The sequence below is a fragment of the Vigna unguiculata genome, chromosome 10, assembly GCF_037176805.1.
Source record: "Vigna unguiculata cultivar grain cowpea cultivar isolate G323 ecotype 2 chromosome 10, ASM3717680v1, whole genome shotgun sequence".
Classification (NCBI taxonomy): domain Eukaryota; kingdom Viridiplantae; phylum Streptophyta; class Magnoliopsida; order Fabales; family Fabaceae; genus Vigna; species Vigna unguiculata.
In genome coordinates this window covers 46,341,900-46,413,988 of record NC_140801.1, presented here as the reverse complement: position 1 = coordinate 46,413,988, position 72,089 = coordinate 46,341,900, and the positions used below count along the sequence as shown (strand labels likewise).

The following is a 72,089-nucleotide window of genomic DNA, read 5'->3' as shown; positions in this document are numbered from 1 at the left end:
AAATAGAGAAACCAAATCAATAAACAGAAAAAGAAAAATATAAAATTTATGGATCTACAAACATTTGAAACTACTATTGTGGATTTGCAATTTCAAATCTTAACACCGAATCTAATCAGACAAAGCTTCTTACCGTATTATCCTTCTCTCTATCTTGTTCAGGGAGGAAGATACTTCCCATCTTCTCACAGTCACTTACATAAAGGCTTTGAAGATTCACCAGACTCTTGGCCATTGTAATTGACATCAAATATTTTAATTTCCAGCAACCATTGACATCCAAATGTGTCAAATTTTCAAAAGATGGTTTTTTTGAAGATTGTTTGACACTCCATATTACGTCAATCTGGATTGAGGACAACTCCAGTCTCTCTAATTTTGAAACTCCAACCTGCAAACAGCCACACGTGATTAGACTCTCCAAAAACTAAGGAATTTATTTTGACTTTCTCGACTTAATTTTCATAATAGATAAATAACCTTCTTCTCTTTTTAACGTTGGGATCCTAAGAAACTCTTTCCTTTTAGTTTAACAGAATAAAATGGGAAAAAAGTTTTAGTTGTAAAGGATGAATAAATTTAGAGGATAATTTTAACGCACCTTTTCGTGGAAGAGTTTTCTTTCCTCTCTTTCTATCTGAGGAATGACATCAAATCCAACAAACTCAGACAAAGATTGTAGCTTCAAATTACGTAATTCAGGAAGCGTAAGAAGCTCAGTTTTGTTTTGTGGTCCCACATCAATAACTTCCTTCAAAGAGTTACATTCAGAAACCTCAATTGTTTCAAGAAATTTTAAAAGTCTAGCCACAGAAATTGAGAAGACATTCTTCAATTCACCACAGAGATTGATCTTAATGACTTTCAGTTTACCAAAGGAGGGTTCTGATAGTTTGCATGAGCATATTTCATATATCTTGAGATTATGGAGACTTAATGACTCCAATTTTGGAAAAACTTTCTCAGGTTGCTGCCTGTCCTTTGGATTGATGAGAGATTGAATGGTAGAATTATTTACAATCCATAAATGTTTTAGATATGAAAATCCTTTTAAATTCAATCTATAAAAAAGATCGTGGACAATATTATGGGCTTCACGGACACTATTGTGCTTTTCATGGACAGTATTAAGTTCTAGAAACAAATTTTCAACTCCTTCAAACAACATTTTGATCCCCTTTAGAGAATGAATGTCAGATCCATTTTTCAATTGTACCGCCAAAAGTTTCAATGTTTCATATTTCTCTGCCATCTTGAAATCAGTCTCTAAAAATGAACTCAAATCTCCAATAACAATCTTGTAACTATCTAACTTGTCAAAAAACAAGTTCTTTGGCAAATAGGAAACATTTGGGATTTGTATGTCTAGAGTTGTCAATTGATTTAAATGTTTCAAATCAGAAAGAATAGCTATTTTACTTTGTCGTGTTTGTTCTTCATCCTCCCATTGAATCAAGGTATTTCTCATATACAACTCCTCCAGACTTACCAAGCTTGATATGACACCATATGGAATTTTTTTAAGTTTAGAACAATTACTTATGTCAAAAATTTGTAGCATTTTTAACTCATTCAACTCATCTGGCAAATTTTTAATATCAGATCCTGAAAAACTTAGAATTCTTAACTTTTCCAACTCTCCTATGATGGATAATTCCTCATCTAGCATGCAACATTGCTCCAAACAAAGCATTCTAAGTTTATGCAAGGATGAAATTGAAGAATCAATAAGGGGGAGATGAATGCCAATCAATATCAACACTCTAAGTTCTTTCACTCCTTTGAAAAACTTTTTGGGTATTCTCGGACGTGGAATACTATTGACAATTTCAAGGACTCTAAGTCTTGGGTAATTTATTGTCCCAGGAAACTCTTTAGTGAAGTTACAATGATGTAACGAAATGGCAGCGTACCGTTCAAGTTCATCAGGCCACTCATCTACCTTTTCTTTTGTCATTGTAAATAAATGGTTTTCCTTGTATGCTATGGACAAAGCTGCTCTACGAACAGTATCTGGCATGGTAAAATGGTCACTTGAATAACTGTCAGACAACAAACCTGATTCTTTTAACTTTGCAACCAACGTATATACTTTGTCTCTAGTTTCCCTTGCTGTGTTGATTCCTCGAAGAAAATCCAAACCAATACAATATTTCACCAAGTCCATAATCAATGCATCATGACCCATGCGAGCACAAAGCAAGAAAGTGTACCTGAGTTCCTCATCTTCTAAAAGATCATAACTTAACTTGGTAGAAAATTCAGGTACCCCAGCTAAGTTTTGAGATTCAAGTTTTCGATTAGTTTCCTCCCACACAGAAAGGCTCTTATTTTTCAATGCCCTTGCAGTGGTAACTATTGTCATTGGCAACCCTTTACACTTGCTGGCAATTTGAGCCGCTAACTTTTCATATTCATAATTATTGCCTACTATTCCAGCCTTTTTATTGAACAACATCTCTGCTTCCTTCTCCTTTAAGACTTCCACAGGGAAAATACTATCTTCTTTCCTTTCCATTTGACTTAACAACACTTGTTTGATTTCAGAAATCATCAAAATCTTACACCCTTTATACTGAGGAACAATCTTTCCAATTTTCAACCGACCAAAAGCATCAAGGGGGGATTTTCCTTCATTGACATTATTCAAATCACCACCAAGGAATTCTCCTTTCTTGACATTCACCGAGTCAGCAGCACCAGAGGATTTTCCTTTATTTATAACGTTCCTTTTCTAAAACTTGTCGAACCATTAAGGATGGGGGATTTTCCATCATTGACATTCTTCAAGATATCAACATCTAGTGATTTTCCTTTGACATTGTTTACGCCATCATCTTTCTCTAATTCATGTGGAATCCCCAACAGGTTAAAGTTCACTTTTTCCCAAAGATCGTCGAGAATTATAAGCGTGCTCTTATTCTCATCATTCAATATCTGGTGTATCCTCGCAGCTCTTGAAATGTCACTTTCCTCCTCCAATACAGCCCCCAACATATCAGCAATTTGTCCTTGGATTTTTCTTATGTCAGGGTTTTTGGTCACACTTGCCATGGTCACTACTTCAAACATCTTATCTTTTAAGGCTTTCTTCACAACTTCTTTGACTAAAGAGGTTTTGCCAACGCCACTCAACCCATGAAGACCGATCATTCTAACACCTGGCTTTTGGAATTCATCAGTAATCTTTTTCACAGTGTCATTTCTTGATGGATAGCTTTCGTAACCAAGGTTGGAAAAAAAAGCAGCCATAGAGGGTGGGCCAGACCAATAAGACAAGATGTCAAACTTTGCATTTTGCAGTAACCCATTTGCCTGCTTTGTGATATCATCTGCTTTTCTACTTCGATGATACCTTATCCCAGGCTTTGGAAGGTAACCACTATCTAAAAAGTCAAACACTGCATATTTATGGCATATTTCATCCTCGTGGAAATCCTTATACGCGAGAATGAGTTTATCCACATTCTCTATCCATTCTTTAACTTCAACGTGAATTCTTCTTCCATATCTACGTTCTTCCTCTTCAACTATATGTTGAATAGTATCTCTCTTCTTCTTGAGCTTCTCCACAACATCTTCTACTTCACTAACTTTTGCCTCGTACAAGTTCAGTTGAATCAATTGCTTCTTTAGCCACTCCTTTGCACGAGGTGACGATGTCAGGAATTGGTAACACCCTATTATAGCAGCCATTCTACATCTCAATTACATCTTTTCTGCATGCACACATGTAAATAACAAAGTAATATTAATTAATAGAGAGTTATAGTTGAAGTCCCCAATTGATAATATTTGATGAGAGACTACTTTTTGCAAACTGTTTATGTTCATATTCTTTTACCCTTTTCATCTTTTTAAACCTAATTAATTTTATAAATTTAGTAATCTATACATATTACGCACACTATGAATATTAGAAAAAATCTAAAAATCAATAAAAATTACTAAAATATAATTCTTTTATGTATATAGCTTTTATTAAATAAATAATATTTTTTATTTTAATAATTACGATAATAATAATAATTAATTTTTTAATGATAGTAAAAAAGATTTACGCATCAAGCATTTTTAACAACATGACATGGTAGGTGTGAGTTTGATTATCTAATCTCGATCTTATATGTAAAAATTCATTTTCATCCAATTTTTTATCTCATCCCCACTTGAGATTGAGTGTACTCGTACTTACTTACTTTTATACTGTTTTAATTAGTAATTGAATTTTTGTTATAAAAAATAAAAATCAAAGAAAAAGAAACTTGACATTTTCAAGTTTCAATATCATAAGGATACATATATTTTTTTTCAATGTCAAATACAAAATAAATTATAATGTATCAAATAAAAATAATTGAATATAGGTCAATAATTATAAAAAAAAGAACAAATATGTGACCTAAAAATAAATTATGCAAAAATAAAGACTAAATAAAAGTTAATACAATTTTTTCAAGTTATCCGATAAATAAAAGGTGTTTTGGTAATTTAAAATGAGGATTTGTATTTACTATTTGCTAGTTATACAAATTTTCTTTTTAGATCGAGGAGTACAATCTTTTATTTAGGTTTTCAATCTAGAAAATAATATTCAATATCCGTTATTAGTTATTTTGGCATGGGTCTTAAGAGAAAAGTTGAATCATGGCCTATCTATGTTACTAATAGATACAAATTCCACACTATTCTTTAATGAAAGCTTGATTTCCTCTAACTATGGTGTTTATGTATGAGGAAGCAATGGTTAGAGTCATATTTCTATGAAATATTGTCTAATATTATTCAACTAGAGTATACTAGCTGGCCAATCATGAATTTAGTTCTCTTTCAGTGTGAATGGTTTGATAATACTTCTACAATAGGAACCAAAGTAGATAATAAGTATGGAATCGTTCAAGTAAAGCCTTCACAGAGATATAAAAAAGCATACAATCCATTCATATTTGCACAACAAGTAAAGCAATTTTATTTCACCAAATATCTAGAGTGACACCAAAGTTGGTTTGGAGTAATTAAGATTAAAGTTCGTAGTAGAGTTATGGACAATAAGTCAAGTTGAGCATGACACTTCATACCAAGATGGTGAGCTTATGCAACTTCAAGTAGCGCTACATGTTAATTCAGACTTCATTCATGATTCTCTTCCTGATTTGATGATGAGGGACAAGAAATAAATATCCACTTATTAAATCAGACAAAGATAGAAGAAGAATGTAAGGAGGGATACATTTCAAGTGAGGGAAACATTAATAGTGATGACATAACTCTTTGTAATTCATGCATTAAAAAGGGTCATGTGTATGGACTTGGTGCATTGATTAAAATGTTTACTACTTCTATAAGTGCTTACTCTATATCAGTCAATCTCTAGTGGTTCATCAAATAGAAGAAATGTGTGAAACTATTCAGAAATTAAATCTTGGATTATGGCAAAAGGATGCTAATGAGAGAACACTTGAAGAAAAGATGGAGTAGATGATGATAAATCATGAGCAATAGAGTGAATGCATGCACCAACAAGATGAGCAAATGCAACACCAAAATTAGTAGATGCACCATGAAACTTATTTTTCAACACATCCAATTGGAAAATCTTATGCCAACTCCTTCTGATCCTCGTGGTAGTGGAGATGATATAGTAGACCAGGGGACCATTAGTTGTAATTTTAATTGTATGATGACTTCAAAACTTGTGTATTTATTTAGAACTGTTTCCATTTTGCTTTTATGTTGGATCATGTAGTATGTACACTTTTATTTCTTTTATAATACTCTTTACTACATTATATATTTGAGTTTACTATTATTTAGCATAATTAAATTTATAGTATTTATAAGTAGGTTAAAAAATTGTTACAAACATGTCAAAATATATAAGCAGGTAAAATTATGTACTTAAAAGTAGTCTTAGAAATATATTGGTTGCTAAATCTACTTCTTATTCTTTTTGCAACTGATTTAGTTACTGAAATATATTGGTTGCTAAATGTTTTAACTTTTTGTCATCAATTTAGTAATTGAAATATATTTTAATTTAAATAAAAATGTTACCTATCAAAAAATAAGTGTCATTATATTATCACATTAGTAACCAAATTGGTGCCGATTTTTTTTAATTTAATATCTTTTTTCATGTTTACAACCAAAAAAATAGTCACTAATTTTGGTTTTATTTTTGCAACTAAAACTTTAATGACTAAATTGATCTCTATAGTAGAAGGTATTGAAACTTCGATAACTATTTAGAGACCAATTTTCAATTTGGTCGCTAATTGGATTGTGACTAGACTTTTTGTCACCACATATTTTTTTATCTCTAGTTTGGTTGTTAAAATATTTACAACCGATTTTATCTCTTTTAGCGATTAGAAAAGGTGGTCCCTAAAATGTTTTCTTTTTTTTAGTTTGTTAGGTGTATATTTTTGTTTAAGTAATACTAGTAGAAGGAATGGACATATAAATTCTAAATATTATATATATATATATATATATATATATATATATTTATCTTCAAAATCCAATCTAGAAAGATCTCTAATATATAATTTTTTATAATTTCATTTTTAGTTGCTGCTATAAAAATGTTTAGAAACAAATTTTTAAATTATCTATTAATATTAATTATCCCTTAAATATTTTATTATAAAATTTAATTAGTGATTTAGTCTTTGTTAGTTTGGTTGATTTTGGTCCTTTTATTATTATTTTTGTTCAATTTGGTTATCTAATTCTTTTAAAAGGTTCAATTTGGTCATTTTTATTAAATTGACGTTAATACCGTGTTCATACATGTCACATGTCATTTTGTGAATTTAATTTTTAATTTTTTTAATTTAAAAAAAATAAGCTGCTACGTCTTGCGTCATGGTCGTGTCATATGTCAATTCTTTAAATTTTTTCAATCATTTTTAATTTTTAATTTTTTTTATTTTTTAAATTACCACGTGACAGGTCATAATTGTACCACGTGTCAGATTAATGGTGGTTGTTTCTAATTTAATCCATTTATTTACAATTTTAATTCAATTTGAGAACAACTTAGTAAATAAACTTAATGACAACTTATATATTCATGTTAAAATAATTTTTTATCATTTATAATCAAATCACTCTTTAAATACTCATGTTACTTTATTTCTTACATTTTTTTACTTGAAATTTTTTTCAAGTGTAAAAGGCAAAATAATTTGAATAGTTAGGTGAAATAATTTGATGTATAAATCCTATAAAGTTATTTAACGTGTATATATAAGTTGTAATTAAGCTTAATTACTAATTTGGTCTCAAATTGGAGAAGACAAAATTAGATCATCTTAAAAAATAGAGGACTAAATTGAATCAAAATTTTAAATAGAGTGACTAAATTAAAAATAAGCATAGTCTGACATGGCATGTCATGTGACAATTTTTTTTTCAAATTAAAGAATATATATATATATATATATATATATATATATATATATATATATATATATATATATATATATATATATATAAATATATATATATATATTAAAAAATCGTTGAAAATTTCACGAATTAACACGTGTCACGACCATAACGTGACACATGACAATTTAATTTTTTTAAAATTAAAATTAAAATTTCACAAAATAACATGATATTTACAAAGACGGAGTCAACTTAGGAGAAAAAACCAAATTAAACATTTTGAAATAATTAAAAGACCAAATTGAACCAAAAATAATAAAAAGATCAAAATAAATTATACCAACATATTAGATGATTAAATCATTAATTAAGTCTTATTATAAAAAGAATATAGTTATTTTATTGAAATAAGTTTTCTTAGCCAAGTAGATGAGGTTATTCAAATTCTAAAATAATCAACGTACTTTAAAACAAAACTAAAAACTAAAATTCCCAAAGTTTTGAACAGGTGGGAGTACGTTATTATATATACACAAATTTTCACTGAATCTGTGACAAAATTTTATAAATACTGGCTTATTCTTCTTCAGAAACTCAATCACACGTTTTATCATCATAAAAATAAAAGTGATCAATTGAAAAAATATATATCGTCCAGCATATATATACACTACGTTTCATTCATATAATATGAAGACCCTTTCCTAATAGCTAGCAGCAGTAATGAAATTAGAACAACTGTGTTTTTTTTCCCGTGAACTTTCAAGATTGATGAATTGAACTGTGAAAATTTTGGTAGCAGCAAAGTAAGAGGAACGGAGTTTAAGAGACTAAGAGGATTTAGATTATAGATAAACTAAAAATGCATTATTCGATGGATGGAACAAACCTAAACTTGAAATAAAAAGGAGAAATATAGTGTGTACCTGACAACAACAATACGATGAAGACAACAAAAGCAACCACAAACTGTGATGAAGAACACAGTCAAAGAATCGTAGCTTGCCCCGATCCCTTCAAAACATTGAGATGACCAGGGACGGATCTTCGTATACTTATAGGGCCATGGCCCCTCAAAATTTTTAAAATATATGTATAATATATTATATATTAAATTAGATAGACTTTTATTTTTTTATAAAATATAATATTTAATGTTAATAAATAATAAAATATAATAAAAAAAATACTTTTTGAGATATATTTTTTGTTTTTATTTATTATTTTTTAAGTTTCTCTTGTATTTATCTTTCACTTTTATATTTTTTTTTGTTTTTGAAAAAGAAATAGAAAATAGATACAAATTTATTCTTTCTATTCTCATTTTTCATTAAGTCTCTTTTATTTCTTAAAGATAAAAAAGTAACTCCCATGTCTACTAATAATGAAACATTTGTAGTTTAATATTTAATATTTTTTTCATCAAGAGTATTTTGTATATTTATTTTTTTATGAATATAAAACAAAAAATTACATACTATTGTTTCTTCCTAATCTTTTTTTAATTGTGATTGGGTTATCATAGATTTTTCTTTTAGTAATAACTCTCTCAATTTTTGATTTGATTTTGATAAATTACTTTTTAGTCTTAAATATTTTTTAAAAAAATTAGTATATTGATGAAGAATAAAATAATATTTTTTTTAAATGATAGAAAAAAGATATTGTTAAAACCAAAACAATATAGATTTATCTTTTCACGCATAGTACTAAGAATCCAACTCTAGAATTAGAGAACTTAATATTCAAATAAATAATTATATGTAAAATTTTTCATATTAGAATATCTCATGAAAGGGATAAATCAGAAAAATTTATTTAAAATGAATTTTATATTAAATACAATTTTAAAATTATCATTTTTCTAACGAGAAATATATAAAAATATTTCAATACTAAATTATATTTTTTTATATTAATGATAATGATTATATATATATATATATATATATATATATATATATTATTTGGACTCTTTCCAAATTTTAAGTAAAAATCCACCGGTGATGACAATGAAAATGAAGTTGTGAGAAGTCACGGAAAGGAAATATGCTTTTAATTAATGTATACGAAATATAACCTGTGTTGATGTTAGCACCCACCTACTGCGTTGAATTTGACTTTTATAATCTTTGTTTTGGTCGTTATATATACATTTTCTTATATTTATTTATTGGAATAGTAAGCGTGATGTAGGTATGAAATGATTTTTGGTGTATAATAAAACATGTTGCACTTACTTAAATATTTGCTTTTAGATTATTTATTTTTTGTGACTGCCATTTGAAGTCTCTCATAATATTGTTTGCATGAGATGAGACTGTATTTTCCATAAAGACCAATAGCATAGAATATACAATTATAAATCACTAAAAAGAGTTATAAAATCAGCAAAACTCAAAACAAGGTTTTCTGTGGACTTTCTCAATATTGTTATGGTTGTTAGACATTTTCTTATTTATTGGAATACTAAAATTCAAAGCGTGATGTGGGTCTGAAATAGATTTTTGGAGTATAATAAAATATTTTGCACTTGCTTAAACATTAACTTTTATTATTTTTTGTGACTATTTTTCGAAGTCTTCTTAGAATATTGCATGAGATGAGACTGTTTCCTCGTGAACATAAATAATATACGAAGAGGAAAGGTGCTATATAAACCACAACCAGTAAAAATAATTATAAAATTAGAAAAACAGTAAAAAGATTTATAAAATTAAGTCACTCTCACCGATCAAATTATTCTTTGTGTATCTCCAACCTTTATATGACCTTACGTTGTTAGTTTTGTTTTTAATATTATAGTTTTTAATTCATTCTTAAAATCTAAAAATAATTCAAAACTCTATCTTATAACAAAGTAAGTACTGTCTGAATCGTCGAGTCGGTTCGGCCCATCCTATCCAGGTCTTTGGGTTCGTTTGGCCCGTTTAGGCATCAGGCCTACCCGATCTGTATGGGTCATTTAGTACGGTTTGTTCAAGTCGTCGGGTCGACTCAGTCTGTCCAGGTTGTCGGGGCGACTCAGCTTGTCCTGGTCCTTGGGCCCACTTGGTTCATCAAGGTCGTCGAGCTTGCCCAATTCGTCAAGCACAACCTGTCCGAGTCGTTGGGTCGGTCCGTATGAGTCGTTAGGCCGACCCATCCCAGCCCATCTGAGTCTTCAAGCCCGCCTAGCCTGTTCGAGTCATCGGGCTCGCCTGGCCCGTTTGGGTCATTGGGCTCGCCTCGCCCGTTCAGATCATCGGGCCTGCTTGGCCCATTCGGGTCATCAAGCTCGCTTGGCCCTTCGGATCATCGGGCCCACTTGGCCCGTTCGGGTCATCGGGCCTGCCAAGCTCGTTTGGGTCATCAAGCTTGTCTGCTCCGTTCAGTTTATCGGGCTCACCTGATTTTTTCAAGTCGTTGGGCCCAACTAACTCGTCCGGTTTGTCAGGTCCACCTAGCTCGTTCATGTCTTTAGGCCCGTCCAACTTATTTTGGTCATCAGGCCCGCCCGACCCTTCAGGATCGTTGGGCCTGCTCGATTCGTACAAGTCATCGAGCAAGGCCCATCTAAGTTTGAATAAAGACATTTTATTTATAATATAATAAATGTTATAAAGACATTTTATTTATAACTTATTTCACTCATTTAATTTTATCACCGCAATTGTATAAAGACATTTTATTTATAGTATAATAAATGAATACCATTGTCATAAATTTTGTTTATCACCACCAATAGATCCAATTTCATAAGAAGAAAAATTTATGCTAAATTTAAAATGTTATTAGTTTAATATTTGTTCTTTGTATAACATTGTTAAGTGGTGTGTTATAATTTGTATTGGTGAAAAAAAATAATTATAATTTAGAGAAAGTGTAAAAAGAGACATTTAAAATATTTGTGAACTTGAATACTTAAATTTTTTTATAAATATTTAAAAATATTTTTTAATTTTATCATTTTTGTTTCGTTAACGTTTGCAAACTTAATAAATATTTTCGTTCTTAGAAATTTTTGTTTTTTACTCTAATTTGAAATGTATATGATTATAATTTTTTTCTAAATATTTAATATTAGAAAAGCAAGAATACATTATTTTGATATTGAATATTTGATATTATCATATTTTTAAATTTCATTATTTTTTAATTTTATAAAATTATCATTAATTAAAATAGTAAGAAAGTGGATATGAACATAAATATTAGTGTAAATCTGTTATCTTGTCGGAATGAAAATAGATAAAAATATTATATTCATTAGTTATGTGTATAGTAATGAGAATAATTTTTTTTTCTGTAAAAATGAATATAAGATAATAAAAGTCGTCTAATTGTCATTTTTATGAAATTTAAGTTTCTTGATTTTACATAATTACGACGAATTTCAAATATATATTTTATGAGTTAAATATATTATTTTTCTTAAATTATTATAGAAAAGGTATATTTTATTTTAAAATTAAATTATTTTTTGTTCGGTATTTTGTGAAATTTATTTGAAATATCTTTTCAATAAATAAATATTGTATTTATATTATAATTTATTACGTCTATTTATCGGAAAATAAAAGCACTTCGTATACCATTTCTTTGGAAAAATAATTGGTAAACAAAATAAAAATATAATTTAGTTAAAAAGAAACACAGTTTTTAAAAACATTTTGAAATATATTTAAATTCATTTTTATATTACAAAGGTGGAGGAGGATATAACTTTTTTTTTATTTTTTTCTTGCATTAATCATTTTATTAATTATGAAAAGAATTGAATTGTACGGCATCTACATATTATTCAAATTATGCATTAATCATGAAATGAGATATGTGATAATCGAATTTAACATAGACACTTTAGTTGAAGAACTTGTTTGTGATAAATGTAAGTTCAATTCTTTACCTGAAAGACAAAAATAAAAAGATTTTTTCTTTTCCTGTAATGTATGTATTTAAACTGAAATGTAAAATGTCTCAATCATCAAAAATAGAAATTTGATCGAGTATCTTTTTGTCAAATAAAATATCATCAATAGGATTAAAATAAAATAAAAAACCTTTTATTAATATTTTTAGTTATAATTATTGATTTACTCATTTAATTTTTTATTTGGTTCTTTTATTATTATTATTTAGTTCAATTTAGTCCTCCAATTAGAAGGTTTAAGTTAAATTTCCGTTAAGTTGTCATTAACACCATACATGTCACATGTCAAGTTGTAAAATTTTTATTTTTTTTAATATTTTAATTTATATATATATATATATATATATTGTATTTTTACACTTGTAATTCTTTACCCTGGTAAAAAATAAAATAATTTGAATATTTAGGTGTAATGATTTGATTTATAAATTCAAAAAAAAAATTAACATGTGTATATAAATTGTAATTAAGCTTATTTACTAATTTGGTCTCAAATTAGAGATGACAAAATTGAATCATTTAAAAAAATATAGAGAAGTAAAGTGAATCAAAAATTTAATCAGAGGACTAAATTGAAAACAACCACGGTCACGTGACACAATAGTGACCTGACATGTGATAATTAATATATTTAAAAAATTAAAAAATTAAAAAAATGAAAATTTCACAAATTGACACGTGGCATGTACAAACACAGTGTTAATGTCAAGGGAAATAACCAAATTGAACCTCTTTAAATAATTCGAAGACAAAATTGAACAAAAAAATTAATAAAGGGACCAAAATTAACCAAACCAAAAAATTAGAGGATTAAATCAATAATTATACCTATCTTTTAATAAAATTTCTTTTTCATAGATAAATAATTTTTTTGATGGAATTAATCATTTTTTTTTAAAAAGACATAATTGAGGTAATTTTCAAAAATTGGGACGTAATTGACAATTTTTCAATAATGGTACCAAATTAACATACAACTACTAAAATTCATATCATTCGAGTAATTAAACCTTAATTTTATTAATCTAATTCTTTTAAGTAGAATTTTATAATATTTTTTGCCAGTACCAAAAATATAATTAATGTAATTTTGAAAATTTGTGATTAATTGAGTGAGACTTAATCAATTAAGATAAATCTTGTTTGTTATTAAAAACAAACAATATATAAAAGTAACAGACTTGCTTGAGAGATTTTTTAGAGCATAACATGACATGAGGTGTACGGTTTCTATAAGATAGAAAAAAGAAAAGTTTTTAAAACATATATTCAACCTCCTTAGAAAAAAGACAGAGGCACGTAGGCTCTCTTTCAAAAAAAAGGTTAATTTCCAAAATCTCTCTTAAAAAAAGTTGCTTTTATTATGTTATCCTCCAAACACATATAAGAGATTTCCAGGATCAAGTGTTGAAATGACAAAGGTTGGTATTGGTGTGATACACGCCTAAGGCTTGATACACGTGTAAGGCTTTCATACTTTTGAAGGGAAAACTTTCTTGCAATCATAATTGCCAATAAGGTATGTTTTTCCTTATCTATTTTGTCTCATTAATATATATGTTTTAACCAAAATAGTTCCAATTTTTTCACCGTGCATGTTAGGAATTTGATTTGTAACCTTCGTAATCATCATACAAAGCTTAAATAGTTACATGTAAGCATAAATAAACGTAGAATATGATCCTAAAATTATTCTGATAATCAATCATAAATTTATAAACAATATCTCATATTGATAATCATGCTGTAAATAGTAAATAGAAGCGTACTTGAATTGGCCATAACGATGATATTAGAGCATTACCGATACCGTGATCTTCCTCCTGTAGAATACATTTATTTTCCTTTGGTTTTCTCTCTTGATGGGGATAAAGAGAAAGGAATTGTAACGTCCCATTTAATTATTAAGCGAAATTAAAGGAAAACGTCACACAATACAAGTACAGTAGCGTAGTCCTGGGGTCTTTAACACAACCCCGACAAAACTCAGGCACACCACGATGCCAAAGGAAAGCTGAATACGAATACAACATAGAATGTAGCGTAGAAATACAGAAAGAGATACATGGGCCATAGCCCTAAAGAAAACATGAAGGAAAGAAGCGTGAGAATCTAGCCCAGATGGCTAAGCTGCTGGATCACCGTTCCCTTGCTGACCACGAGAACTTCGCCCATCTGCTCCCATCAACCAAGTCGATGATCATCGCAAGAAAGAACAGTCACATACGACACAACCATACAACGAAACGGGTAAGCTAGAGCCAATCAACATATTCACATGCAATCAAATATATTTTCATCATCTCATCCACATAGCAACCAAACAGGTTATGACTCTTCATTCAATACACTACGACTCGACTCGACTCGACTCATTCGGATACGTATAACTCGGTCGGATTCAGCGGATGCTTGCACTTGTGGTGGATACCCCTGCTCGACCCTGAGCTGCTCGATCCTGAGCTATGTGTTACCAGTGTTACGATGAATCAAAAATCTCTCCCACCACAAGGTTAGCCCTTAATGAGTTTCAGGCCTCCTGCTACTCCCACCACAAGAGTCAGTCCACTCTAAGTGAGACTAACTGGCTCCTCGGAGCGTCAGGATGCAACCTTACCTTGAATCCTTACCCAGTTATATAGATGGGGCACCACCATGAACACCCACTAGCAGGGGCCATGGAATTACGTCCCGACCACTGAAGCGCGACCCCGGAGGTCTCACCTAGAGACCCCAAGGAATTACACGCTGACACGGACCAACGTTCGTAAATCAGCAATAAGAGAATAATAAAATCATATTTTTCAATTCCATATCAACCCTTGGAGTTTAATCCTCATATCAATCACATCCCAAATCCATACCTCTGATCATCACCGCCCCCATGAGCCTAGGGCCTCGTCTCATATTAATCACGTATCCCTTTAGTTTCAAACCGCATACTCATTTCATATGTTAAGTCCCCACCACACTCATCATTCATTATTTATGAATCATGTCACGCATATATAGCAACTCATTAGGCATATATTCATACATCAGTACATGCATCTTATCATAGTGGTCATACCCAACCAAATCCAAGCACAAGAGAACAAAAATGCAATCCAACACCACACTGTTTCGCCCAAACCCCTCGCTCAGGCTGAAGGGTCTCGCTCAGGCGAGACAGGCTCGCTCAGGCGAGCCCCCCTTCGCCTAGGCGAGGGCTCAAGGAAAACCAGGGCCTGGGCAACACGGGATCTCGCTTGGGCGAGTTGCCTGCTCGCTCAAAAGTTGAGCGAGCCGCCTGGGCGACTTTTCGCGCAATAAACCTAGGCGAGCTCCCTGTTTCATCTCGCCTAGGCGAGATGGACTCGCTTGGGCGAGATTAACAGGTCTCGCCACTGTTCTTCACTGCCACAGCCATGTTTATCAAATCCATCAAGCATAACAAGCATTTAATCACACCAAAACGAAGGATTCATTCATGAAATCATTAACTCACTCAAGAACAGCCAAGACAACACCTAAAAGACTGAAACCCTAACTTCCCGTACCTGGAAAGCGGCTAACAGAACTTCGACGCGGGACCTTGGAGTACGGCAGCTCGCACGCTGAACTTGCGGACTGGCGGAACAGTGTAACAGTGGAAGAAAAAGGGGGTTAGTTCGATTCTAAACGGGGAAATGTGAATAACAGTCTTAGGAAGCAGTCACAGTAGGGTCAGGATCACTTACATGGAGTGGGAACTGAGTTTGAGCTTGGGTGAAGGGGACCTTAGGGCAAACCCTAGCAGAGCTTTTCGTGAGGGCAAGGGGTGACGGCTGCTGCGTTTCTGCGAGAGTGAGAGTGAGAGTGGAAATTAGGGCAACCTGAAGGGTTTTATACTATGGGCCGGCCTTAGGCCCACTTACAAGGGCAGCCCACTAATCTTTAGGGCAGAAAAGAAATGGGGCCTTACAGGAACAGGAACTTGAAAAGTACATTATGACTCAGTATGCTCTCAGAAGGGGACCACGACCATTTATAAACTGAATTACTTAAGTTTTAGTATTTTTAATTTGGCCTCTCATCAAATTAGAAATTACTAAATGGTCTCTACACAATATTTATTTTCATGACATATGCCTTTAGCCAAATCTTTAATTTAGTCAGATCACTTTATTATTTGGCTTTATAAATAATGACCATAACACATTTAATTATGTATCATATATATACATGACCCAAAATTACTAACATTACAATCCTAGAAAATTTGCAACTCGAGGGTGAGGGTGTGTTTGAATTGGGGAGTGTATGTGAAAAAAGAAAGTAAATGGATTTGAATGGATGGAAATAGAATTTTGTTGGTTTTTGAATTAAAGGATAAATAATGTGATTTGAGTAGATTTGAGATGAAATTTTATGAAAGTTAGGATATGATTTGATTGTTATAATAGATTAAAAAAATGTTTTAATAGATAAAAGTAAGTAATTACCATTTTACTCTTATATAAATTTAAATTAAATAGTTGAAATGATATGAAATTTAAATGGAAATTCATATTTCTAATTAAAAATAAATTTAAAATTGGGAAGATAAAATTAAAATTAGTTAGGAAATTGTAGGAAAAAAAATTTAAATACATTTTATGTGGTTACCGCGTGTTTCAGGAATATGTTGTCCTCCTTTAATTCAAAATAAAGGAAGGCTATTTTTATCTTTCTACTATGTATAATCATTAAATACTCGATCATTAATTCAAATATGTTGTCTTCCATTTACAAATTTGCTTTTGCACTCACTCGGAACAACGTCGCATGTGGAAATAAATACAGCATGAAAGAATGATGCTCCAACACAATTTATCTTTTTACTAAAGAAAGTAGTAGATAAGTTTAATAACTATAAAGCAAATAAATACCATAGGAAAATGAGAAGACGTAATTTATTGAAATTTGTACGTACATGTTATATGGGAGGTTCTGTAAATTTATTGGATTAAAGTTAATATATATGGGAGTGTTAGAGGAAGTCTTGATTTATCAGCTTGTGGAGATATTTTACAGAGGAGCAGGGAGAGATGTATAAAGAGTTTCTCCGTTTTTCTAAAAAGTATTTGGTAGAAAGTCTTAACTATTGTTCAAAAGTTCAAATATTTATTAGTTTTTTAAAACATCACATTACAAGAGAACTTTAAAATCTTCTTCTGTATGAAAACATTAAATGAACATTAAAGTTACCTGCATATTTTAAAGTTACAAAAAAGTTTCCAGTAAATTTTAAATTTGTAGGGAAGTTTCAACTTGTCCTTTATCTTGAGAATTTATGGTTTGTTTATTATTATGGTGTAATTTCTCAATAAAATTACTAAAATGAATAGATTTTTAAAATACTATAGAATTAGGTAAGTTGTGCTTAATGAACCGCAAATTAAATTTTGACAATATTTTAATGGAAAGCCATGTCAGCTTAGATTGTAAAAAAGTTGTTAAAAAATAGAAATTGATAGTCTACACGTTATAATACATAGAAATAATCCTTGTATCAGATATGAAATATATATTGTACGACAATAATTTTTTTAAATAATAAGATATGACACATGTAAGGCCCATTTATTTATGCCTAAATCTTTAAAGGCTGTCCCAAGGTTGGTTGGATCTAACTGGCCCAAAAAGAGGAGGGACCATACCCTAAGTCTGCTAGACTAATCTTTTCTCTTTATTCACAGAAATCGTAGTCGTCAAGCCCCTAACCTCTCCCCAGAAGCTCTGTTAGGGTTTACTCTATCTCAGTCAAGCGAGCTCAGTTCATCTTCTTGATTCACGTAGGTGCTCTGCGACTCATACGCTCTTTTCCTTTCGTTGTTTACTTTTCCAGTTAAGGTTTCACTGTAAGTTTATGTTAAGACTTGTTCCGTGGTTCTGTTCCAGCTCGCTCATCCCTTCCTTGTACTGTTGCATCCCACTGTTGGAGTCGAATCCCTGTTCTAGCTAGTTCTAGGTAAGGGAAGCTAGACCTTACCACATTTTCGGTAGAATCTACTTGTTTGGTGAGTCTATGATGATGGAACGGTCTGTGTGTGAATTTAATCAGTTGAAATTGCATGTTGGACTGTGTGGATGCGTGTGGGTGGCTGTCACTCGAAAGAACAGTGGCGGCCACTAGTTTTCTCGCCCAAGCGAGCTTACCTCGCCTAGGCGAGATTAACAGAGGCTCGCCCAGGACCTGCTGCTCGATCTCTCACTTAGACGAGTGATTTTTATTTTTGAGCGAGGAGTGGTCTCGCCTGAGCGAGACCTCGCAGAGTTCGCTTTTCCCCTTTCGCGATCTCGCCTAGGCGAGAAGGGTTTTGCCTGAGCGAGAGGACCCCCTCGCCTGAGCGGGACCTGTTAGCCTGAGCGAGACTGTGGGGTGAGTTTGGTACTATTGTTGAATGGTGCACTGATGTGTGATTGCCTATTTGATCTAAATGCTTTACTATGTGGGTTGAGGGATGATGCCATGATTGATATATGAGGTTGCGGTGGGAATGGTATGTTGTTGTATGTTATATGAATTGGAAAGCATGAGTTGCATGATGGGGTTGTTATACATGATGTTAGTATTATGGGAACTTCTTATTGGTTGGTGAAACATGTTCAATGTGTGAGTAGGGCGTAATTCCATGACTCTTGTAGTGAGAGCTCATGGTGGTGCCTCATCTAATGGACATAATTTTGTGGACCCTTCTAAGGAGGAGTTCACGGTGGTGCCTCGAGATAAGGGCGTAATTCCATGCGAGTATCATGGTGGTGCCTCAAGGCCAGGACGTAATTCCACGTAGGCCACGTGGTGGTGCCTCTGATAAGGGTGTAATTTCGCGAAGGCCTCGTGGTGATGCTTCACTGTTAGGACTTAATTCCACTATCTTGTGGTGGTGTCTCATTATGCGTATCCGGATAGTCAAGTCTTGTAGTTTTGAAAGGGTTTGGTGTATTATGTGAGAGTTTTCCGTCAATTATGCTTGATTATATGATTGAATGATGATTATTATGATGTATGAATTTTGTGCACTAGCTTACCCTTTCGCTTGTTTGTATGGTTGTGTGTGTGGTTTTCCTCCTTTGCAATGATCATCAATTCTATTGATGTGAGCAGTTGCGAGAACCCGTGGCAGTGGTAATGACAATGAGGATGCTACGGCTTGATGGTTATGGACGGGTATGGGGCTCACTAGGGAGCCTTCAGCTGAAGAAGTTTTATTGTCTAGATTATCTTTCTGTACGAGAACTTGTGTTTTGTTGATTCATTTTAATTAGGTTAGGCAGTGTAGTGCATCCTCTTTTTTGTATGAACATGGTTGGGGTATTGTGTGCCTCCTTACCTTTTTCCCGCACTCTCTGGATATTATTTTATATGTGGCATTTTGTTTAAATTGATATTATCCATTTAATTGAGACGTTACAATACATGATATATGTGTATTGAAAAATAAATATAAAAATATAATAAATATGTTATTATTATCGTTTGAATCCAAATTAAAATAATATGTATTAAATATTATCAAAATAAAAAATTATAAATCATTAACATCACAATAATACTACTCTTTTAGAGTTTACATATTTTGTTAATAAGTATGGATAAAGTATGTAATACACATACAAATACATATCTAAGACAAATATGTATGTTACCCAAATTAAATTATCAATCCATCCTAATATAGATTAATCTACATGTTTTATACAACTTTGATTACAACGATGTTTATTGTGATAGTTGAGAAAGTCCCGAGAAATTTCCACAAATTCATTATTTTTAAAATAAAAAGAAATTGAAGTTATGCTTAGGGTGCACGACTTCTGTGCCATACTAATACACTAAATGCAAAATGAATTGAACGCATACACGACTTCTTATTTATTTAAATAAAACAAACCTAATTTAATACATAAAATTTACCTGAGTTTGGTTAGATAAATATAAGAAAAATGTTATTTCAGATTCTGAAGCAACAAGCAAAAAAAATAAAAAATCACTGAGGATAGGGCATTTAGTGATTGTGGAAGCAAGCACATAATTGGAGTTGGTTTGAAAATATTTAAGTCTCTGTGTTGTGGAAGTGACAAATTTTAGAGTAAGAGTCAGTGCTGAATGCATTATATTTCATGGCTAAGTGTTCATCCTTAAAAACTCTGTCCTTATAACAAAGTAACTAAACATACTTATATAATATAGTATGTGTAATAATCTATTAACTAAACTAAAAAAAATCAAAAGAAAACATAGAAATTAATTATTTAAAACTAAAATAGGTATTAGAGCAGTACTAATGAAATCAAAAGTTATAATAACAATTAAAGTTTAAATTTATAGTGTTTAATTGTATTAAATCAAATTATCGATCGATAATTAGTCAAATTATTGATATTTTAAGAGACAAAATCATGTCAAATACAAACTAAAATAGAGGTTCAAGTTTGTTTTTTATTTTTCATTAAATAGAATTAAACATAAAAATGTAAAATGTAATTAAGTTTGGTTTGGTTTAAACTAAGTATAAAATCTGAAGAAAAGAATCAATGCTTTGCCTTTTGGTTGGAATCAAATTTTGCGTCATTATAAAATTGTTAAACATCTTTTATAAAAAAAAAATTGTAAAATATTAAATATTTGATTATGAAAATACATATTCTAGATTATTTCACCATAACTGGAGTTATTGTTTATAATTTATATACTTTATTGTATTCAAACAAAATTGATGTTCTTAGATTATATATATAAATCTATGTTTTCCAATAAAAAATCAAAAGCACCAGTGGTCTAGTGGTAGAATAGTACCCTGCCATAGTATAGACCCGGATTCGATTCCCGGCTGGTGCGCACTTTTGTGAGAGTTGTGATGATCAAAGCATTTGATTGAAGAGTCAGTCAGTATTCATCTCCAACACCTAGATGAAACAAATGCACACTCTGAGCTCTCTTTTTTCTGTGGTGTCTTCTAGTCTATGGAAACTATAATTTATACAACAAAACAAATATGTGACTGTTTTTTTCTTATTATTATTATTTACTTGATAGATGTAAGATATACATATTTTTGTATGGAGTCTAAGTTAACTCAATTCATCGTTTTAGGTTAAAAAAATTAAAAACGTATGGATTTTAAGTTAATAATTTTGACCTATTTGAATTTAATACTTGAATTGTAATAATGTATTTTTATTTTTTTTAAATATATATTAACATTTTTTAAAATGTTTTTTATCTGAATTCAAAATAACGATTTTGGAAAAATCTTCTATATCTAATGTATAGCTAGCTTGTTATGTTTTTATATGTTATGGTTTTAGTTTGATCTCTAGCAAATAGTACCATTCAATTGGACATGTAAACGGACCAATCCAATTGTTTTTGTAAGCCGGCGGGTTGAATAGTTTGACCCGTATTGTTAATGGGTGGGCTTACATATTGGCGTGTTACCTTGTTGCTTTTTTTGGGAGTTTCTCCTTGCACCCCAACTTTTTTTCTATACCTCCAATAATTACATTTTTGTCTTTGACTAATTTTATCTACCTTGGTGGTTGAAAGCAATGAAAGCAAATTTACTACGTTGTTACCGATCCTCTTCTTTTTATTTCTGTGAGTGTCTGCACCCCCGACTTTCCTCTCGTTTCGTTTTCTTCAGTGTCCGTTTCCTCACAATATTTGTGGTGCTATGTGCTCCCTGTGTCTCTGTGCTTCAAGCTCCCACATGTGGTCCCAGTGGTCCCTGCTTCAAGTTGCTTCTTCCATTTGAGCTTCAAGCTGCTTCTTCCATCTGTGCTTCAAGCACTTTGCTTCTACCTTGTTATCACTGATATATATCAAAATTTACTTTTGTTACCATAGCGAATGTCGACATCTGCTTCAGACAATTGAGTTGTGGATATCGACATCCGTTTCTTTTTTTTTTGTTTTTTGGTATTACGGATGTCGACATCTGCTTAAAAAAATTGTGTTGCGGATGTTGACATCCGCTTCAGAAAATTGTGTTGTGAATGTCAACATCCATTTCTTTTTTTTGTATTGCGGATGTCGACATCCGTTTCTTTTTTTTTCTGTATTACGGATGTCGACATCTGCTTCAGAAAATTGTGTTGTGGATGTCGACATCAGTTTCTTTTATTTTGTAGTACGGATGTCGACATCCGCTTCAAAAAATTGTGTTGCGGATGTCGGCATCCGTTTCGTAATTTGTTTTGTTTTTTTGTATTACGGATGTCGATATCCACTTCAGAAAATTGTGTTGCGGATGTCGACATCCGTTTGGTTATTTATTTATTTTTTTGGGTATTACGGATGTCGACACAAAAATATTGAACATGAATTAGTGTGTTGAGATTCAATATTATGCAGAATTTAGTTCTCTTCTTTTATATGATATTCAAAAGAATCATGATAACTGAAACTAATGTTTACAAGGTTTGACAAGAGAAAGCTGATTCTTTCTTTCTCGGGGAAGTAACACTAACTCATGTAATCATCTTACACAAACCACCACTAGAGACTACTTCTTCTCCACTATGTGGCCAAACTATCCGTAAGCCAACATTCTAGAAAAAAAAATTAAAAATAGGAAACGGATGTCGACTTCCGCAATTTGAATATCTGAAGTGGATGTCGACATCCGCAATGACAAAAAAGCAAAAAAAAATAACGAAACAGAGTCGACATCCGCAATTCAAATTTGCGAAACGGATGTCGACATCCGCAATGGTAAAAAAAAATGAAACTGATATCGACATCCACAACTCAAATTTGCAAAACGGATGTCAACATCCGCAATGACAAAAAGCAAATAAAAAAAGCGAAAAAAATGTTGATATTCACAATAAACAAAAAATGAAAAAAAAAAGTAAAATAGATGCCGACATCTGCAATAGAGTTTTCTGAAGCGGATATCGACATTCGCAATGGCCATTTTCAGAAAAAATTGTATTCAAAATCGAACTGGACAGAAAAACATTATGATACAAGGGTGATGGAATGGAAGAGGAATACAGTGCAGAGTGAAGTGAAGGAAGTGTGCCGCAAGAGAAAGGGAGAATGGTTAGGTCAAAAGGTGTAAAGTTTGGGTATTAATTTGGGGTGCATCAGGTGGATGGATATTTTTTGGGGTGCACGAGTTTGGGAATGCTGGAGGTGGATGGATTATTTTACTATTTCTTTTTTTAATTTTATTGAGGGGCAAAGACGAAATTTAAATTTTTTTTGGAAATACTGAAAAATGTTTTTGGGTTAGAGGGAGAAAACCCACTCCTTTTTTTTTTCTTTCATTTAAACCCGCTTCGTAACTTGGATTAAAATAAATGAAACAATGTTACTCTTCTTCTAGTTCTCTAATCCAGTGATGCAAAACAAATAGAACCAGCAAGAATTTAACGGTGTATATAGTATTTTATATGAACTAAATTTCAACTTCATGATTTAAACAGTGTGTATACTGGTTTTACTGATTCACACAGATAAATTTGTTGGATTTTTTATTTTTAATCTGAACTATAGAAAAAAATGATTTTGATCGATTACTTTTTAATTGATTCTAATCAACCTTCTAAACTATATTTAATTATCATAATTTTATAATATAGAGTTAAATATATTAAAAATTAAAATTAATTTTTTTTTAAATTTTGAACTAATTTAATTTTTTATTTTTAAAAATATGTGATTTTAATTATTTTAATTAAATTATTAATTTAAAATTTTTAATAAAGACTAATTCTAATTTTTAGGAAGAGTGAAAAAAAAAAATTATCCTGAAATATAAAACATGAATTAAGAACCATAGTTAGATTTCTTACCATAGCAATATAATATGTTTAAAACCTAGATTTTGATCTAATTAAGGTTAATGGAACCATACCCGTGAGAAACAACCACTTTAGAGGATAACTTGAACAGCAAAGAAGGAGCCACTCTCTTGCACTCCAGCCGTCAGTTGCAAAAGGAGAAAGAGTGTGTGTGTGTGTGTGTGAGTGAGTGAGAGCGAGACCAACTTGAAATTTCTCCTTCTCTTCGAAGGTAGGGAATGGGTTATCCCTCTCTTTTTGCTTTTCTTTTTTCTTCCCTTCATCTCAAAATCTGCTCATAGAAATAATTTCTAACCAGAGGCTGTTTTTTTTTTATTGTTTTCCCTGTTTCACTTGGTGTTATTGTCCTTTGAATAGTTATGGATGATATTTGAATTTTAGTGGTGTTCTTCTTTTTGTTTAGTTGCATGGTCAAACCTATTTGGTTGAATTTGTTTTCTTCAGGTGAGGTATGGAAGGGTTATTGAATTCCTTGCTTAACCAAAGTTGCTTAAAACCCTTTGGTTTCACTCCGAGACTTGGTTATACTTTCCCAGTGGTTACAACTAGAACTGGGAGTTTAAATCGAAAACCTGAATCCTGCACCCTGAGAAGTAATTGCACACAATTGGGTAGAGACACTGGCGCTAGTTCCCGGAGAGCTGGTGTTGATGCACTGGATAATGGTGGTGATGGAGAAGAATCTAATGTGGAGTGGGAATCTGAGTTTCTTGGGGAAGTTGATCCGTTTGGTTACCGGGCTCCCACTAAGAAAAGGGAAAAAGTGCAGAGGTCAAAGTTGCTTGAAGAAACTGATGAAATGGATTGGTGTGTGAGGGCCAGAAAGAAGGCCCTGAAATCAATTGAAGCAAGGGGCATGGGTCATCTGATTGAAGATTTGGTTACGGTTAAGAAGAAAAAGAAGGACAAGAAGAAGTTGGAAAGCAAGAAGAAAATAGTAAAGAAAATTGAGAATATCGAAGATCTTGACTTTGGCTTGGAGGAAGAGTTCCCACAGCCTATCCAACCTCTGAATGATGTTGACGATTTGAAAAGGAGAGTGAGTATGTTTTCTGATGGACTGTTTATAGAAAAGAAGGAAAAAGCAAAGGAAGAATTTGTCAATAGGCTTTCTCAATTCTCCGGGCCATCTGATCATAGAAAAGAAGTCAACTTGAATAAAGCAATCATTGAAGCACAGACTGCAGATGATGTTTTAGAGATAACTTATGAAACAATTGTTGCGGTTGCAAAAGGCCTAAGCCCTTCTCCTCTGTCCCCATTGAACATTGCCACTGCTCTTCATCGCATTGCTAAGAATATGGAGAAGGTTACTATGACGAGAACTCGAAGATTGGCTTTTGCTCGACAAAAAGAGATGTCTATGCTTGTGAGTGTTGCGATGACAGCCTTACCTGAGTGCTCTGCTCAAGGAATCTCTAACATATCTTGGGCACTGTCCAAAATTGGAGGTGAACTGCTTTATTTTTCAGAAATGGATAGAATTGCAGAGGTTGCACTGACCAAGGTTGGGGATTTCAACTCCCAAAACATTGCTAATATAGCAGGTGCCTTTGCTGCAATGCAGCATTCTGCTCCTGATCTTTTCTCAGAGTTGTCGAAAAGGGCTTCAAACATAATTCACACTTTTCAAGAACAAGAGCTAGCTCAACTTTTATGGGCTTTTGCTTCGCTATATGATCCAGTTGACCTTGTATTTGATTCTTTAGACATAGTCTTCAAAGATAGTTGCCAATTGAGAAGTTGCACAAGTGAAAAGACATCGAGTAATGATGAACAAATCAGTTTTGACAGAACTGGTGCCTCAAATGGATCTCTGAGCTCTCCTGTACTCACTTTAACGAGGGACCAGCTTGGGACAATAGCTTGGTCCTATGCGGTCTTTGGACAAATGGATAGGAGTTTCTTCTCTCATGTCTGGAAAACTCTCTGCGATTATGAGGAGCAAAGGGTTTCAGAGTTTTACAGGGAGGATATGATGTTTGCTTCTCAAGTTCATCTTGTAAACCAGTGCTTGAAGCTTGAATTCCCACATCTTCAGTTGTCATTATGTAGTGAGTTTGAGGAGAAAGTTGCCCTTGCTGGAAAAACTAAAAGGTTTAATCAGAAAATAACTTCATCATTTCAAAAAGAGGTTGGACGCCTACTCATAAGCACTGGCCTGGAATGGGTCAAAGAATATGTTGTGGATGGTTACACTTTGGATGCTGTGCTTGTTGATAAGAAGCTTGCTTTGGAGATTGATGGTCCAACTCACTTCTCGAGAAATACTGGTGTGTATTTGGTTTGTGTATGTCAAATTTGTAACCTTCTGTTCTATAAGATCTAGTTGAATCTTAGCTAATGGTTTGTTATTTTATATCTCTGCCTATTAGGTGTTCCATTAGGACATACCATGTTAAAACGTCGATACATCACTGCTTGTGGTTGGAAAGTCGCATCTGTATCCCATCTGGAGGTAAGATCTCTTATTTCTTAGATCAGACATATCTCTTCTACTAATTCCCTGGTATTTTTCTCATACAAAATTAAAAAAAAAAAAACCATATATCTGTGAAGCTGTCATAGTTTAACTCACATCTTTACTAGCACATATGCGGGATACAAAACAAAGTATTGTTTGAAAAATATTATTCTTGGCAATGTAAATGCCTTTTGGCATACTGTTGTAGTGATTATCTTTCAAATTGCACCATGCAGAAACATTTTATCATAAACCTTTCATTATTCTAAATTTTGTTTAGGAATAACCAATCAAGTTCACCCCAGATGCATCCTAAATTGTCATTTTGAGTATAAAAAACATATTACCTCTCTAACGCTCAGTTCCAGGGTAGGAGTTGTTCCTCAGCCATACAATTTAAGTGTTTTTTATTGATAGGATATTGATTTGTCACAAAAGAATTTATTGATGATAGTGTTCTTTCTTACAGTGGGAGGAAACTCAAGGGGCGTTTGAACAAGTAGAGTACCTTAGGAACATCCTCAAAAATCATCTAGACGAGGGATACGCCGAAACTACTCTGACTGGGGTAAAGTGATTAGCCAATGCTGCTTGTCAAGTGTAAGGAGATAGATATGTATTTTTTACCAAGCTCCCTTGATAAATTTTAGTAAAGAGGATGTATATTTCTTGGAAATATTTCATTTCAAAAGCATAAATACCATTTCTCCCCATTTTGTTTTGCACTAAAATCACTCTGGTCTATAAGTTCAACACCACAAATGAATTTGGTTCATAATAATACACAAGATCAAATTTGACAAATGACAATTCTTAATCAATTAGCTATTAAAATTAACATTGCCTGTCATTTGGACCCTAATATTACCAATTACCAAATTAGTCTATTTCGTGTATTTAGTTCTTTGGCAACAAAGGATAGCTAGACCATTGTGTTCATTGCAATGTTATACAGATATTAAATATTAGACGAGAATATGTAATCAAGAAGTACCACTGGTAGAATAGAACCCTGCCACGGTTTAGACTCAGATTCGTTTCCTGTCTGTTGCACATTCAAAAGGGCTTTGGTGAAAAATTCTGTCCAATTGGGTGGGTCAATTGTTGGTCATCGCACACAGGTCAATGAAGATAATGTTTCTGAGCTCTCTTATTGTTTTTTTCCTTGAGTTGTCTTTTTTTTATGCATACAACTCTGACAATATCTCAGGTCACAGTCAAAAGATAATCTATGTTTGTGGAGTGCAATATCTCCTTACCAAACACTATTTTAACATTGCAGAAATCTGTCATAAGACCATCTTTTATTTTGTCTGGATGTTGCTTTGAGATTTTGCATGATTAAACATATATTCTAGCAGGCCATTTCTTTACTTGGTAGGGGATATAATTGTTGTCATAATGACGCAATGGTACCTACCAAATACCACAACACAAGCATACAATGCTTTCAATTTTGTTATAGCTTGAAGCTTGGGAGGAAAGGACCGGCTTTGAATTAACCCTTTAACAACGTTTACGTTTAAGCCTAAGTAAAATTAGTTCCATAGTTTGGTTGGGTTGAAGAAGAATATAAAAGAAGTGAAAAATATTATTTCAGAGTGGCAATTTAATAGATTAAAAATAGGATTTTATTAGTTTTTGGTACCTCCAAAATTAATTTGTTTAGAAATTGGCACCACAAAAATTTATTTAGTATTTTTTATACTTAACATTTAATAGATATATAAATTTGATTTTGATAGTAACTTTATGTAATCATCCAAAATAATTATTTGCAAGTATGTTGGTGTTTGGAGTTCAAGATTGCCATGTTAACACCATTTATTCAAAATACCTAGAAAAATTACTCATCTAAGCTGACTTTATTTTGGCAACACCTCCCTACTAATGGGTTTATTTTAGTCCTTTATCTATTGTAATATATATTAGTCTATCGTTAGACACAGTCAGAGGGCTTGCACAATGACACTGCCTAGCCATGCTCATAAGATGACCTACTCGTATCTCTCAAATCTACACTCCTCTGCTTACCATTGTTGTTTATCTTATTTGCTTCATTTTGTGACTATGAGCTTAGATTACAACTAAGGTAAGAACTGGATTTCTCCATTTTTGTATTTGTATTATGTTTTATATTTTTCTTCAATATTTTATCAAGTTCTCTTGTTTTGTAACAAGTGAATCGGTTTAGTATTGGTCCTTCATATTATTTTTCTTCTTCCATCGACCGTTGGACAGCCAATCTATCCACCCCTGATGGCAAACCTGCACTCGGTCTCACTTTCTCACGTGCCAATGGTCTCACCCCATGCAAGTTCTCTTCCTTCAGCTGTCAAGTTAAAGCTTCTGCCTACTGAATTTTTTTTCATTAATGGTATTTTGTTTGCTTTTTTTTTTTTTTTGCTGTTCTGTTGGATGCTCTACACATGCACTAGAAGCATCGCAATCTTACCAAGTTCCGAACTTTATTATTGCTTGCTTGTAGTTAGATTCTTTCAATTTCAATAACTCACGTGAATTCATTGAAAACCTGATCATGAACACCGTTTCATGAAGTGGGCTCATTCAGTTTCGATGCTATGCTAAGAAACTGAATCTGCTGTGTTTTATTCATTGTATTCTGATATTTCAATTCAATTTTTATGGTGTTTAATAAAATAGGTAATTTGGGAGGTGGTTACATTTGTGAATTTAAATGTAATATTTGATATTGATATGGTTCTGGCCTGGGTCTTGGATAATATAGCCCTTTCTCTGCGCTGATGATGGGTAAAGCTAAAAGGGAACCAAAGTTTGCTATTGTGAAAGGTTGTCACTTCCAGGAAAATCTATAGGTTAGGTTTTTCTTTCTCTCACCGAATGCTGGTTCCTTCATTGTGCTTGGTTTTGTTCTATTGTCAATTCTTGAAATCCTATCTAATTGAGCTACGAAGAAGAGGTTTTTAACTCAGAAAAGAAAAATCTTATGAAGGAAAAGTTACCCAGAGACACGTCAGGTTCGATTCTCACTCCTAGCCCCCCTTTTAATTGGCCCTGAATCTATTGCTTTCTCCCTTTCTCTGTTGGTTTAAATTTGTATTATTTAGTCCTAGTCATTCTGCGGCAACTTGCTTTTCTTACGGGATTTTGGTGGATACCAATTTTAGATTAGAGTGAGTGTGCTTTGTTTTGCCTTAATATATACCTTTTTGTTTCTCTCTTTCTAATAAACAAATGATCATTCTGGTTATATGTAACATCCCGTTTTTGATAGTTTTTAAAACTATTAAAACAAAACATTCAAATTTTAATAGTTCAGAAGCAGATAATGACATAGGCCCGTATAACATAATACAGTCATCCCCAAAATGAACCATACCTACACGGATCAACGCCTACTGCGCATACATTACTAAGAGGTTACAAAACATCTGATCAGCTAAGCAAAAGAAAGAAAAGGTCACATATGCTACTGGTATGTCTAGTACAATCATCTCACGTCCCTGAGGGTGTATCCTCGCCTGCACGATTATCTGCTCACGCCATCCAATCGAGGCGATCATTGCAAAGTAGAAGACAAACACAAACACGCCACAAAAACTAGAAGGGTAAGCTAACTTGAATGAGGAGTAACCATGCAATTTAATTTATGTTAATGCAGAAAAACAGGATTCATTAAACAGTCTATCAAAATCATCCAGCTGATTCCAAATATAATACCACACACCACTCTAGACTCGATATCCGGATTGTGTAAGTGGCATTGGAGCTCTTGGTGACTTGCACCTGAGATGGTTCCTAAACTCTGCAGAGTTTTAGGCACAAGGGGTATTCACCCAACCACTCTCAAGGTAAATCCCATCACCTCTATGATGGATCGGTTTCATAGACCAGGACCTCCTGCTACTTCCCCCGACGTAATCCATCGTACTCTACTTGAGTCTTAATGGTTACTGGAAGCGTCAGGATATCACCAATCTGAGTCCTCATGCCCTTACACTTACTAAACCACATTCCTTAGGATTTTCCCTTGAAATCCTAACTCTAACATACTTCCAATCACATCAAGTTCATACTCAATTCCTTCATACAGTCCAACACGCATAGGGATCACATGCATTATCTTAATGCAACCAATCAAACATCAAGAAATCAAAACAGTGGGAAAACTATTCTTCTGCAGGGAATCTCGCTTAGGCTAGAGGGTCTCGCCTAAGCTAGAGAGGTTATCTCGCTTAGGCGGGCTGCCCTCGCCTGGGCGAGAGCCCTTACAGTGGCAAAAAGAAGTTCTGGGCGAATTCTCGCTCAGGCGAAGCTGGCTCGCCTAGACGAGAAGTGATCTCGCTCAAGCGACTCCAGCTCGCCCAGGCGAGATTTCGCACAATGACAGGGGTGAGCTTCTGGTATTTTCGCTCAGGCGAGACCAACTCGCCTAGGCGAAACTACCAGAAAACCTTCCCTGTTCTGCACATGCAAACTCGCTCAAAGACCATCCCCACTCAATTTCATACATTAGCAGTCTCAAACATCAATTACACAAGCAATCATGCAATTAAAGCACTCCCAAACACAATACAGATGCTCTGTTGAGAAGCAACAATTGGTGGAGGTAGATACTCTTCTTTAGTGAAATTTATAACACGCTTAACTACTAATTTTTGAACTTAGTTACACAAATTTGCATAGCTTTTTCTTTTAAACTAGATTAATTAAGCTTCATTGACGTTTGTTCAACTCCAAAGCTGTTTCGTAAATACACAACATATTTGGCAATTTTGAACAATGAAACGTTTCACAATGACTTTTGAAATCAACACTTTATTCTGTAGAGCATTGTATTAAGCAAAAGCTGGGTGCTTTACTTTGAGATGTTCAGTTGTTGCTTCATTTTTTCCACGAAAGTTCTATCATGCATCAATTGCAAGAAGATTTTGTGAAGACACAATGGTATTGACTTTGGTAAGTTCCCTGTTAATTTGGATGTACATGCCGACAAACAAATGTGTCGTAATAAACACTTTCGAAAAGAAGGAATATATTTTCTCTTTTATATTTAATTGAGTTTCAAGATCGTTATAAATTTATATGATGATCGTTATATATTTAATTGAGTTATTATTATTATTATTATGTGTATATTGTAGTCATCTAAATATTAAATTTTGGTATATTTTAATTGCAAAATAAATCTGTAAATCCTAGATCATCCATTGGAGCTCCATATTTAATCACATCTACAAGCACAAATCACAAACTAAATTATTAGCAAAATTTACAATAATCTCATTCTCGAATAAAAAGAACACAATTATGTCAATAAGATCTCAACATCCTAAAAGATAGAGTTACACAATAAATCAATATACAATCAAAATTGCAGCATTTGAAAGCAATTAATCATTATAATACATTTTAATTTTAATAAATAATTTTATTAATTTGCATTGTCAATGCTTTAATAGTGTTCATGTTTTGTTAGTTTTGAGATAAACACTTCATAATAGATTTTTTTTATAAGAAGAGTTTTTAAGTTCACTAAAACGTGACTATAGTCTAAGTATACATAGCTTGAAATCCATATGTAAATTAATATTGATTTACAAGGGAGTATTATTTTCAAAGGACATAAATAATTGTTATTAGGTGTCAAACTTTGACCCTTATATTACATAATAAAATAACATTAGTGTATTCAACTTGTAAGTTATTTGAAAATTTTTAAAACAATGTTTATCACACTTTCGGTATATAAATTGGCCATCTGCTACTCATTGAAGACACGAAACCATATTTTAGTTGTGATTCATGGTAAACACAGTGGGAATCTAAAAGAAATTTAAAGAGAAGACGTAAAAGCTTTTTCAATTTGTGTTCATACTTAGCTTAATGAGTCATATCCTACTCAAAAGTTCAGATGGTGATAAAACTGATACATGAATCAAAAACTGATGTTAAGAAATTGAAAACAAATATTGTGCCGACATTTTTTATTTTATTTTGTTTCACTTCGTTCATAATTTGATATTATTTATTGTTAGAGCGAGTTAGTATAACAATTTAATGCTATCAAATTACAATTAGATACTTATATATAACAAATAATAATTAAAAAATAATAATGAAATTAAATGACATTTAAAATGAAATGATGTAAAATATAATAAATAAGGAAAATAATATTATAAATTTTACTTAAAAGATATTATCTCAAATTATAAAAAAATTGTTAAAATTTAGTTGATATAGTATTATTTTTCTATCAATAAATACACTTTTAAAGAATGATAAAAGATACGGACACAAAAAGGCTTTTTTTTTTAAAACCTCTAATTATAAAATAGAGAACGTTGAGTATTTTTTAGTAAAATAGGATAAATCGTCAAGACTCGTGACGACACTCAGACCGAAATCATGAGTGTGATCAGTTTTAATTTTTTTTTGCAAAAGTGAAATTGTCAAAACTTTTACGAGTTTTTATATTAAATATATATATATATATATATATATAACTGAAGTCGTCTTTAATCCTAATAATTCCAATTTTTTGATATATAAAAATTGATAAGAGTTCTAATGACTTCACTTTTTATAACAAAAGAAAAATCGACCAAACTCATAACGATCCAAATGTCGTTATAAATTCTGTGAAGTGCACATCTATAACAATATATAAAAAGATTCTTTTTTTTTGTTTTTCCATTTTACCTTTAATTATTATTTTAAAAATTAATTATTTTATAATTATTTTATCTTTAACTATTATTCTAAAAAAAATTTAATAGTTATTTTATTTAATAACTATTTCAAAATTTATTATATATATTTCGAAAATAAATATTATTAATCTTAATTTAAATTTTTATAAAAATTAAAAAATATAAACATACATATATGATAACGTCCGTATTTTTGCTTTATAAAAAAAATTCAAGTCATCCTATTTAGAATTAGAATTCAAAAGAATCATATTTTACAAAAAAACCCATATAAAAGCCTATATATATACCCTTAAACAAGGAGCAAATGCGGCGCAACGGTCCGCAGTTTCAAATTAGATAAAAAAAAAAGACCATAGAAAAAAAAAAAAACCTTTCTCTTAATTTCTCACATTATCCAAACAAACGAAACCACTTTGATCTCATGGCCACCCAATCAACAACTCTCCAGCTCACGCTTCTATCGGCGGAAGGTCTCCACGTCAGGGGAAAACCGGCCAACACCAACGTCTTCGCGGTGGTTCGCGCCGACTCCATTGCCAGCCACACGACGGCAACGGCGACGGAGACCAACGGCGAGCTGTCCTGGGAGGAGACGTTCTCCTTGGAGGTGGGGCCGCACGCCAGGTGCCTCACCATTGAAGTGAAGTTCAGGACGGGAGCCGGAGAGAGAGACATCGGCGTCGCAAGAATCGCGCTTTCAGATTTTCTCGGAAGGTCGGTGCCCGGCAATAGTTTGAAGTTGTGCTACAGGTTGAGGGACTGGGATGGGAGAGAAAACGGGATCGTTAATTTCTCCGTTAGAGTGGCGGCGCCGCCGCAGCCTAACGCCGCCGCTGATGAGAATGGTTGAGTCGTCGTTGGGTGGAGTTGTTACCGGCATTAACGTTTGATGGAAGGAGTGATCGAGAAGTAGCAGGAGTAATGTTTGATTCGTTGAATATGGTTGCAACTAGATAGGACCATTACTGTTTGCTATCTCTTTTAGGTTTTTAGTTGATGGACAACAAATTGGTGTTTTCGTTTGTGTTTATTTGACTTTGAATTCGTCGGAGGTTTCTAGGTGTTACTTGAACGTGTTTTTATATTATTATATTTTTATAATATGGTTGTTAATTACTTTCATCAAGAGGATATCATGTAAGTTTATTTATAGTTTGAGAGCAGGGAAGTTAAAATATGTTTATAATTCGAATTACTTAAAAGATAGAGCTATCAAAATGGTTAACCTGATCTCATCTGATTTGACCTACTATGGATTGATAATTTAGTGAGTCAACTCAACCTGGTTCACTTTTTAGCAAGTCAAAAAAATTCGAACTCGGTCTGACCCACCATGAATTTGCGGGTTAAACAGGTTGGCTCACGGGTTCACCTAATTAAAAAAGTTTTATTTTTTTATTTTTTTTTCAGTCAAAACTAAATTGTAATTCTAATTAAAATTTAAATAAACTTTAATACAATCCAAATACTAACCAAAATAAAAAATATACAAATTATTTATGTGTTGGATAAAAAAACAACTTAACATGACGCAAATATAAAGTCTAACTTAATAAAAATAAATAAAAACACTTGTGTGACCCTTTTATCTGCGGGTTGGTGAGCCAACCCGGCTCACTACGGGTTCAACCCTGATGAGCCGGGTTCTAAATGAGCCGGGTCAAAAATCAACCCGTATTGAAATTTTTTAAAAAATTTCAACCCAACCCGGCTCGAACCCATGGTGAGCTGGGTTGGCTCGCGGGTTCCAACCATTTTGACAGCTCTACTTATCGAACATGTTAAATGGGTTTTAGTCGGATTGAAGTTGGGTTAATCCACTTAACTCATCAACATTTTTTACATTTAAAAAAAATTATTATAAATTTGTACTATTCCTAATTATATAAATTCACAATTTTATATTTTTAATGCTAGAATGTTGTTCAATAATATTTAAATGGATGGTTTGAATGTTTAATTGATTTGTTCGTATACGTTGATACTCTAATATTTAACTAGTATCTTTATGATAATATTTCAAAAATTATGTGAACATTTTGATTATATTATTATAAAAAATAAATAAGTCAATTCACTCTAATTATAATAAAATAAATATATAAAAAAATTGTAAAAAAATAATATTGGTAAGTGAACTAATTCACTGATCCACCTACCGTGATGGGTTAGATTGGATTGTAAAATTTCTGATTCACCAAAAAATGTATCAGGTTGAACAAATCGTTTTTTAAACTCAAATCATGGTGAACCGATACAAGTGAGTCAAATCAAATTTTGCCACCCTTATTTGAGACTAGAGTATGTGTGATATTAGAATGACAATTAAAGTAAGAAGATGTTGCTCAAATTTTGAGTGTGATGTGTGGTGTATGATGTTTGAAATTTGAGAGCATGCAATATGTTTGCTGTCATTGATGTTATAGAACATGTAATATTAGCATTGAAATGATGTTTAAACGATCGGTTAACATTCAATGAGAGAAAATTACAATAAAATTATTTCTTATCTAAAAATGAGACATATGGACACTATGATTAGGTTGTATTGTTATTATTGGTGATAGGAGGAATATATTTGTATAATATATGTGATATTTATATCATATGAAATATATTTATACTTTGATCCTTCCTTAGTTGGTGTATAGTTTCATAGATATGTAGTGAGAGATCTTAAAATAATATAGTTATGTTGTAGTATTAAGCACGAAAATCATTAATAAAAGTATATATGTATTAAAAGTTTAGGTAGAGAAGAACATAAGAGCATACATTTAATATTTAACTTATTTGTATATGTGAATTTTTATAACTTATTTGTAGAGGATCAATCATTCTTTGAATACATTTTTTAATTGTTAGATATAATTTTTATATGTGACGTTGTTTTGATATTATTTTATTTTCATTAACATTTCTTCCATCTTTTCTTACAGGAAAAGGATGTCATTATTGCAAGAGAAGACCTGACACATCATCTTTTTCATAATACATCTTATTTTTACAACTCATTTTTTTCTTATACTTTAATATTTCAATGGTGATCATAGTTTATTTTTTAGTTTTTACTCAAGAACGATAATAAATATGTCACCTAGGAAAAAAAACTTTACATTAAAAAGATTCTATCTGTAAAATAAATATATCACTTCTATCTTCGGGAAACATAATCCTTGTAACTTATACAAATACAACTTTGGAATAAGAAAATAATATTACATATAAAAAAATGTTATTTCCTTAAATTAAAACCAACATTTTAGAACAATGAGGTTATATTATTTGACAATTTCATCTCTTTTAAGTAAGAGAAAAGTTGTATAGAAGTATATTATAGTTTTGAATTACTGCAGTTCCACCAAAGAAAAATATAAGAATATAAATATGTACTAAAAAAATTATTAAAATAAAAATTAAATGTATAGACCAAAATAATTAATTAAATTAAACACGATTTTATAAACTAAAAAATTATTGATATTTAAAATAATTTTAATTATTAATAAAATTTTATAATCAATTTGTAAATTAAAATTAAAATTAAAATTTAATATTAATTATCAAGATTTTATTCAATTATTATTGATTATAAACTATAAATTAATTTAAAAACTGATTTCATGACAGATAAAAATCTCGGTAATTTAAACTTTAATTCACAAATAAACTATAATTATTTGTTAACAATAAACGTTATTTTTAATATATAATTTTTAATTTATAAAATAGTATCTAATTTAATGAATATATTAACTAATTATATTTAGTTTTTAAGTTTAGTATTTATTAATTTTTTATATGTTTAAAGACAAACGAGTAAATAAAAAAAAATATCACAAAAACAGTTTTGAATTGAAAATGATATATATATGAATACAGAAATAACCGATGATTCTTGTTTTCAATATTTTCGTCTAGAAAAATATCATTAAGAAAAAAAGAAAAAAAAAAAAAAAAAGAAGCAAGCAACATGCATATTGAAGTGGTATAGGTGGAAAGAAAACAATGCATGTGGATTAACAACTGGAAAGAAAATGATGCATACTTTCACACAACTGTGAGTGATTCATCTTTGTGTCGCTTTGAACAACTTGACAACTACCAATTGCAACAACACACCATAATTCTTTATTATACTTTTCTTTTTTGATTCGGTGGAAACCAATTTGGTGTGCCCACATGTTGTCATATTCATGTTTAGTATTCATGTTTTAAAAAGGATAAACATTTATTTTCACATTATAATTTTGATATTTTTATCTTAATTTTACGTGATGTTTATGTTGATTAATTATTGAAACTTTCATTTGTATTTTCATTTTTACAAAATGTTATTTATTAAATTTAAATTTTCATAATTTATTTAAAAATATTATTTGAGTTTTCTCATTTTAATTTATTTATATCATGAAAAACATAACAACACCAATCTTCTTTATTTAATTAAGATTATATTTTATGCGACTTATTTATTTGAATTGGAGTAAGATGCTAAAAGACAAATTTATTTTTTAAATATGATACGTAGAGCTAAATGATATTACCAAATTTATATATGATTTGAATAAAAGTTTGTTAGATTTTAGTTATATTTAAGTTTAGAGGAAATGTAAAACTAGTAATATATTAGACTAGTTGTGAATTATTATATCATATATATGAATACTATTTATTACCAATGAGAAATAATTTTGTCTCTTTAAATATTTTGATATGATTTTCTAAAAATAAACTAGGTAATTAAAGATTGATTTGTTCTCTTAATTTTAGATTATAAGATATTTTATAATTATGAGTATATTTTGATAGAATTTCTTAAGTATAAACTAGACAATCATAAATTAATTTGTTCTTTTAAATTTCAAATTATAGGATATTTTGTAATTATGAGATTATGAATAATAATTATTGTAAATATTTCTGGCACTATCTATATCGAGAATAACAATAATTAAAGGCATTAAACCATTTTTCATGACATGTATATGTATCTTTTTGTTGGTGACATTATTTTAGGTTCTATATATGAGGAGCTTATGTATTTAATTTTGGTGAATGTGGATGAATTTTACAATTGGTTTAAGATTAATTTTCAAAAAAAAAAGAAGCTAAATTTAATGTAGTTAGAGGACTCTCTCATACGAAGATTGGTGTCTCCGGAACAATCTTTGAGAATTGATTATAGAAAACTTTGACTGATACCTCAGTTATGAACACAGTTTTTAACAATATGTGACTAAGAAGGTTCAACGGTACCTAACAAAGTAGAAAAGGGAAGTTTTTAAATAGGGCAAATCATCTATCCTTTACAAACTCAGTTGCCATCTTCATATCTTTGACCACCTTTAATTCTGCCCCACTTCACATTTGAAGAATCAAAATCATATTTTAATTTTGATTCTGATAAACTCAATGACTCATTCTGAGCTCAAAAGCTATGCTAAACTCATATTAGCCAACTTATTTACATGCAGATAATTGTTTCTCATAAATTTTTGCAGATTATTAAGGAGTAAACTTTTAAGCTTAATTCAGTCTTATAAAACTGGTTAAGAAGATGAAATTTACATATATTTATTGAAAGGTCTTTCGAAGAAGAATTGTCGAGGAGACACAAGACAATAAGACATGAATTCAATCCACACATAAAGGATTGACATCATCTTTAACCTAAAACTTTAAGATAATGAATTCATGAGTCTTCATCCTTATATGGTATTGAACTTTATCACTTTTACTCAATGTGGTCACATTTAGATTTCCAACAGTTATATATATATTATAAGTATGTCTTATCTCTAATCGATGTGTGACATCTTTAACACAACCTTATGTTGAGATATATAGATCTCAAGTTGAGACTAAACATTAATACATTAATCAGTAATCTGATAGTAGTAATATGATAAGTCCAACAAATAACAAATCTCGTTATAAGCTTCTGATGACAAAATCAACTTGTTATGTAAGATTTGCATCACTTATATATACTTATATATAATAAATCTGTCTTATTTTTAATTGATAGGAGATTTTTGTAACACAATTAATTGTAATTTTAGATTTGCAAAAATTTAATCATAAATTTATATAGCACATGAATATTAATTAGTGCTGAAAACTACATAGTTTTAAGTCATGTAATAATATTTCGTGAAAAAGTAGTCTTGAATTAGTTTTAAGTCTTGAATTATCTTACAAAATCAATGACAATTAATTGTGGAGGCTATGGGAGAGAGTAACTACTCGAATTGATTTTGTCTTTGCAGAATAGGCAACAATTATTTCACTATCCATTTTTATTTGACCCTTGAATATTCTTGAAATTTTAAAAGTCTAAAAGAAAAATAAATAAAAGAAGGTAATTGTGATACATAGAGTTTGAACGATGCACGTCAAAGGAAATTGCAGAAAAATAGATTAGAAATTTAGGAGTTAGAAAGGTGGATTGTGCATGCATGCACGTCACGAAACCAAATCACTTTTCCCTATGTACAAATCAAAAAGCTAAGGAATTACGTGAGAATTTGGTAGAGGAGAGATTAGATAAACTTTGATTATGATAAATAAAGTCTTAACTTTTAATGAAAATTTATGTCATTTTCAAAAAACTCCTCGAAACTATTGAAGTTAAAAATAATACTTCAAGATAAGATCCTTTAAAATAAGACGTCCTTTATTATATGTTAATTACATGTATGAATAAAAAAAATAGTTTACTGATATGTTAGTTACATATACGTAACTAACACTCATATTTAGTCAAATATAAAATGATGGTCAACAAATTAATTTCATTAGAAATGACCCATATGAAATAGAGAATTTATTTTGAGATACTAAAAACACTTTTAAACACTAGAAAGACTTTTGAAAAAAAAAAAAAAACCCTACAGTGATGTGACTATGTTTTATTTTTTTATTATAGTGAGAGTGAACTAAGGTGAAAGATCAGGATGATTACTCATAATTTGAAAAAAAAAAAAAATAGGTATAACATATGAGTTATTCATTTTATAATAACACGACATGTTTAACTTGTCTCACACTTAAGTCATATTTTTGTTGGGGGATGACTGTTTTTTTTAAGGGATGTGTAGGTAAACGATAAAGAGTATTTAAGGGAGAGATGTGAGATTCTATCTCTCATAAGATGTTATGATTTTTTCTAAAATTTACAATCCTTTAGTATAATAACTAATAATAATAATATTTATAATAATAATAAAATATAAAGTATTTAAAAATAGTATTAATGGAGAAAATAATATAACATTTAAATAAAATATTATAAAAGTTACAATATACATACTATAAATAATGTAAATTTATACATATAAATGAATACAATTATCATTTTACAAATTGATTATTTGGGATCAAATTAAATATAAAATCTGCTTTTTAATATAATATCAAAATTTATCTTAATTAATAAAATTTGTTATTTATTGATCTAATGTATATTTACTATTAAACCACCCATAAATATTACTCAAACATGACAGATTTTTACTAGTGGTTGTGTAAACATTATATTATAAAGTCGGTTTGTAAAACTAAATTAAACTTAAAGTCTGTTATTAGAAAAATATATTATAATCATATTTTTTTTATTTGTTAAATCTATTGTAACCTGTGTTATTTAATCGCTGTCATACCACCATAAATAAAACATGGGTCAAAAATTCTACATTGATTAAGATAAAACAAATTTATGCTATTCTTAAATAGGTATCTTGCGTTACGATTTTATAATATAATATTAAATTAGTGTTAAAGTTCATCACTTAATCCATTCTCAAGTTAAGTTTTTAATTCATAAAAATTACTCGCAAACGCATAGTGAAAACAATATGATCAGTTATTAATGATTTTAATAAACAGAGGCCATATAAAGATATTAATAAAAAGAATATAAATATAGATAATAAGTGGTGGTTCATTGAGTCATTAAGTTTGTGAGTTAAAATAGTCTGAATAGGTCCATCCTGCTGCTGTCGTACAGTTCATGGATTAAAGTATATTTCTTTTATTTTTTTATTACAGCGTACTAGTATTTGCGAGTTAACTATATGATTAAATACTTTAATTTATTATTTCCTTGATTATGTATATTTTATACATACAAAAGTAGATTTTGTTTTATGATCTAATTTAATGCTTGCTTATTTAATTGTAATAATTAGTAAATTAACCTTCAAATTTTATAATTGTTATAAGATAGTTAAATTTTAAATTAAAAAATTATAAACAAATATTTTGATTGATTTTTTCTTTTTAATTTTTTAAATTTATACAAATCGGTCCACAAATTTATAATTATAAGGATGGATCAAACTTATTAACCCATAAATTTTATGAGAATCAATTTGACCCTAACTTAATTTTTTACTGATCAAATACAGGATCAACCAGAGACCGATGAATCCATATTTTCAAAGTAAATAAAATGGTGACATGATTTATTACTTTCTATTCATTTTCCAAACTACCTATTCGATCTAACACAACCACTATAACTTCTATATTAATGTGTAGAAACATATTTATTCATATCAACTCTTTGCATAATCAAGCTATTACTTTTTCTGTAATTATGTTATCAATACATAGTATTTACTTTCATGAGTAATTTTTTCATCCACAATAATCTAACTCAAAATCATAATTAAAGTAATCAAAATTAGTATTATTTGAACTATAGAATTTTTCATAAGATGGGAGTTAAGGAGCGGTAAAATTATATAATCTTCGTTCTGCTATAATTTAATTATGAACAAATGAATAGTCAAACTAGCATGTCACAATTCATTCAGAAACTTTTTCCAACAAGATTTTTTATCAAAAAATTTAATAAAATAACTTGGGCATTCTTTTATAAATCTGATAAACTTGTTTTTAATTAAACATAATTTATTTTCCAAAAATAAGCCAGGAGAAGAACTATTGAATATCTTATTTTTTTAATACATGACTCTTCAGTCTTCGCTAATGGTTTACCTTTGGCTTTCTTAACGAACTTTGTAGAGTTTAATCAGTTTCCTTTGTTCAAGGCCTGAAAATCCAAAAAGAAAATTAATTACAAAACAAAACAAAAAAGTTATTTTTATTGTGTTGCTACATATTAATCATGAATTTGAAAGGGAGAGTCGAAGAGGTTAACTTCTTTCGATAATAATTTGGAGATATGAAGTAAATTTGGAAGAGAAGATGAAAAAATTGTGGATTTAACTCCTCTACTAATAAATCCTAACAAGTAACAATGTTCATAAAATAAAATTACATTTTTTGTATATTATAAATGCAACAAATAGTAAATTTATGTCTTCCGCCCGTATATATATCTAAGATTTATGTCTAAAATAATATATGTAAAAAATTGTTTTAGCTTCCTAATAACTTAAACAAAAGGCCTCAAAATTGATTTAGCATATTTAGGAGTCTAAATGGTGTTTTGTAAGAAAAAAAAATATATACAACAAAAGATATTTAATAGCAAAATCACTTTTCCAACTTATATATGAAGCAAACATTCTTCTTATACAAACCAAGATTTAAAAAAAAATAAACATAACTAATTGGAGATATACAAGTGAATAATGCCAAATATAAACTAATTAGACTTAAAATCCATCTTTCGAGATAATCCATATAAAAAAAAATCAACCTTCAACCTTCAAAAGTTTAGTAAACCAATTAACCGGAATGCCGATGACAACACGATTTGATTTGTTAGGGTTCTTACGAAACCCTAGAACTTCCTTTTCAATTCCTCTACAATTCACCATCTTTACGTCTTTCTCTTGCTCCGTTTCTGAACACAAATTATCCACCATCTTCACCGAGAAATGAATAACTCCGTTTCGTCGACCATCCCAGTCCCTCAAACCATAGCAAAAACTTTGAGCCACACTTTCAGACAAAACACCGTTATTTTCGGCACTGACTAAATCCGAAAGAGCAATCCTTGCTACTCCGACAGGACGAACTTCTTTGTATTTCTTGCATTGAACCTCAAACGTAACAGACCTTGCATAAGAAGGAACCTCCAACAACAGTTTCTCATTCCATGCATGCACTCCATCATCATTTCCATTCACCATTTTGGTCGTGCAACAGTTCAAAGACTCTGCACGAACAACAACATAGACCTCGGAAACTGAATTTCGATCCACTCTTATGTTTTCTCCCGACACAACCGTGATCTCCAAGGTGCGGTTTTTCTGGTTTGCCTCCATATCTACGAGAACTTAAGACTGCGTAACTAGATATACACACAACTATGTTTGTGTTTGTACGTGAAGGAAAGATTGCCTGAGATGAAAGAGTAGGAAAAACGTGAGGGGCTTAAATAGAAGAGTTTTATATATAGGAAAAGATGAGGAAAGAAAGGGTGAAAGAACACAGAGTTTGTTATAACAATGGGTGAAAACTTCACTCTGTTTGAAATCGTGTACAATAAAAAAACATAATAAAGAAGAGATGTTGACCATAGACCTTGAATTTTTGTTGTGGTAATTTACGTCAAAATGTGCTTGGTCATCATTAATTTCCACGAAGAGTTTTTTCTATAGGAAGACTCTTTCCACGCGTAAATTTCAATGTTGTTATAAGTTTTCTGAAGTTTAAATAAGTTAATTTGAATAATTTGTGTATGTATTGATAATATATATGCAATATTGCAATTTTGAGTTTATATTTTTAAAGTGATAAAATAGCTCTTGTTCATATTTTCTTTCAACATATTTGGTTTTCAATATATATATATATATATATATATATATATATATATATATATATATATATATATATATATATATATATATATATATATATATATATATGTATATGTATATACCATATTACATTTTCAAAACACCATGCCAAAAAATTTATTATATAAAAAATTGATTTTTTTTTTTTTGGAATTCAATACGGATAAACAAATTGAATATTACCCTTTATTTTTAATGAAACATAATACAAGTTTTATTCCAAGTTTTATTCCAATTTCTGACTTTGTATATAATCAAGATGATGGTGTTTTTAGTATTATATATGTCTGTCCTTTTCTACAGAAATAAATAATAATAATTTTAATTTAGTGGAGTTGTTATACTTATCAATGTGTCTATTTACTGTTATTTTAATCATATGAACATATTTTAAAGGTCCTTACTAAGAAATTATGGAAGAACTTGTATAACAATTTGTTGTGACAAATCTATATAAGAAAAAGAAAACCTTAAATGTCTATGCAGTCTAATCAATAAAAAAAATACCGTTTACATTACTTTTAAGATAAGGTTAATATTATTTTAAGATAGTTGTTTTATACTGCTATTCAATCATAAATTATTATAATTATTATATGGTCATTTTTTTATTTTTAAACTAAATACGTTAAAAATCGGTAATGAATTTTGATTGGATGATACTGGAAAAACCACTAAACTGTAATTGAAAAGGTTATAACAAACAAGTAGTCCATGATTATTAATTTGGAATTGAATAATATGTAGTGTAAAATTTATATTATCCGTGTATAATCTTTCTTTAATGAAAGAGAATCATTAAATATTTTGTTTTATTAATTTCGAGAATCCAAAGCTTTCAAGGCCAATTTATTAACACGGTTTTTCAGTTTAGGCCTGAATTTAATAAGAAAAAATGGTACAGAAATTGGTTGACAGTGGGTACCCTTCCGAGATTGTATGGAAAGACATTGGCTCTGTCTTTGGAAACTTTATAGATTATAAACATTAAATTAATTAATTATAATGCATATATTTTAAATATATTTAATTTTTAAAAAGTAAGTATGAATTTTTTTTTCATAACTTTTTTTTTCTTAACTAGTGCTTCAAGCTATATACATATTTAATAAAAACTAATTTAGTCTTAGTTAACGAGAAGTTTTGTCTCTATAAACCTTTAAATATGATTATCTTTATCCTGAAATGAAATAAATGAAAGTTTTGAGGTAAACAAGTGAAAAAACTACTGATTTCTATTTATACATAGAAGTCATATATTAAAAGACAAATTCGTTATTCCAAATTATCCATTTCTATCATTTTTTAAGAGTTAATATATTTGTACAACTTTTAAAAGATTTACTCCCATTTAATAGAAAAACCAATTAAAAGATTCAACCACATTGTTAAATTTTTTCTACTGAACTAAGAAAAAACCATGTGGAAATTTGAAGTTCATACAATCTTAGCCTAGGTTTGTACAGGAGGATGGATTTCAGAATATGAAAATGAGTGAATTTGAAATGAAAAGAAGTAGGGATGACAATCTAGGGATAAAATGTGCTACAGTTAGTTGATATTTATAGGTATGTATATTGGTAAGAAGTATTTTAATATTTGTTTATAAATGAGTGAGGTGTAGATATCATATTATTCATACATGTGGATACTTATTACTCACAAAAAATTAAAATTAAAGTTATATTTTATTCAATTTAATTTAATTTAAGTTTTATTAGGTTAAACTTAATTAAAAATTTAATTCATAATTTTTTTTAATTTATAAATATTTCTTTCTTAAATATTTGCAGATACTTTTAAACGGATATCTGATGAGTTACAAAACAGATAATAAGTCAATTTTTGTGTCGCGAATCGAGTAACATGTAGAAACTATCTATGTCCACCGGCCATTATCATCCTAAAAGTAAGTGATTATGAAATTGTTTGAATTAAAAAAGATAAAAAATTATAAATGATTTGATCATGTATGTATTATTTTTAATATTATATATTATTATTTAATATTAATAATAATATTATTATTACTATATTATATATATCAAATTATAAGAAATTATAATATTTTCATGTTGAAGAGTTTCCCTACTTTACTTTACATGAGGAAGGAAAGTGTAAAGAAAACATTATATCCATTTTCACCTCGTTTTTCTTGCAGTTTCATCTCAAATCCACGGACCCCGCGTAGGGGCCCGCATATTCAGTCGATAGACCTTTATGAATTGGAACATATGTATGTGTTCTAACATTCTACATTTCTAAACTCTCAAAACCCAATCTTTTAAGGTCGGTTGAGAGAGACCTTCATCTTTTAATACTTCATCATTCAATTCTTGATAAAAACATGTACAAAATTTCTTTACACTTAATTTAGTAAAAGCTGACTATATTTATTCTTATTTAATTATAACAATATTTTTATTAGACAATGTTTTGTTCTTAATTACATTGATATTATTGTTTGCAAAAATCATCGCAATTCATATATTTTTTATTTTGGATTAATATTGATATATATTATTTTAATAAAGTCCGATTTGATAACATTATTATATTAATCTGAATGAGATAATGATTATTTTAGAATTATGAATTTTTTAATTATTATGATTTATCTTTAAATAATATTTTAAGAGGTTGAAGATGAAGATTCATTTAAATTGTTCTTGTTTTGATTTATAAGGAATATGAAATTATTAAATATTTCAGAATAAATCGTTAAAAGAGTTTTTAGTTTCATATGAAACTAATACTCTGATTTCATACATGTTAATATCATATCACTAGAATCAATTATCGACTTTTTTGTAATTGGATTCATTTTAATTCGAATTTGTAAAAAAGAGTTCCTGTAAAACAGGATCAAGTCGTCCTCTTCCTAACTGATTTTTACCATTTTTTTGAAAAAAATGATATCGTCAGGATGAATCCGGTTTTCGAAAATGTGCATGGTGAAGCCGTCTTTATGGCTCACGACTTTACTTTACAGATTTTTTTTTTTAACATGAACATTATGGCTGACTAGTTTTAATTACATAGGATTGTGTAAAGTTGGCTTCAAGTTTCCATAACTAGATATGTGAAAGTAATTGACCTGAGTGAGAGGTTTGGTCTAATTGGACAGGTTAGTTAAATAATATAAAAATCCATACTTTTAGACTTTAATAAAACTGTTACATTAAAAGAAAAAGAAGAAAAAAATAAAATAAAAGTGAAGTTGTTATATAAGATGACGACTTCACTTTCATATGTAAAAAATCGGTTTTCATCCTGATGACACCGCTTTTTTAAAAAAATTTAAAACTGGTTGGGGTGAGTACGACTCCATCTTTAATATAACAACTTAATTCATTTAAAAAAAAAAATTCAACGCACCATATTTTACAAATTGATGGTCAAAAAGACCCAAAAATACAAAAAAGCCATCAATCATTACATTAAAATATTATCCACTTTAAAATTTAAGTTTCTGTCATAAATATTTTATCTTTAAAAGTTGTCTTAAAACTGTGAAGATTAGGATCTATTATCCCATTTAGATATTTTTGTCTAAGACACCTCAAAGAATATAGAATAATATATATTTTCTTTGCTAAACACAAACTCATTTACTTTTTTTTTAGTTTCTTATGTTTTATTTTATTCTTGAAGGAAAAAAACCCACTTTTATTTTACTTGATAACAAAATATTACTTTAACAGTTATAACATTTTTTTATATCATTGTCTTTGTATGTTATTTTTTATAAATATAGAATAAAAAATAATATACTATATGTGTTTTTCAAATAAATAGTTTTTACTTACGCATTGTCATAGGATTTTTGTTTACTAATTATGTCTATTTCTTTATCATGATAGATTATTTTTTAATTTTAATTTTAAAAAAAGTAAATTAATGTGAAAAATAAAAAAATAGATTTATTTTTAAAAAATAATAAAATGAAAGTCAAAAATGAAAATAAAAATAATTCAACTCTTTATATATGAAAAAATCATGCTAATAATTTAATTATTCAATTGGAGAAGAAAACACTTCATGCTAAGAGTCTAACTGTCCAATTAAAAATAAGGTTAAAAAAGTTAACATCTTTAAACAATGAATAAAACAATCAAATTAGGAAATAATGGTATTTATAACAAATACAAATTCATAAATTTTCAGTGTATTATTTTTGCTGTGAAAAGAAATTATAGGTGAAGATCCGCGCGTGGTTCCACCGAAACCGGAACACCAACAACAACTTCATTAGACTGGTTGATTTCCACGAACTCATCACCGGAATTCATACTCACCACCATCCTCTTCACCGGTTCCGGAACCGCCACCCTCACTGCGAAATATATCACCCGGTTTCTCCTCCCTTCCCAGTCCCTCAATCGGTAACTCAACACGTGCATGGAATTTTCCGGCGTAAGAAAATCGGAAAGTGCGATTCTGGCCACCCCAACAGGTCGAAGACCCTTGAACCTGTTGCTTTGAACCTCGAACGTGATGGAGCGTGCATGCAGAGGCATGTCCACCACGTAGGGGTCCTCCGTCACACGAAGGTTTTCACAACATATAACTGTGATCTCTAACAATGTACCCGAGCTTAACTCCATAGTAGAGAAAATAGTGAGTTAATGTAATATAATATGAGTGTTATATAAGTAACTGTGATTATTATGTATGATTTGTTGTTATGAGAAGAGGGGTGAAGTTTGTTTTATGGAAGATGATAGTGGAACTTGTTACATGTGATAGTAGGTTTGTCAATACGAGGAAGCATGAGGGAGAATTATTAAGTTGTTTCGGTGTTTTGTTTTTCCTTTTTTTAAACGTATGTAGACCTTTTGACTATGGACTTTAACTTTCCGCCGCGGAAAAATTTAACTGCATTGATGACGCCAAATAATACGCTGATGGTATGCGGAATGGTTGGTATGTTTCTTGAAATAGAACGGTGATTTGCGCCGACAATGCACGAACCTTCGGGAACACGTTTCCCTGTCCCCACTTTCTAACTCAAAAATTAAAATAATCTTTTATATATATATATATATATATATATATATATATATATATATATATATATATATATATATATATATATATATATATTATTGTATATATTTTTTAAAATATCATTTTTATTATTTAAAATATAATTATTTATTAAATTTTTGAAAATTAATTGTTATTTTTACAAATTTTTAAAAAAATTTGTCTTTTTTTGCTTTTTTTTTTATTTATCATGGTTATTCTCTCAATTTTTTGATATATTTTATTATATTTTTAATAAATATAATTTTATTTTATATATTAATTTAAAAACATTATATTATTATCACATACTAATATAATATTACGTATATTTTTATACAAACATACAAAAATATTTCGTTGGTCCTCATTTTTGTACCAAAATCTCCATTTGGTCATCGTATTTTTATTAATCTTAATTATGTCCTCAATTTTGTAAATTAGTATCAATTAGTTCCTTTCCGTTAGTGTAGAACTAACACCGTTAAGTAGGTGCCACATGTCAACTCCTCATTTTTTTTGAATTTTTTGAATTTTTTTTTTAAATTTTTAAATTATTTAAAAAAAATATTTATGCCATTGTCATGTTTGTAGTGTGCCATGTGTCAATCTAATATGGTGACACGTGTCAAAATATTGTATGAATCTCAATTTGATGTTCATATTTGTTAATTTGATTTGATTTCAGTTCCAAATTTTTTTAAAATTTTCAATTTTAGGTGCTCCAAATTTAGACCAAAATTTACTTTTATATAATGTTATGATTATTTTTATTAAAATTTATATTTATATTAAATATTTTAATAATATTAATTGTATTTAATATTAAAATTTTAAATATATTTATTTTAATTTGTTATAAAATTGTTTTAAATTTTACATTTGAATTTATAAAAATTTTATTTTTAAGCCAACTCTAAAATATTGTTGATATAGAATGTTATACAAATATTTCGAATATAAATATATTAATATATATATTTATAATTTTAAAATAAAATTTAAATAAAGTTTAATGTAAAATATAAATTTAAATAAATTAAATATTGTTAAAAATATGTAATAGAAATATCACTTTTAATAAAAGTATCATCATTACATTTGTATAAAAATTAAATTTGGTCTAAATTTGGAGCACATGAAATTTTTTTTTTTTAATTTGGGATTGAAATCAAATTAAATTAACAAATATGAGGACCAAATTGAGATTCATACAATAATTTGACATGTGTCACCATATTAGATTGACACGTGGCACACTACAAATGTGACACGTGGCATAAATATTTTTTTAAAAAAATTAAAACAAAAATTCAAAAAAACGAGGAGCTGACACGTGATACCTACTTAACAATGTTAGTTCTATACTAATGGAAATGACTTAATTAATACTAATTTAAAAAATTGAGAACCTAATTGAGACTAATAACAATACTAGGACCAAATTGAGATTTTGATAAAAAAAACGATGACCAAGTATTTTAACCTAATATTTAACATCACTTTTTAGGAGTCTTGACACACCTTACATCACAAGTGTAATGTAGTTATTTTTTATTATTTATTATTTTGTTTTTTAATTAAGCCTGGTTGGAAATGAGGAGGTGCGAGGAAAAGGAGTATCTTTTTCTGAATTTTGATTTTTCATTCATGTCTTGTTTCATTTTTCATACACTGTCTCATTTCTTTTCCCCTAGTCATCTTGTGATGCTTCTATCTATCTTTTTGTTGAAAACAAAAATAGACTGTTGAAAATAGACAATCAAATGCTTGATCCAAATTTTTTGAAATTTTCACATATATCATTAGGAAAAAGAAATTCTTGGAAGAAAAAACTTATTCATTCTATTGTTGTTGTGTTTTATTCACATTATCAATAATACAATTTATAAGCTTAAAATTTTTGTTTGCTGTATTCACAACAACTAGAAACGACTAGTACATTAATTACCCAACGATTATAAACGGTTAGCACATTAATTATCCAACGACTTGTATATATTAAATACCAAAAACGGTTATAACATAAACTACTTTATTCTATTTAAGTTTATCTAACATACACTACACGTGCATTTGTAATAGTAGTTCTCTTATTGAGATCAAAAAAACAGAAAAAGACACAATAATAAGATGTAGAAATTAACTCTTGATAGAATATCAATATAGCAGGAATAAAGTGTTTCAGAAACAATATACATAAATTGTGTATAAGGGTTGGAGTACCCCAAATGCGCTATTTAAATACATATTTATATTTACTTATTAAAATAAAAACTTCTAGCTTCATACATAAAGTAAGTAGAGGCAGAACAAGGGACCTAACCCTAGCCCCCTTCACCACAGATCTCTCGTCGTCTCAACACCATTTGCAAGAGCCTTTGTAGTTCGCCGGTATCGACATAGCCAATAACGACTTCTCTAGTCGAGTTAGGATGGGATCCTAAAACAACAATAATAACTTTACTATGCCACATATTTCGCTCCGCACACCACCATAAGTGCTCCTCGCACTCGTCTTTTCGTGCTAGATTCTCTCATCTTAAAACTTCTACGCCAGATTTTTGTGGCTTGTAATTTTTAATATATAATTATATTATATATACGACCAATATTTAATTAAGAATATAAATATCTATATATATATATAAAGCTTTTTAAATTAATTTAATAACTTATTTGATAATTTATTGAATATAATAGCCGGTGTTCTTAATCTATAATAATATATAAATAGGATTTCACTTTTTGTGTCCATATTTCAAAATATTAATTTTATCCTTTAAATATAATAATTTATTAAATTTTTAAAAATTGACCGTTATTTTACAAGCTTTTTATAAAATCGATTATTTCTATTTCTTTTCTTCTTATTTATTTATCAATAGTTATTCTTTTATTTACTCTGATATATTTCACTTTATTTTTAATAAATATAATTTTAATTTATATATTAACTACCTACTAATATAATATCATGTATACTTAAAAAATTATACGGACAAGCGTGATACCGCATTTGTTTACCTAATATTTATAATATGTATAATTATTTTATATATGACCGGCATTAGATTAAAAATCTAAGAATATCTTACTTGAAATAAATAAATAAATAAATATATATATATATATATATATATATATAAAATATGACGTCAGTTGTATAACTCTAATAAAAAAAATATGAAGATAGTTTTAAATAATTCTTTAATGAATTACTTAAATTTTTAAAAAATATATTTAAATTAAATTATTAATAATTATATCAAATATTTTGATACATATATTTATTAATAAATAAGTATAATTAAATATTCGTATTTATTATCTTCATATATTCTATTGTGCGCACGTACAAATTGAAAAACAAATATATTTATACTTATATCGATACGTGTACATAGTTAATTCGAAGATTTTGCATCAAAGTTAAGACATTTAAAAAAGTTATTAGAAACTAATTTATCATCCCTATTTACATATTATATTTCGAATGATATGTAAATCCTTTTTTAAAACAACCGACAAAAATATAGTTATTTTCAAATCAACCAAAAATTATATCTTTTTCACACCAGAATCGATTCGAAGTCTTTCGAAATATGTCTTGAAAAAGCTTGATTAAATTTTAAGACTATAATAAATTTGGAAACGTTCTTAATAAATTTTTGTAACATATGGAGTATTAAAAAATTATATATTTTTCAAGTGTCTGATAGTTAAATCTTTCTGTTAATTAGACAATATGAATATCATATCCGTCACATTAGTTGTCCTGGAGTGTTATTTTTAAAATTTGTAATTTGATATTTTATAACCATCGCTAATTTCACAATTTTCATTATCAATTTTAAATACAACAATTTTCCCCGACCACCGCCCCCTTACAAAAAATAAATAAATAACATGATATAAGGATATTGAACCATAAAAAAAGATATTACAAAACAAATGATGGTTCAAACGATCAAATCGATCAAGGAACATACATGTACAAAAACAAATAAATGAATTTATCTTGCTAGTATAATATCAATTTATTACGAAAATTCGTGTAAAAATATGAGATAACAATTTTGTAAATACTAAAGTCAATTTTTTACATTGATTATTTTTTAACTGATATAAAAGTAGACCCTGATCCGTTATACACTTATATAATATTTATTTGTAACATCAGTTATAAAATTAATTAATATAGAAACATGATGCAAACTACAGCATTTGCATTTGTAACCTTTATAAAAAGAAATTAAATACCACGTCTTTTTGTTTCCAAACTAAACAGCCATTTTCAATTTTAAGAGAGAAACTAGTAATGTAGAATCTACGTTAAAATAATACTTTTACTTTGAATACAACTTTTGTAAAGAACACTCATAAAAAGTGTTCTAATTGCATTAAAACATGATAAAACATGTATACAGCTAATCCCACAGGGAAAAGTCATTGATATTTCAACAATAAAAGGACACAATTTGTCATAGGAACCGTAATTAATGCGAGGCCAAAATTAAATTTCCTCGGAATTTACGATAGTCTTTATATGCGTGTGTTCGAACATTAGAAAAGTTTGTGGTCAATGTGAACCTTTTTTTCTCTGTTTGCGCATACACGGTACGTTACAAACACATTGCTCGTAAGTTGCAACGGTTGTTTCCTCACTTCTTCATCTGCAGAACCTCTTACTTAAACCCCTTCATTCTTCAAATCCTTTCATCCCAAACACTACGTACTCAACATCATTACACACTTTGTTACTTGTTTTCTTACCTTAAATAAATTACTTAGTTGAGTGCAAACCTTGTTATTAGGTACTCTAAAAGTGTCAGAGATATGGAAGCAAAACAGCAAAAACTCACCTTGGAGATCACAGTTATGTCGGGAGAAAACATAAGTGTGGATCGAAATTCAGTTTCCGATGAGGTCTATGTTGTTGTTCGTGCAGAGTCTTTGAAGTGTTGCACGACCCAAATGAAGAATGGAGATGATGGAGTGCATGCATGGAATGAGAAATTGTTGTTGGAGGTTCCTTCCTATGCAAGGTCTGTGACGTTTGAGGTTCAATGCAAGAAATACAAAGGATTTCGTCCTGTTGGTGTAGCAAGGATTGCTCTTTCGGATTTACTTGTTGCCAAAAACAACAATGTTTTATCCGAAAGTGTGTCTCAGATGTTTTGTTACGGTTTGAGGAGCTGGGAGGGTCGACGTAACGGGGTTCTTCATTTCGCAGTAAAGGTAGTTGATAATTTATCTGCACAAGCTAAACCAGAGAAAGACATAGAAATGGTGAGCTGTAGAGGATTTGAGAATGAAGTTACAGGGTTTCATGTAAACCCTAAAAATTCAAGTCATGGTATCACTGCCATTCCAGTTAAGGTGCACTAACCAAATTGTTGTTTCAATGTTGTTTCCTTACGAAGATAGAGTTCTCTTCCATTTCCCTCCCTCACTTCTCTTTCATTTGAGTTTGTATCTAGAAGAAGAAATGTTTGCTGGGTACTGTATACCAAGTTATAGGAACTGTAACATCCAAATAAAATATATATATATATATATATATATTATATTAAAAAAATATTTATTATTATAAATAACAATATTTATAACAATATACAAAGAATTTTTTTTTGTCCACATTTTAAAATTCTAATTTTATCCTTTAAAATATAATTATTTATTAAATTTTTAAAAATTGTTCGTTACCTTTACAAACTTTTTATAAAATTGTTTATCTGCTTTCTCTTTTTCTTTCTATTTATCAACCGTTATTCTCTTATTTTTTTGGTACATTTCACTTTATTTTTAATAAATATAATTTTATTTTATATATTAATTTAATAACACGCATATTTAAAATATGTCTACACTGGTGTTACACTGGTCTCTATATTTTATATATTAACAATATAGCACCTGTGTTACACTGGTCTCTATAATAATAATAATTTGTAAACATATAAATATGGCAAGGACTAACTAACTGCTAACAACTTCAAATAATCATGTATAGTTGCAATTGTTATAAAAAAATTCAATGTATAAGAAACGTAAATTAATAATATTATATATATATATATATTATAAATTTATTTTTAACATAATTATTAGTTTATATAATTGATAAAAGAGAAGAGAGCGATAAGAATGCACATGGGAACTGCAAACCTTATCTCCTCTATGATCATTAATGAAAAAATCTGGAACCAAATGTTAAAAACAAATCTAAAAGAATAGTGTTATCAAAATATAGTTAAATTTAAACTAAAAGTAATTATTACTTTAATTCTTATAAATAGGAATGAGAAATGATGGAATCAAAATGTAAAAAGAGGTTGAACTTGAAAAAGGAAAAAAAAAATAGAGAGAGATACAATGTTGTAAGTTCATCAAGTATAAGAAAGAAAGATAAAGGATATTTTGTATTATTTGTAGGTTGAAGACAATCATCCAAAAAAATAATAGGTTTAGTTTTAATTTTGTTAGGTTTATTCTTATTATTATGACTTTAAGATAATTGTTTTGATCATGTAATTTGAACTATACTATTGAAATATATGTGAGAATATTATTTATTATGCATTCAATCATATTTATTTAATTTTATTAATATTTATTTGAATTATATGTTATTATGACTTGATTTGGGATATGGTATTAAAACTTTATTAGATTGTTATGGGCACCAATTTAAATTTCATTTGAATTAGTGTTGGTTAAAGTTTATTTCATTTTAATTATTTTGCAATTGAGTTACAGGAATATAAAAAAAAAAATTATAAACACACGTTACATATGGATATATCCATAGAAAATGTTACTCATTAGTTACATACATATCTATTTTCGTATGTAATGTCTTTATTAGTTACATACGAATTTATTTCGTAGGTGATGTCTTCATCAGTTACATATGGATTTATTCCGTATGTAATATTACATACGTAATTTTTTCGTATGTAAAATTATCGACGCTTATTTTACATACGGATTCTTTTTCGTATGTAATCCGTCAGAATTATTCAATTACATACAGATTTAGGACTTTACATACGAATTTTGTTCGTATGAAAATTGATTTTTTTTTGTAGTGGATATAGGTGGTGAGTGAAGCGGAAAAAAAAAAACTATATAATCAAAGTTTCGATACAATCTTGGTATATCTTCCACAATAATTAAGGTAAGGGGAGAAGACATTTATCATTTTATATTTTTATTTTTATTATCTTTTTATCTATTCATAATTTTTTTATTTTTATATTTATTTTAAGTGAGGTGTCCCTAACCTCGTTCTAATTTAAATTTCCTTCTTGTTCTTATTTATTTATTTATATTCATCTCCAGTTGTGCACTGATCCTATTTATTAAATTTATATTTATTCTCATTTATTTATTTTATATTTATCTCCAGTCACGTATTGATCATCTTTATTTATTATATTTATTTTTAGTTATGCACTGATCCTATTTATTTATTTATGCAATTATATGATTTAATATCAAAATAAAACTTATGATAAATAAATATTTGATTATTGTAGTTGGAGATATGACCTTCGGGATTTAAATGAGTAGTTAGTACTCAAGATGAAATGTTCTTGAGTTACTTCATTGGCCATGACGAGACTCAATTATCCTGATTACACCAGTGCAGCAAGGACTTTTGGCCCCGGTTATTTTCGTCATTTTGCCTCGGTTTTAGACCCGAGGCATATTGGGACGAGACCAAAAGGAGGAACCTTTGGTCTCAGTTGCAAAGGAACCAGAGCTATAGAAGGACTTTTTTGCTTCGGGTATATGAGAACTGAAGCCATATTCACGCACCAGCTGCAGTGCTGCTTTCACCCACTGCGCCACCAACCTGCAACAACGCACAAAACTGCAGCGTCGCCAGCACGCAGTCCACCATGGAATCACCGTTCACGCACATAGAAACGCAACAGCAACACCTTCATCGCGACGCACCTGCGGCAGCACACCACCGTGCCACCATGCTCCACTGCACCTGTGACGGCGCACCTCACCATGACAACCACAACATCAGAACCAACAACCACCACTACCTTCACCATGCGCAAAACAACAGGCCAATCTCCTTGGAGTAGAGCTGAAGGGTCTCAATGCCATCGACGGAGGTCGCGGCAGAGGCACCCGCAGCTGAGAAGGCTTCACCCTCGATCTGGTGAGCGGCGGTGGAGGCTTCGTTGGATGAGAGAGTGTCGTAGCATTTGGATAGTATATAGGGATTTGGCTGCGGCGGAGCCTCTGTTTGCGGTGGAGCGGAGGGTTGGTCCGGTGTGGTTTCGATGTCTGACATAGTAACGACGGAAAGGCGAATATGGGATTTGTGTCTATGGAAAAATAGTGTGTTTAAAGGGTTTGAAAATCAAAGGGAGGAAGAGAAAGAGCACCTGCACACGTGAACCAGAGGAGAAAAATTTGGGTTGGCAGCAGCGGAGAGAGAGAGAGGAAAGAGTTGTAGAGGCACGGAGAAGAAGGGGGTTCGCGAAATTGAAACCCTAAATAAATCCTATGGCTTCGGTTCCTTTAACAACCGAAGCCATATACCCCTTTTTGGCACCGGGTCTTGTTGGACCGAGGTATATAATTCTCTTTGGCATCGGTTTTGGGCGAACCGAGGCCTATAACTCTCTTTGGCTTTGGATGTTAGCTGAACCGAGACATAAAACTTGTCTGGAATTGCAAAAATGCCACCGCACCATTATATGCTTTGGTTCCTGGCCAATCGAGACATATAAGGCAAGGTAAAAAGGAAATTTTGCACTAGTGTTAGTTTCTACAAAATTAATCAAAATCTTTATAAAGTAAAATAAAGATCCAAGTTTTATTGATTTGAAAGAGTTTTCATTTATTTTATTTTATTAAGATATGTCATATTTTCATGTGATAGTTGTCTCACTTTCCTATTTTATGATTGTGTATGAAAAACAAAATCTTATAATCTCATCGTAGATAGCTGCCCCTAACATGCCTGACCCTTTCTTCGCTAACATTGTGGCGGTCTTCCTGGGAAATGCGTGACAAACAAATGTAGTAAATAATTATGTGACATTTCAGGGAACATGAGCTTGAAGGAAAAATTGGAGTCACTTTTTACTTACTCCCAATAGTCCAAGTGAATCATATTCATAACATTTTTCCTCCACATATTTAAAGGTTAAAGGCTAATATACGAGGGCGAAAATGTAAATAAATAATACTTCTTCCTCTTCTAGTGTAGAAAATATAATATGTACCAAAATGATGTAAATTTAAGATGCATATAATACTGTAAAATATATAAATATATGTATATGTGAATATTTTATGTTATTGTAAAATTATGTGTTAAAATTTTTTAAGTATAATATAGAAAATAATAGTAAAAAAAAAATTGGTTGCCACAAAAACAATATATGTATACCTTTTTTTAATTAAATACCCAACAACTTAAATATAACTGTAGTGCACTAAAATTACATATATCAATGGTTAAAATACTCCGATAGTCCTCGTTCTGGTTCAGAAATCTCAAATTGGTCCTCGAATTTTAATTGATCTCAATTTCGTCCTCATTTTTGTAAATGTGTTTTAAATCAACCCAATCGTTAACAATGTTAAAATTATTAACGTTAACTTCATTTTAATTTTCTGACATGGCTTTATGCATTATTTTGAGGACTGAAAAATGGGTGTGTGGACCCTGATAATTAAAATAAGCACCATCTTTGAAACCCTAAATTACTGAATTAGGGATTGGAATTGGGTGGTGAAGGTAGCGAATGCGATTTTCACTGCACCATGAAAAAAAATTGTAGCCAACAACTTCTTCACTTGCACCCTGTCCAACAAAAAATCAACACCACCAATTACATACCAATTACAAAATTAGGTTTTCCAAAATCAAAATACGAAAAAAAACGTCCACCAAAACAACAAATTTCATAACTTGAACTTTCGGCAACCCCAAAATTTTCTCCCCATGTTCTTAGCAGTTCTAGCAGTTTTCGTGATTGCCTTTTCACCGCAATAGTAAACAGGTGTTAAAATGAACCTCCTCACTGCACCTCCATGAGAAGAAACGTTGGAATCTTTCATTTCCCAACCATTGCAAGTGCAGGACGAACAAGAATGAGAGAGAGACATTACCAATCTTACCAAATCAGAACGCATGAGACAACTTCACCTCACCCTTTTCAAACCCTAAGCTTCAAAAGTTATGAACTTTTTAAAAGAGAAACCAAGAACACATGTTCCAAAACAACTGAATGACACGTCAGAATACACAAAACAGCCACATCATCAGGAATAAATGCCGTTTGTCAACTGATAACGAAAAGGGTTGATTTAAAACACATTTACAAAAATGAGGACAAAATTGAGATCAATTAAAATTCGAGGACCAATTTGAGATTTCTGAACCAAAACGAGGACCATCGAAGTATTTTAACCTATATCAATTCTAGTATTTACAAATATAGATATTTGTTGGTTACCAACAACCTCAAATTCATCGGTAGAATATATGATAGCGTCTTCTTCCTTTTCTACTTCGTTTATTAACTAGCAGTCACGCCATCACCACCGTGTTCAAGTGATTTTCCTCAGACCACCACTATCATTGTCAACTTTAACTGGCCATCATCATCGTCATCGGTGTGCGCCACCAACGAGTCTCCCATCAGTCACCACCGTTTGCATCACTCACAAGCTCGCCCACCCATGTCCTCATCCTCCTCTTCTTCCTCATTTGTTGCTTCTCTTCTTTTCCTCCTCCTCACTCATATTTTATTAATATAATAGAAAATTCCTTATCGTCCAAAGTGTTGATTGATTTATCAATGGAAGTATCTGTTGATTATGATGATAACTTACCAACAGATTAAAAATTGTCGATAATTATGATGGTAAGATTCTGAGAGAACTTTTTGATCGACGAATTTTTTAGACTCATTTCACTTTGACGAAAGTACCGGCCGATAAATTTAAATATAAAATCCTTCGATAACATATTTCGATAAACAAAATTATTATAGTATTACATTTGATCGAAAAAATACGTTAAATTTTCTCTACCACCTTGTTGTCAGAAATTTCTTTTCCATACCCTTTCATTTTATTAATAAGGTCGGTAATACAAGTAAAATATTGTTCAACGTTTTTTTGATTATCTCACATTTGTTACAATTTCTCAACAAGTATTACAACTTTGATTTCTGAGTCTTCCTTACTCCTTTGTATGATAATTTTAAAGTATCCCATACATTTGTGGCATTTTTAAAATTTACAATTTTACGAAAAATAAAATTGTTTACTTGTCATTGAATTTGTGATTGTGCCAACTTATCCTTTCATAGTAAACTTAGATTAACATAAGTGAATATTGTGAAGCATTATCAACAACTTCATCATCTAGTTTTCTATCTGGTTTGGGGTCTCACTATACAATACTATAGTTGATATGTCACTTTTAAATATATGTTTTTTATTTATTTTTTTTATCAGCAAAGAATATTAATATATATACAGAGACACTTTAGGGGTGCCTCAACCCTTATACAGATCCTGATTTTACATTGAGGTTCTTAAATAAACTAAAACAACCTAATAGATGTGTATAGCAAAAAGATTAAAGGCAAATAGAGGACCTTGCATATTCAAAGTGCAACTAAAAAGTACCACCTTAAGAATATCCACTCATAGGTACTTGTTCAAGTTGGTAAACATTGGCAATTATTGGATTCATTCCTTTTAGTCCAGTGTTAGATTCAAATTCATTCATGATATCTATTTGAGAGTTTCCTGATCAGTAAATAGGTATGTGTGTAACATTTTGTTCCCTGACCAATTACTCAAAATTAAACAGCAAAGTGTTATGCGTCCAGTAAACCATTGCACCTTTTAAGACTTTCCCTGTGAAATATTTTGCATAAAGCAAAAGAGACCTCTAGACTGAATAGTCTGAGTGGGTTATAACACATGTTTTCTCCATATCATATTTTGATTGAAAGATTCTACGTTATTGATTTGATGCACTCAATTGGCACAAATTCCAAATATATTTTTTATATAGTTATAAGAACTCTCCTCTTTCTCCACCGCAATATAATCTTCTCTATTTTTCTTATACCTACATTCTCTTTCATAGACTCACAATAACAATGTTAAATTTAATGAACTCTGGTACCAATTTGATATTAGCGTGCGACATGATATTATGATATCTCACTAAAGTTTACGTTCACTTAAGCATGAAACTAAGAGAGGAAATTCTTAAAGCATTATTCAATTACTCATCATTTATATTATATAATATAATATATAATAATGTCTTTTTATAAGCTTCATAAAATACATTAAATAATTATAATAAATAAATAAGATATAACTACTTCTTACTTAAATAGTAGTAACAAAACCCAAAAGAAAAAATATTAAGACAATTTCATATACGTACAGTGTTGTCATATACAATTTATGATGACTTTTACCTACAGTGTTGTCAACAACTACTTGTTGAACAAATTGAAGTTTATTTGTCATATGCTTAAAACCTTAGTGGAATATTATTAAGAAATCCATTTACGTGGTCACCATAAAGCTTTACGGAATGTTAATTTTTTTAATCATCAATTGGCATGAACCATCACTAATTACAAACATTACGAGGGAGAAGGCATGAAGAAGAAGCAGCTGAGAAGAAACACAGAATGTAAACCAAAACCATGATTATAATTATGATTACGTAAATTTAAATTTATTTTATTTCTAATTGACGTGTGATTTCTAATAATACCATTTAAATAAACTCTCTAGCGTAAAATAATAAATGTACTACAGTGAAATATAAATTTGTTTGGAATTTGAGTGTTTTTCTGTAACGTGTGGACTTTTTGACTTTGACTTACTATGTAGAAGATTGACTCCATAGAGTGCGTTTGGTTAGTTATTAGATTTGGAATATTTAGAATAATGGGATGGTGTTTTTGCGTAGAGATTGCATCAACCTTTGGGAACAAGTTTCCTAGTACCTTATATCACAGAAAAAAACAATGACGAATGTTGATTATTTAGTAAGGGATGCTATCTCTCATGATGTTGGAAATCTGTCCGATGAGGTGCGACTTGCCCGACACGTACTTATAAAAGTCATGATGAAACGACGACGATTAAACAAAACAAATTTAATGAGATATTTCCATTACCTGCCACATTCAATTCCTTGCAACTAACGTTTTGACAGATTTATGTAGAAAAAAAAATATAGGCATAAATGAATAAATGAGGGAAGTAGTATGGTACATAAACTTGGAAGTTAAGATGCATGGAACTCCGAGGAAACTGCACAACATATAATATCAGTCAGCACAAAACTTGCTTTACGTGTGTCAGAAAACTTCCCTCACACGTCACAAGTCACTATTCAGAAATTCAAGAGCTGAACAACAATGACTAAATTATGTGGCAAGATCAGAGAGCCCTAGTTAATAAAACATTAACTTAAATGAACATAATTAAGGTGACAGTTTATTTTGTTCTGTCGTGTACGAGACTTCTTCACTGAAAGTTTGGAGAGGGAAAAGTTATGTTCATAAGTAGTCAACTATGTAGTTTATGCTATATCATTTTTCATAAATTTCTCTATATATCTTTTTTTTTTAAATCTTTTAATCAGTATTGGACTGATTTCTATAAGAAAAGAATAAAATTTGTTTCCCATAAATTTCTTTTAGTGTATTTTAGTGTTTATGATTTCTTTTAAAAGGATATATTCCATTAATTTGTAATAAAAAACAATTAATATTTGTTAAAGTGTTAGTAAAATTAAATTTTCCAAAATGAATTATTTTAGGACAATTAATCATAATTGCCAAGAATCTATTGGGTTTACTATTAAAAATAATTCATATTTTTTGTCAATTTTGTTTTAATTTATTTTTATAAAATACTTATAAATTTTGTTATGAAAAAAATTTTGCAGAAAATTGTTGTTAATTTTTTGCAAAACATTTTATATAAAACACTTTTTGTAATAAATCTTGTGAAAAATACTTACAAATTTTATAATTTTATAAAAAATAGTTACCCACAAAAAAATTACCGCCAACTACAATTCATAGAAAAAATAAAAATAAAAATTTAACAAATTTAAAAAAAAATTTCATATAAGTAATTGTTGAAATCATTCAATTACCTACGAATCATGACAGGTGAGTTATTAAAAATCTGAAGTTTAACTTGTTTGACGCTTACCCATGTGATCGTGCACATACAGATAAGAAAGAAGAAGAAGATTCTATTTAAAATAAATTCTCACACAGGAAGTTTTCACGAGATTGTTTGTCTCATCAATTTTCTCTGTCCCAAAAATTTATTTGGAGTTCGAGTTTGAGGAAATTACTACTATAGGATGCATTTTACAAGGAATCTGAGTTATATTGAACTTAATAATGATATATATAATATGTAAGTGTGAGTCAAATTCTTACGTGATAAGAATGAGAAAAATAACATCTTATAAAAAGAAAAAAAAAACTGACTTATAAATTCATTATCAAAATTTTTTTCATTGAAATTAGTACCAAATTTTTATGTGAAAACTCAGATATTGTTCACTTTTTTTTACCAGCAAAATATATACATATATTAATATATTAATAATAGAACATTCTTATGTTATTCGCGTTGTGTCTTTCAAATGACTCCATCTCTAAAGACCCGTTCCAAAATAACTAGCATTGATTTTTGGCAGCCTGTTTTTCAAAATTACAACTAGATATGTTCGTATATTTTTACATTCTAAATTTACATATGAATTCTACTATCAAATGAATTTAGATTAAAAAAATTATACAGACTCTCATACAATGTAATATTTAATGTTTTTAAATAAATTATTCTTAGTACTTCATAGTTTTAATCCACAACTGCATTATAATAGTATAGTTATATATTTATATAATTTAGGATAAAATGTGTTTTTAACATATCAAGTAGGTATTGAAACAATTCTTTTAGTATAACAAAAAGACGATTTTAATACATTAATTTTAATTTTATTAATTTTGTTAACTAAAAAAATCTTAATTTAATAATTTTAATTCATTAAATATATTAAATATTTACATAAAAATTATTATATAAAAGTGTTATATATTTATTTTGAAATTTTAAATATAATTAAGTACTGCTTCATATAAATTAAGACTCACATTCAAACTTGCAATTGAAGAGAAAATAAAAGTCACTGTAAAATGATTTTAGAAACGATTAATAATGAGGAACAAATGTTTAAAAAAGCCAATGACCCGTAAGGAAAAGCAAATATATTTGTGGTTGGGGATAAATATGTAATTTTGTTTCAATTTCTTCAACATGGCTTCATAGTTACACTATTAGAACTAAACTTATTATACCAATATTGCTTATTTTACTAAAAAATAAAAGTTCTAATACTTATTGTTATACTGAGAACATATGTTATATCCTATAATCATCTCAACATAAACATGATAAAATATGTCTTAACTATATACTCTTTAAGTGTAATATTAAGATTAGTTTCTTTTATCGATGAATGGATTTAATTAAATCTTGCCTTACATATTTTGAAATGTTTACTAGAAGAAATTCAGCGTAATATTATCCTATGAAGACTTCGCCCTGGAAAAGTATAAGAAAAGTTATGACCATCATCTTACAAACTCTTACCTTTCTACATTTGATAATAGTTCGTGGAGAAGGAAAGAAATTGAGAAAATAAAATTAGTCCTGCGTTTAAATGACTTCGTTCTAGATAGTAAGGTTGGAGAAAATTTATCTTCTAAAATAAAAGAATTACATTATTTTTCTTTTTATATAATTTTATTGAAGATTTATGCGAAAAGAATGTTAGAATCGTGGATTCACCACTAAACCATAAACTATAGCTAATAGTCAGGACACAACTCTTTTAACTTAAGAGTGTAATAGTCAAAGCGCCACGATTCGATTGTGACTCGGCCCACTTGACCTCTGTCATGGGACAATTAATGTCACATGCAACCATCTTTCCCTCAACAATTGTCTTACTAGAAATCTCAATTGAAATATTATGACTTGATCCACTTGACTTCCGTCACGGGATAATTGTGCAACCCGCAATAGAAAAACTACATATTTCAAAACAAGAAATGAGATTTCATTGGTAGAGTAAAAATTCATTTCATTCTCATATTAATGAGTACGAGATTTTTGTTCGATCTTCGTCTCAATTGTGCATAAATATAAAATAATAACTATTTATTATTTTGTAAAAATAAAGATAATATCATATTATTAAGTATTAAATGTCAAAATAATACACATTTTTTATTCGATGTGAAAATGATAATATTTGAAATCGTTGGTAACCAACTGATATTTATATTTTATGAATAATGATATTTTGACTACTAAATTTTGACAACTTTCTCTTATAACATGAGGTGTCATATTTTAAGTGATTTTGGAATATTAAGAATGAGAAAATGAAAAAATAAAAAACCACTTAAAATATGACATCTCATATTATAAGATAAAGTTGTCGAAATTTAGTAGTCAGAAAATCATTTTCCATATTTTATATACCAGAAGTGATATATATGATTTTAGTGCACTGCTGATATATTTAAGTTGTTGGGTATTTAATTAAAAAAAAAAGTGCATACATATATTGTTCCTAAGTTTGTATAAAGTACCCACCAAACATTCTTCTTTTAGATACAAACTCAAATGAAAGAGAAGTGAGGGAGGGAAATGGAAGAGAACTCTATCTTCGTAAGGAAACAACATTGAAACAACAATTTGGTTAGTGCACCTTAACTGGAATGGCAGTGATACCATGACTTGAATTTTTAGGGTTTACATGAAACCCTGTAACTTCATTCTCAAATCCTCTACAGCTCACCATTTCTATGTCTTTCTCTGGTTTAGCTTGTGCAGATAAATTATCAACTACCTTTACTGCGAAATGAAGAACCCCGTTACGTCGACCCTCCCAGCTCCTCAAACCGTAACAAAACATCTGAGACACACTTTCGGATAAAACATTGTTGTTTTTGGCAACAAGTAAATCCGAAAGAGCAATCCTTGCTACACCAACAGGACGAAATCCTTTGTATTTCTTGCATTGAACCTCAAACGTCACAGACCTTGCATAGGAAGGAACCTCCAACAACAATTTCTCATTCCATGCATGCACTCCATCATCTCCATTCTTCATTTGGGTCGTGCAACACTTCAAAGACTCTGCACGAACAACAACATAGACCTCATCGGAAACTGAATTTCGATCCACACTTATGTTTTCTCCCGACATAACTGTGATCTCCAAGGTGAGTTTTTGCTGTTTTGCTTCCATATCTCTGACACTTTTAGAGTACCTAATAACAAGGTTTGCACTCAACTAAGTAATTTATTTAAGGTAAGAAAACAAGTAACAAAGTGTGTAATGATGTTGAGTACGTAGTGTTTGGGATGAAAGGATTTGAAGAATGAAGGGGTTTAAGTAAGAGGTTCTGCAGATGAAGAAGTGAGGAAACAACCGTTGCAACTTACGAGCAATGTGTTTGTAACGTACCGTGTATGCGCAAACAGAGAAAAAAAGGTTCACATTGACCACAAACTTTTCTAATGTTCGAACACACGCATATAAAGACTATCGTAAATTCCGAGGAAATTTAATTTTGGCCTCGCATTAATTACGGTTCCTATGACAAATTGTGTCCTTTTATTGTTGAAATATCAATGATTTTTCCCTGTGGGATTAGCTGTATACATGTTTTATCATGTTTTAATGCAATTAGAACACTTTTTATGAGTGTTCTTTACAAAAGTTGTATTCAAAGTAAAAGTATTATTTTAATGTAGATTCTACATTACTAGTTTCTCTCTTAAAATTTATACATTTATGACTATTTTTTTTACCTTAAACCCTACGAAATTTAATTTTGGAGAGAGATTATGAATGGTTCGTAGAAGTACTCTTCATTGAGGAAATTTCAATTATGTGAGGGGAGTGGCTATATGTAAATTTTCTCATGTTATAAATATATATATATATATATATATATATATATATATATATATATATATATATATGCATCCACATTTTTAAATACCATATTTCTACTTTAAAATATAATTATTTATTAAATTTTTAAAAATTGACAGTTATTTTTACAAACTTTTATATAAAATCATTTATTTTTGTTCTTCTTTTTTCTTTATTTATCAAGTGTTATTCTCTCATCTTTTTTGATATATTTCACTCTATTCTTAACAAATATAATTTTATTTTATATATTAACTTAATAATATTACATTATCATCACTAATGTCACATATATTTAAAAATACATACCTATGTATATACGCTAGTATATATATAATTGTATGGAAAGTATAATGCAATTACTTCTTTAATTAAATAAAATTAAAATGTTTATAAGTTATTTTTTTTATTTATACACTTGTTTTCTTAAAAATATTATTTAATTGTATTTTAACGTAATGAAAAAGGAAAAGATAATCCTTGACTCGGTATACATCTACGTGTCACCGCTTCTCTCACGCAAAAAATTGGATAATACAAAGAAAATGACACACAATTTGAAGTACTACAGTGACACTTTATTTAATCTCTTTAAAAGAAGGTGACATGTGTCTACGATGTTATTGTGTTAGGTTAAATACTACTAAATAATTTTATATTATATAGAAAAAATTGTAAAATTTGTTAAAAAGATTTGTAAAAAAAACATTTTTTTGTTATTTTATTAAAAATCTTAATTGGTAGATAATTTTTTTATTGATAATTATTTTTTATAAAATTATAAAATTTGTAAATTTTTTTACAAAATTTAATGTAAAAAGTGTTTTAAATAAAATATTTTACAAAAGAAATTGACAGTAATTTAAAAAAAAATTTATAACAAAATTTATAAGTATTTCTTAAAAAAAATTTAAAACAAAATTGACAGAAAATATAAATATTTTTAATAATAATTATAAAATTATAAATATAATTAATAAATAAATATTATATATATATATATATATATATATATATATATACATTATATATTGAATTATTGAAAATTGTAAATTATTGAAAGAATGCAGAGGAACAATTCTCTTATTAAATGTAATTTTTTGTTATTTTTAATATATTATTGTTGAATGATAAATTACATGTTTCATTTTTTCAATAATTTTTGTTTATTTTTTTTAATTTTATTATTATATATGTTTGTTTTGAATAAAATAATTATAATAAAAGTAACTTTTTTTAATTAAAAAAAATAATTGATATATAAAAAATAAAATTTGATTTCCTTAATATCTTTTGTACAAGTTCGACAACTATATATGTTCCATTGATGTTATTAAAACTGCATTTATCTTATTTAATTTTATAATAAATAATAAGACTTAGACATTTTTAACTTTGAAATAGAAACTTAAATTCGTTACTTTTAATAAAATAATACTTATATTTCCTTTAGTTTTTAATTTATATTTATATTTTTCCATTTTTTTAATAAACGATACTTTTTTTGATATTTTAATAGAACCGACCATCACCTCCTTGGTTTTACTAAAAACTAATATACTAACTAAAAATTATTAAATCATAAAAGTTAAAATAAAGATTATTTTATAAAAAAAAAGTGAACTTTATCATAATTATATATTAAAAATATCGTAAAATCATATTATGATTAAATTATAAATTTCCTTATTAATATATAAAAGTCTTACTTTTAAAAAATATAAAGTTTAATATATAAATAAACAAATAACTACAAGATATGTTATTAAAATTATTTATTATTATATTTATATATACCAATATAACTATAAATAAGATCAAAATATATGATTGTTATTTTTCTTATTAAATTAGTAATAAAAGGTTGTGAGTATTTTTCTTTTTATTTTTTACTGATAAATATTCGTTGTCAGTAATAAACCTCGTATAAGATTGTGAGTATTTTCTATAAAATTAAAATGTTCTGTTATATAATTCTAAAATTAAGGTCAACATTAAAATATATGATATCTGGATTGCTAATTGACAAAAATTTTAAACGCATGATGATGGAAGAAGTCCTTCCTTACAAGGACCGTTTACACAATATGTGGTTTGAGAAGATATTAGAATTAATTTTCCAAAAGTTGAATCATTCTATTTCTTTATCTACCAATTCAAAACTTTTGCCACATATTAAATTTACAAAAATTTTAAAACAAAACTAAAAACTAAAAATGAAAGAAACTTTGTCTCGAAAAACAATCACATATCTTCCAAACACACTTCATTTTTTTTTCTCTCTCTTCGTATTCTTGTCAAACAAGTTTAGTTAAACTTTTCGAACTTCTCTCTCATAAATTTTAATATAATTCAATTTTTTTATCATTTTACTTTCTTTTATTAATATTTATTTTTATAAATAAATAAAATAAAATTTATAAATATAGTTAAAATATAATAGGAACTAGAAAACTAATTTAAAATTGAAAAATTGATTAAAAATATTTAATAATTGATTTAGTGTGGTATATATTTACTCTAAATTACTAAATTGATGTTATAAATTAAATTATTTGGCTTGAGGGATTAAACGTAAATGAAAAACTTTCCAACCAAATAAGGAAGTAATCAACTAAAATAATAAATTGTAATAATAGTTTTATTCTAATTTTAATAAAAATATATACGAATTGAGAAATAAAGATGAGTGTGAGGTGATAAAGTAATTACTTTATAAAATTAAAAATAATAGGTATGTATTTAATAATAATATCTCATGAAATTACAGGAATCTAAAGAAAAATTAAATTTTAACATAACTTTTAATTTTTTTTTTCATTTTACTTAATCTTACTAATATATTTTTACAACAAAATATTAAAACTATTACTTATTACAATAATTTTTATATGTTATTTCTTACTATTAAATTAACTTGAAAAATTAGTCATTTATTAGAAATAAAAGTTGAATAATTTATTATAGATAATATATGATAACTTTTCACATAAAATTATTTAGTCATTTAATCTATTTCATTATTAACACATTATATCAGATCTAATCATTATAAAATAATATTTATGAATAATTTAAATTAATATACACAATATTTTATGTTTTGTCTCTTGATGTAACAGTTTAAAATCCTAATTCAGTTTCATTTGAGTCATTCCTTGTATAGCACATAAGATGAAGAGGGGTGTGCTCTCAGCTATGCTAATGCATAAGCTTTGTAAGAGTTGTTGAAGAGTTGTTGAAATTAGTTTTGGTTATAAATGTATTGAAAAATGATAGGTCGACACCCACATTTGACCATTTTTTTTACCACATTCATAAGTTACAAGTTAATTTGTTTTGGGTTACAAGTTAGTTTTAAGGTAGTAAAAAAAGTGGTCAAATGTGAATGTCAACCTATCATTTCTCAAATACATTTGATTCACTATCACAATTGTTATATTTTCTTTTATAATTTTTTTATCAATAAATGTTATTTATATAAGTAATTTATATCAGCGAAAAGCCAAGTCAAGGTAAAAAATTCACATGCTTTACAGAAAAAAACACCGAATCAAACTCATCATTTTCCCTGTGTTTTCCTCGTTCGTTCCTCGTATTTGCATAACCCATTATTACATGTCACAGGTTCTGCTAATATTTAAAAACAAATTTATTACAATTAGTTATACAACATTTATTACACTAATTCCCACTCTACCAACTTTCGACACATTTCTGTATCCCAACATCTCACACTACTACCACACTTATTAGGAAAATGTACAATTTAAAAAACATTTTAATGAATCACTAAAATATATAGTTTTGTAATATTAAATTAGATTTAAAATTTATTTTTTAATAATATGAAAATTATTTGAAACCTGTCATATATATTATTCATTTTAGATCGTTTATTAATGTTTAATCTTATCTTTAAAATATGAATATATATATATATATATATATATATATATATATATAATTATTTAATTATTTCATGAGAGAAGATCGTTAGATACTCCATATCGACACACTTCATCATGTGAGAGTAGTTGTTTAGATTTGGTATGAAATTGAGCGATGCATGAGTTTGTTGAAATTAAGAATTGTAATGAAGTTGTTGATGTTCCGTTTTGGTAGAAACGAAAAAGTAAGGTTGATTGAGTAATATATTGTGAGAAGGTTGATATTGTTTTATGGAAATTTGTGTTCAACGTCAACCTCCAAGTTACTCTTGTAAAAGAAAATAATTTTATAGACTCTACACACAAAACCAAACCCCCACTTAATGTAAAAACAACCAACAAAAATAGAATAAAAAATATTTTTTTTTATATTAGAAGAGTTACTTGACAATCCATTCTAAAAATAAAATAATAAAAAAATTAAAATTTTATATTTATAAAAAAAAATTGAATAGTAAGAAAATAAATTCAAGTAAATATAAAAAGTTTGAGATGTAGATCTAAGTAGAATATAGCACCCAATATATAAAGGAAATGCGAAATAAATATTGGCAACTGAGACACCAATGAATATAATGCCCAAAAGAAGATGATATGTGAGATGCTCCTTCAGAAAATACAATCATTTGATAATTTAATATTTTAATATTTTAATTATGGTATTTATATTTTTATGTATATTTTATATTATTAGAACTGGTTATAAAGTGAATGCATTTTAGTTTATTTCATATTCAAAAATATTAATTGATTATTTTTTAGTACTTAATAACCAATTGTAGCTTAAATACACTTTTGAAGCATTTGTGTTGTTTTCAAATTTTTCTCACCACTTAAAAATTATTGTGCAACACCCTTAATTTTCAATTTATAGCAACTACATTTATTCAATTTGATACTTTGAAAAAAAAAATGAGGAATAAAATATAGATGAAATATACAAGAAGAATAATGTGAATAATGAAAGC

At 29.2% G+C, this 72,089-nt stretch overlaps 7 protein-coding genes, 2 long non-coding RNA genes and 2 pseudogenes across 9 annotated transcripts in view; 6 read left to right on the top strand and 5 right to left on the bottom strand.

Annotated features, from left to right (window-relative positions):
* The window catches only part of LOC114166832 (uncharacterized), a 10,404-nt gene extending 7,689 nt beyond the window's left edge, over nt 1–2,715 (bottom strand). The window contains exons 1-2 of the mRNA XM_085667567.1: nt 602–2,715; nt 134–391 (exon numbers count right to left, since the gene is read on the bottom strand). Of these exons, the coding sequence (XP_085523693.1) occupies nt 134–391; nt 602–2,554 (2,211 nt within the window). The 5' untranslated portion in view covers nt 2,555–2,715. The remainder of the gene's footprint in view (nt 1–133; nt 392–601) is intronic.
* Nucleotides 2,716–2,718: 3 nt separating this feature from the next.
* LOC146883355 (putative disease resistance protein At4g14610) lies at nt 2,719–8,412 on the bottom strand. Its single transcript, XM_085667521.1, has 2 exons — nt 8,322–8,412; nt 2,719–3,719 (listed from the first exon to the last, which is right to left on the bottom strand). Exon 2 carries the CDS (start codon nt 3,694–3,696, stop codon nt 2,719–2,721), a length of 978 nt encoding a protein of 325 aa, XP_085523647.1. The 5' UTR covers nt 3,697–3,719; nt 8,322–8,412.
* On the top strand, nt 4,088–6,398 carry LOC146883356 (uncharacterized; annotated as a pseudogene).
* A 9,565-nt stretch (nt 8,413–17,977) lies between the features above and the next one.
* On the top strand, nt 17,978–19,674 carry LOC146883354 (uncharacterized). The gene is made up of 3 exons (XR_014985037.1): nt 17,978–18,102; nt 18,209–18,278; nt 19,416–19,674. It is a non-coding gene; the product is annotated as an uncharacterized LOC146883354 (long non-coding RNA).
* Nucleotides 19,675–24,145: 4,471 nt separating this feature from the next.
* On the top strand, nt 24,146–27,316 carry RAP (RAP domain-containing protein). The gene is made up of 4 exons (XM_028051722.2): nt 24,146–24,332; nt 24,566–26,394; nt 26,497–26,579; nt 27,055–27,316. Exons 2-4 carry the CDS (start codon nt 24,573–24,575, stop codon nt 27,160–27,162), a joined length of 2,013 nt encoding a protein of 670 aa, XP_027907523.2. The 5' UTR covers nt 24,146–24,332; nt 24,566–24,572; the 3' UTR covers nt 27,163–27,316.
* Nucleotides 27,317–31,138: 3,822 nt separating this feature from the next.
* Nucleotides 31,139–31,694, top strand: LOC146883353 (uncharacterized). Its single transcript, XR_014985398.1, has 2 exons — nt 31,139–31,176; nt 31,397–31,694. It is a non-coding gene; the product is annotated as an uncharacterized LOC146883353 (long non-coding RNA).
* Nucleotides 31,695–33,580: 1,886 nt separating this feature from the next.
* Nucleotides 33,581–34,408, top strand: LOC114166397 (BON1-associated protein 1-like; annotated as a pseudogene).
* A 7,736-nt stretch (nt 34,409–42,144) lies between these two features.
* LOC114166501 (uncharacterized) lies at nt 42,145–43,636 on the bottom strand. Its single transcript, XM_028051244.2, has 2 exons — nt 42,967–43,636; nt 42,145–42,347 (listed from the first exon to the last, which is right to left on the bottom strand). The coding sequence occupies exons 1-2, from the start codon at nt 43,528–43,530 to the stop codon at nt 42,327–42,329; spliced, it is 585 nt and encodes a 194-aa protein (XP_027907045.1). The 5' UTR covers nt 43,531–43,636; the 3' UTR covers nt 42,145–42,326.
* Nucleotides 43,637–48,243: 4,607 nt separating this feature from the next.
* On the bottom strand, nt 48,244–48,823 carry LOC114167678 (uncharacterized). The gene has a single exon (XM_028052804.2). It carries the CDS (start codon nt 48,672–48,674, stop codon nt 48,261–48,263), a length of 414 nt encoding a protein of 137 aa, XP_027908605.2. The 5' UTR covers nt 48,675–48,823; the 3' UTR covers nt 48,244–48,260.
* A 4,982-nt stretch (nt 48,824–53,805) lies between these two features.
* LOC114167321 (uncharacterized) lies at nt 53,806–54,537 on the top strand. The gene has a single exon (XM_085667984.1). The coding sequence runs from the start codon at nt 53,935–53,937 to the stop codon at nt 54,484–54,486; it is 552 nt and encodes a 183-aa protein (XP_085524110.1). The 5' UTR covers nt 53,806–53,934; the 3' UTR covers nt 54,487–54,537.
* An 11,338-nt stretch (nt 54,538–65,875) lies between these two features.
* Nucleotides 65,876–66,608, bottom strand: LOC114167334 (uncharacterized). Its single transcript, XM_028052394.2, has one exon. The coding sequence runs from the start codon at nt 66,476–66,478 to the stop codon at nt 65,927–65,929; it is 552 nt and encodes a 183-aa protein (XP_027908195.2). The 5' UTR covers nt 66,479–66,608; the 3' UTR covers nt 65,876–65,926.
* Between the last annotated feature and the right edge of the window lie 5,481 nt (nt 66,609–72,089).

Bases quoted from the DNA above. Each gene is read 5' to 3' on its own strand.
- RAP (XM_028051722.2), top strand. From the start codon at position 24,573: ATGGAAGGGTTATTGAATTCCTTGCTTAACCAAAGTTGCTTAAAACCC. The intron at 26,395-26,496 runs GTGTGTATTTGG...TCTGCCTATTAG, and splicing joins TCACTTCTCGAGAAATACTG to GTGTTCCATTAGGACATACC. The intron at 26,580-27,054 runs GTAAGATCTCTT...TCTTTCTTACAG, and splicing joins CATCTGTATCCCATCTGGAG to TGGGAGGAAACTCAAGGGGC.
- LOC114166501 (XM_028051244.2), bottom strand. From the start codon at position 43,530: ATGGAGGCAAACCAGAAAAACCGCACCTTGGAGATCACGGTTGTGTCG. The intron at 42,348-42,966 runs GTTGAAGGTTGA...TTGGATTTTCAG, and splicing joins GGTTTACTAAACTTTTGAAG to GCCTTGAACAAAGGAAACTG.
- LOC146883355 (XM_085667521.1), bottom strand. From the start codon at position 3,696: ATGGCTGCTATAATAGGGTGTTACCAATTCCTGACATCGTCACCTCGT.
- LOC114167334 (XM_028052394.2), bottom strand. From the start codon at position 66,478: ATGGAAGCAAAACAGCAAAAACTCACCTTGGAGATCACAGTTATGTCG.
- LOC114167321 (XM_085667984.1), top strand. From the start codon at position 53,935: ATGGAAGCAAAACAGCAAAAACTCACCTTGGAGATCACAGTTATGTCG.
- LOC114167678 (XM_028052804.2), bottom strand. From the start codon at position 48,674: ATGGAGTTAAGCTCGGGTACATTGTTAGAGATCACAGTTATATGTTGT.